Below are 69425 nucleotides of genomic sequence, written 5' to 3' on the forward strand. Positions count from 1 at the left end.
AGGAGGTAGATGTAGATAAAGTGTTAGGAACAGATAGCTGTATATAAAGTGTTAGGGAACAGGGAGATAGCTGTAGATAAAGTGTTAGGGAACAGGGGGAGGTAGCTGTATATAAAGTGTTAGGGGTTAGGAACAGGGAGGTAGCTGTATATAAAGTGTTAGGGAACAGGGAGATAGCTGTAGATAAAGTGTTAGGGAACAGGGAGGTAGCTGTAGATAAAGTGTTAGGGAACAGGGAGGTAGTTGTATAGAAAGTGTTAGGGAACAGGGAGTGTAGCTGTATATAAAGGGTTAGGGAACAGGGAGGTAGCTGTATATAAAGTGTTAGGGAACAGGGAGATAGCTGTAGATAAAGTGTTAGGGAACAGGGAGGTAGTTGTATAGAAAGTGTTCGGGAACAGGGAGGTAGCTGTAGATAAAGTGTTAGGGGTTAGGGAGGTAGCTGTCAATAAAGTGTTAGGAACAGGGAGGTAGCTGTCGATAAAGTGTTAGGGAACAGGGAGGTAGCTGTAGATAAAGTGTTAGGGAACAGGGAGGTAGCTGTATATAAAGGGTTAGGGAACAGGGAGGTAACTGGGTGCATATACAGGGGCAAAAAAGTATTTATTCAGCCAACAATTGTGCAAGTTCTCCCACTTAAAAAGATGAGAGAGGCCTGTAATTTTAATCATAGGTACACTTCAACTATGACAGACAAAATGAGAAAGAAAAATCCAGAAATGCACATTGTAGGATTTTTAATGAATTTATTTGCAAATTATGGTGGAAAATAAGTATTTGGTCAATAACAAAAGTTGATCTCAATACTTTGTTATATACCCTTTGTTGGCAATGACTGAGGTCAAACGTTTTCTATAAGTCTTCACAAGGTTTTCACACACTGTTGCTGGTATATTGGCCCATTCCTCCATGCAGATCTCCTCTAGAGCAGTGATGTTTTGGGGCTGTTGCTGGGCAACACAGATTTTCAACTCCCTCCAAAGATTTTCTATGGGGTTGAGATCTGGAGACTGGCTAGGCCACTCCAGGACCTTGAAATGCTTCTTACGGAGCCACTCCTTCGTTGCCCGGGCAGTGTGTTTGGGACCATTGTCATGCTGAAAGACCCAGCCACGTTTCATCTTCAATGCCCTTGCTGATGGAAGGAGGTTTTCACTCAAAATCTCACAATACATGGCCCCATTCATTCTTTCCTTTAAACGGATCAGTCGTCCTGGTCCCATTACAGAAAAACAGCCCCAAAGCATGATGTTTCCACCCCCATGCTTCACAGTAGGTATGGTGTTCTTTGGATGCAACTCAGCATTCTTTGTCCTCCAAACACAACGAGTTGAGTTTTTACCAAAAAGTTATATTTTGGTTTCATCTGACCATATGACATTCTTCCAATCTTCTTCTGGATCATCCAAATGCTCTCTAGCAAACTTCAGACGGGCCTGGACATGTACTGGCTTAAGCAGGGGTACATGTCTGGCACTGCAGGATTTGAGTCCCTGGTGGCGTAGTGTGTTACTGATGGTAGGCTTTGTTACTTTGGTCCCAGCTCTCTGCAGGTCATTCACTAGGTCCCCCCCGTGTGGTTCTGGGAGTTTTGCTCACCGTTCTTGTGATCATTTTGACCCCACGGGGTGAGATCTTGCGTGGAGCCCCAGATCGAGGGAGATTATCAGTGGTCTTGTATGTCTTCCATTTCCTAATAATTGCTCCCACAGTTGATTTCTTCAAACCAAGCTGCTTACCTATTGCAGATTCAGTCTTCCCAGCCTGGTGCAGGTCTACAATTTTGTTTCTGGTGTCCTTTGACAGCTCTATGGTCTTGGCCATAGTGGAGTTTGGAGTGTGACTGTTTGAGGTTGTGGACAGGTGTCTTTTATACTGATAACAAGTTCAAACAGGTGCCATTAATACAGGTAACGAGTGAAGGACAGAGGAGCCTCTTAAGGAAGAAGTTACAGGTCTGTGAGAGCCAGAAATCTTGCTTGTTTGTAGGTGACCAAATACTTATTTTCCGCCATAATTTGCAAATAAATTCATTAAAAATCCTACAATGTGATTTTCAGAATTTTTTCTAATTTTGTCTGTCATAGTCGAAGTGTACCCATGATGAAAATTACAGGCCTCTCATCTTTTTAAGTGGGAGAACTTGCACAATTGGTGGCTGACTAAATACTTTTTTACCCCACTGTATATATGTTTGTGTGTGTGCGTGTGTGTGTGTGTGTGTGTGTGTGTGTGTGTGTGTGTGTGTGTGTGTGTGTGTGTGTGTGTGTGTGTGTGTGTGTGTGTGTGTGTGTGTGTGTGTGTGTGTGTTTGAACTGAGCTACCGTTTCCACTCCAGTGAGATGTGACACTTTGTGATTGGCCATTTAAGATTGGGATTCGGCTTCTGATTCGTCGGTAGTGAGACCAGTAGGATTCTGACACACACACACACACGCACCTGTTGTGCTCGTCAGAGGAGACTGTGTTATCAGTTGTTTGTGGCAGTGAGACAGAACAGAGGAGAGACTGGAGAGAGGAGAGACAGAACACAGGAGAGACTGGAGAGAGGAGAGACAGAACAGAGGAGAGACTGGATAGAGGAGAGACAGAACAGAGGAGAGACTGGATACAGGAGAGACAGAACAGAGGAGAGACTGGAGAGAGGAGAGACAGAACAGAGGAGAGACTGGATACAGGAGAGACAGAACAGAGGAGAGACTGGAGAGAGGAGAGACAGAACAGAGGAGAGACTGGATACAGGAGAGACAGAACAGAGGAGAGACTGGAGAGAGGAGAGACAGAACAGAAGAGAGACTGGAGAGAGGAGAGACAGAACAGAGGAGAGACTGGAGAGAGGAGAGACTGAACAAAGGATTGACTGGAGAGAGGAGAGACTGGAGAGAGGAGAGACAGAACAGAGTGTGACCAGTGGACAGGAGAGACAGAACAGAGTGTGACCAGTGGACAGGAGAGACAGGACACTGTGTGACTTGTGGACAGGAGAGACAGGACACTGCGTGACTCGTGGACAGGAGAGACAGGACACTGCGTGACTAGTGGACAGGATAGTGTGTGACCAGCAGAACAGTTTGTGACGAGGGTTATTCTCCATCAGCATCATCACCATGCGGTTCTGTGTGGTTCTAGTAGCCGTGGTTCTGGTTCTCCATGTGTCCCGGACCGAGACGGCGGAGGAAACCAGTCCAGAACAGACCGACGCAGCGGAACAAGAGACGGAGCCGGAGAAGAAAGAGAAAACGACTGAGATAGAGGAGGAGAAGGACGTCATGGTTCTCCACATCAATAACTTCCAAAGGGCCCTGAGTGAAAACAAGTTCCTGCTGGTTGAGTTCTGTGAGTAGCAACATAGTGAAGGTTAAGGTTAGTTACCTAGTCATCTTGGTTAGGTTAGGGTTAGGGTTAGTCACCTAGTCATCTGGCTTAGGGTTAGTCACCTAGTCATCTGGGTTAGGGTTAGTCACCCAGTCATCTTGGGTTAGGGTTAGTCATCTAGTCATCTTGGGTTAGGGTTAGTCACCTAGTCATCTTGGGTTAGGGTTAGTCACCCAGTCATCTTGGGTTAGGGTTAGTCACCTAGTCATCTGGGTAAGGGTTAGGGTTAATCACCTAGTCATCTTGGGTTAGCGTTAGGGTTAGTCACCTAGTCATCTGGGTTCGGGTTAATCACCTAGTCATCTGGGTTAGGGTTAGTCACCTAGTCATCTGGGTTAGGGTTAGTCATCTAGTCCTCTTGGGTTAGGGTTAGTCACCTAGTCATCTTGGGTTAGGGTTAGTCACGTAGTCATCTTGGGTTAGGGTTAGTCATCTAGTCATCTTGGGTTAGGGTTAGTCACCTAGTCATCTGGGTTAGGGTTAGGGTTAGTCATCTAGTCATCTTGGGTTAGTGTTAGGGTTAGTCACCTAGTCATCTGGGTTAGGGTTAGGGTTAGTCATCTAGTCATCTGGGTTAGTGTTAGGGTTAGTCACCTAGTCATCTGGGTTAGGGTTAGTCATCTAGTACTCTTGGGTTAGGGTTAGTCACCTAGTCATATTGGGTTAGGGTTAGTCACCTAGTCATCTTGGGTTAGGGTTAGGGTTAGTCACCTAGTCATCTGGGTTAGGGTTAGTCACCTAGTCATCTTGGGTTAGGGTTAGTCACCTAGTCATCTTGGGTTAGGGTTAGTCATCTAGTCATCTTGGGTTAGGGCTAGTCACCTAGTCATCTGGGTTAGGGTTAGTCACCTAGTCATCTTGGGTTAGGGTTAGTCACCTAGTCATCTTGGGTTAGGGTTAGTCATCTAGTCATCTTGGGTTAGGGTTAGTCATCTAGTCATCTTGGGTTAGGGTTAGTCACCTAGTCATCTGGGTTAGGGTTAGGGTTAGTCACCTAGTCCTCTTGGGTTAGGGTTAGGGTTAGTCACCTAGTCATCTTGGGTTAGGGTTAGTCACCTAGTCATCCTGGCCAGTTGTACAATTAATTTGAAACCTTCTCTTCATCCTCATGACTCTATAACTCCCTTACCCTAACCCTCGTCATCACTAAGGACCCTTATCAGCTGAATGTTCACATGTTCTCTCCAACTGCAACACGTGTAAATTCTCCCAGGGCTACCTCTACTTGAGGTTAAGGTTAGGAGGAGTTACCATGGCTACCAGGGCTATCTCTACCTGAGGTTAAGATTACGAGGAGTTACCATGGTTACCAGTTTAGCCTCAACTGACTCTGGATCTGATCTGGTATATTTGCATTTTATCATTCATTTGCCATATGCAATTGTGTGTGTGTGTGTGTGTGTGTGTGTGTGTGTGTGTGTGTGCGTGTGTGTGTGTGTGTAGATGCTCCGTGGTGTGGTCACTGCCGTCAGTTGGAGCCGGTGTATGTGGAGGCAGCGGGGGTGTTGAAGGGAGAGAGAAAGGAGGGAGAGAGCGAGGGATACCGTCTGGCTAAAGTGGATGCTGCAGAGGAGAAGGAGCTGGCGGAAGAGTATGATGTCGGAAGTTTCCCAACCATCAAACTGTTCACCGACGGAGACAGAAACAACCCCATCGACTTCACTGGTAATAACCTCTAGCCCCTGACCACTGACCTCTGACCTCTAACCCTACTGACCCTAAACCTAACCATCAAACTGTGTGTGTTTTAGGGAAGAGGACAGTGCAGGGTATTGTCCAGTGGTTGAAGAGGCGGTCAGGTCCTAGTGCCGTGGTGTTAGAGACGACTGATGCCGCTTCAGAACACATCAGCCTTCACAACGTTACAGTGCTGGGGTTCTTCACTGTGAGTACCCTGACCCCTGGTCTCCAACCCTAACCCTGACCCCTGGTCTCCAACCCTAACCCTGACCCCTGGTCTCCAACCCTAACCTGACCCCTGGTCTCCAACCCTGACCCCTGGTCTCTGACCCTGACCCCTGGTCTCCAACCCTGACCCCTGGTCTCCAACCCTGACCCTGACCCCTGGTCTCCAACCCTAACCCTGACCCCTGGTCTCCAACCCTAACCCTGACCTCTGGTCTCCAACCCTAACCCTGACCCCTGGTCTCTGACCCTGAGCCCTGACCCCTGGTCTCCAACCCTAACCCTGACCCCTGGTCTCTGACCCTGACCCCTGGTCTCCAACCCTGACCCTAACCCCTGGTCTCTAACCCTGACCCTGACCCCTGGTCTCCAACCCTAACCCCTGGTCTCTGACCCTGACCCCTGGTCTTCAACCCTAACCCTGACCCCTGGTCTCCAACCCTGACCCTGATCCCTGGTCTCCAACCATGACTCCTGGTCTCCAACCCTAACCCTGACCCTGACCCCTGGTCTCCAACCCTGACCCCTGGTCTCCAACACTAACCCTGACCCTGACCCCTGGTCTCCAACCCTAACCCTAACCCTGACCCCTGGTCTCCAACCCTAACCCTGACCCCTGGTCTCCAACCCTGACCCTGAGCCCTGGTCTCCAACCCTAACCCTGACCTCTGGTCTCCAACCCTAACCCTGACCCCTGGTCTCTGACCCTGAGCCCTGACCCCTGGTCTCCAACCCTAACCCTGACCTCTGGTCTCCAACCCTAACCCTGACCTCTGGTCTCCAACCCTAACCCTGACCCCTGGTCTCTGACCCTGAGCCCTGACCCCTGGTCTCCAACCCTAACCCTGACCCCTGGTCTCTGACCCTGACCCCTGGTCTCCAACCCTGACCCTGAGCCCTGGTCTCCAACCCTAACCCTGACCTCTGGTCTCCAACCCTAACCCTGACCCCTGGTCTCTGACCCTGAGCCCTGACCCCTGGTCTCCAACCCTAACCCTGACCTCTGGTCTCCAACCCTAACCCTGACCCCTGGTCTCTGACCCTGAGCCCTGACCCCTGGTCTCCAACCCTAACCCTGACCCCTGGTCTCTGATCCTGACCCCTGGTCTCCAACCCTGACCCTGAGCCCTGGTCTCCAACCCTAACCCTGACCTCTGGTCTCCAACCCTAACCCTGACCCCTGGTCTCTGACCCTGAGCCCTGACCCCTGGTCTCCAACCCTAACCCTGACCTCTGGTCTCCAACCCTAACCCTGACCTCTGGTCTCCAACCCTAACCCTGACCCCTGGTCTCTGACCCTGAGCCCTGACCCCTGGTCTCCAACCCTAACCCTGACCCCTGGTCTCTGACCCTGACCCCTGGTCTCCAACCCTGACCCTGAGCCCTGGTCTCCAACCCTAACCCTGACCCCTGGTCTCTGACCCTGACGCCTGGTCTCCAACCCTGACCCTGAGCCCTGGTCTCCAACCCTAACCCTGACCTCTGGTCTCCAACCCTAACCCTGACCCCTGGTCTCTGACCCTGAGCCCTGACCCCTGGTCTCCAACCCTAACCCTGACCTCTGGTCTCCAACCCTAACCCTGACCTCTGGTCTCCAACCCTAACCCTGACCTCTGGTCTCCAACCCTAACCCTGACCCCTGGTCTCCAACCCTAACCCTGACCTCTGGTCTCCAACCCTAACCCTGACCCCTGGTCTCCAACCCTAACCCTGACCCCTGGTCTCCAACCCTGACCCTGACCCCTGGTCTCCAACCCCAACCCTAACCCTTTGACCCCTAATCCCTGACGTCTGTCTGTCTGTCTGTATAAAGACTATAGTGTCTGTACAGCAGTCTGAACATTAGACTAGAGACTATAGTGTCTGTACATAGTAATCTACATTAGATTTTACTTTTGATTATTCAGGTTCACCGTCACCATTTCCCAGTTGATTTGAATGTTGTAAATCCTCGTGTAATTCTCAGTGTAAATCTCAGTGTAAATCCCAGTGTAAGAACAGTGTAAATCCCAGTGTAAATCCCAGTGTAAATCACAGTGTAAATCCCAGTGTAAGAACAGTGTAAATCACAGTGTAAATCCCAGTGTAAGAACAGTGTAAATCACAGTGTAAATTACAGTGTAAATCCCAGTGTAAATCCCAGTGTAAATCCCAGTGTAAATCCCAGTGTAAATCCCAGTGTAAATTACAGTGTAAATCCCAGTGTAAGAACAGTGTAAATCCCAGTGTAAATCTCAGTGTAAATCCCAGTGTAAGAACAGTGTAAATCCCAGTGTAAATCCCAGTGTAAATCACAGTGTAAATCCCAGTGTAAGAACAGTGTAAATCCCAGTGTAAATCACAGTGTAAGAACAGTGTAAATCCCAGTGTAAATTACAGTGTAAATCCCAGTGTAAATCCCAGTGTAAATTACAGTGTAAGAACAGTGTAAATCCCAGTGTAAATCCCAGTGTAAATCAGTGTAAATCACAGTGTAAATTACAGTGTAAGAACAGTGTAAATCCCAGTGTAAATCCCAGTGTAAATCCCAGTGTAAGAACAGTGTAAATCCCAGTGTAAATCCCAGTGTAAATCCCAGTGTAAATCCCAGTGTAAATCACAGTGTAAATCACAGTGTAAATCACAGTGTAAGAACAGTTTAAAGCCTCAAAAGACGATCCAACTTCAGAGCTGCCAACTCGCATCTGACCTTCCTCTCTTCTATCTCACGCGTCTGACCCTCTTCTCTTATATCTGAACATTTTAAGGCCTACACCTATAGAACCAGCCATCATACCTTCATCAGAACACCCTAGTCAGGTCAATACCAACTAAACAGGCCTACACCAATAGAACAATTTAGCATTAACACTGGAGTGATAGATGTGCAAGAAGAAATACTGGGTTGCAAAAGTGCAATAAGATAAATAACAACATGGGGATGAGGTAGTTGGATGGGCTATTTACAGATGGGCTGTGTACAGGTGCAATGATTGGTAAGCTGCTCTGACAGCTGATGCTTAAAGTTAGAGAGGGAGATATAAGACTCCAGCTTCAGTGATTTTTGCAATTTGTTCCAGTCATTGGCAGCAGAGAACTGGAAGGAAAGGAGGCCAAATGAGGTGTTAGCTTTGGGGGTGACCAATGAAATATACCTGTTGGAGGGCATGCTACGGGTTGGTGTTGCTATGGTGACCAGTGAGCTGACATAAGGCGGGGCTTTACATAGTAAAGACTAAAAGATGACCTGGAGCCAGTGGGTTTGGCAACGAATACGTAGCGAGGGCCAGCCAACGAGAGCATACAGGTCAGAGTGGTGGGTAGTGTATGGGGCTTTGGTGACAAAACGGATGGCACTGTGATAGACTGCATCCAATTTGCTGAGTAGCGTGTTGCAGGCCATTTTGTAAATTACATCACCGAATTCAAGGATCGGTAGGATAGTCCGTTTTACGAGGGTATGTTTGGCATCGTGAGTGAAGGAAGCCTTGTTGCGAAATAGGAAGCCGATTCTAGATTTATTAGTGACCATTATTAAAGTGGCGATTTAAAGTCTATGTATATAGGCAGCATCCTCTAATGTGCTAGTGATGGCTATTTAACAGTCTGATGGCCTTGAGATAGAAGCTGTTTTTCAGTCTCTCGGTTCCCGCTTTGATGCACCTGTACTGACCTCGCCTTCTGGATGGTAGCGGGGTGAACAGGCAGTGGCTCGGGTGGTTGTTGTCCTTGATGATCTTTTTGAGCTTCCTGTGACATAGGGTGCTGCAGGTGTCCTGGAGGGCAGTTAATTTGCCCCGGTGATGCGTTGGGCAGACCGCACGACCCTCTGGAGAGCCCTGCAGTTGCGGGAGGTGCAGTTGCCGTACCAGGCGGTGATACAGCCCGTTAAAAATGCTCTCAATTGTGCATCAGTAGAGGTTTGTGAGTGTTTTAGGTGCCAACTTGACATAACTATGGGAAGCATTGCAGTCAACATGTGCCAGCATCCCTGTGGAGCACTGTCGACAACTTGTAGAGTCATACCCTGACGGATTGAGGCTGTTCTGAGGGCAAAAGGGGGTGCAACTCAACATTAGGAAGGTGTTCTTAATGTTTTGTCCCCTCAGTGTACATCATTTACACACACAGAACAATGCGTGTCTCAGACAGATCCAGTTCAGAGGCCTTCATCAGCAGCAGATTTTAATGTGTTTATGCAACAAATGTTATAGAGTCGTATCGCATCGAAACAAACCGTATCTATTCATCCTCTAATCTAACCAAATGTTAGTGCATGGAGTCGTACCGCATCGATTCATCCTCTAATCTAACCAAATGTTAGTGCATCGAGTCGTATCGCATCGATTCATCCTCTAATCTAACCAAATGTTAGTGCATCGAGTCGTACCGCATCGATTCATCCTCTAAACCAAATGTTAGTGCATCGAGTCGTATCGCATCGATTCATCCTCTAAACCAAATGTTAGTGCATCGAGTCGTACCGCATCGATTCATCCTCTAAACCAAATCTTAGTGCATCGAGTCGTACCACATCGATTCATCCTCTAATCTAACCAAATGTTAGTGCATCGAGTCGTACCGCATCGATTCATCCTCTATACCAAATGTTAGTGCATCGAGTTGTATCGCATCGATTCATCCTCTAATCTAACCAAATGTTAGTGCATCGAGTCGTATCGCATCGATTCATCCTCTAAACCAAATGTTAGTGCATCGAGTCGTACCGCATCGATTCATCCTCTGATCTAACCAAATGTTAGTGCATCGAGTCGTACCGCATCGATTCATCCTCTGATCTAACCAAATGTTCGTGCATCGAGTCGTACCGCATCGATTCATCCTCTAATCTCACCAAATGTTAGTGCATCGAGTCGTACCGCATCGATTCATCCTCTAATCTAACCAAATGTTAGTGCATCGAGTCGTATCGTATCGATTCATCCTCTAATCTAACCAAATGTTAGTGCATCGAGTCGTACCGCATCGATTCATCCTCTAATCTCACCAAATGTTAGTGCATCGAGTCGTACCGCATCGATTCATCCTCTAATCTCACCAAATGTTAGTGCATCGAGTCGTACCGCATCGATTCATCCTCTGATCTAACCAAATGTTAGTGCATGGAGTCGTACCGCATCGATTCATCCTCTAATCTAACCAAATGTTAGTGCATCGAGTCGTATCGCATCGATTCATCCTCTAATCTAACCAAATGTTAGTGCATCGAGTCGTATCGCATCGATTCATCCTCTAATCTAACCAAATGTTAGTGCATCGAGTCGTACCACATCGATTCATCCTCTAAACCAAATGTTAGTGCATCGAGTCGTATCGCATCGATTCATCCTCTAATCTAACCAAATGTTAGTGCATCGAGTCGTACCGCATCGATTCATCCTCTAAACCAAATGTTAGTGCATCGAGTCGTACCGCATCGATTCATCCTCTAATCTAACCAAATGTTAGTGCATCGAGTCGTACCGCATCGATTCATCCTCTAATCTAACCAAATGTTAGTGCATCGAGTCGTATCGCATCGATTCATCCTCTGATCTAACCAAATGTTAGTGCATCGAGTCGTACCGCATCGATTCATCCTCTGATCTAACCAAATGTTAGTGCATCGAGTCGTACTGCATCGATTCATCCTCTAATCTAACCAAATGTTAGTGCATCGAGTCGTATCGCATCGATTCATCCTCTAATCTAACCAAATGTTAGTGCATCGAGTCGTACCGCATCGATTCATCCTCTAATCTAACCAAATGTTAGTGCATCGAGTCGTACCGCATCGATTCATCCTCTAATCTAACCAAATGTTAGTGCATCGAGTCGTACCGTATCGATTCATCCTCTAAACCAAATGTTAGTGCATCGAGTCGTACCGTATCGATTCATCCTCTAAACCAAATGTTAGTGCATCGAGTCGTACCGTATCGATTCATCCTCTAAACCAAATGTTAGTGCATCGAGTCGTACCGCATCGATTCATCCTCTAAACCAAATGTTAGTGCATCGAGTCGTACCGCATCGATTCATCCTCTAAACCAAATGTTAGTGCATCGAGTCGTACCGTATCGATTCATCCTCTAAACCAAATGTTAGTGCATCGAGTCGTATCGCATCGATTCATCCTCTAAACCAAATGTTAGTGCATCGAGTCGTATCGCATCGATTCATCCTCTAATCTAACCAAATGTTAGTGCATCGAGTCGTACCGCATCGATTCATCCTCTAAACCAAATGTTAGTGCATCGAGTCGTACCGTATCGATTCATCCTCTAAACCAAATGTTAGTGCATCGAGTCGTACCGCATCGATTCATCCTCTAAACCAAATGTTAGTGCATCGAGTCGTACCGTATCGATTCATCCTCTAAACCAAATCACACCAATATGTTTGAAACTAAATTGAACGTATTGTTCCTGTTTCATATCAGAGCCCCATGTGTCTAGTACAGATGTCTGTCTGTCTGTCTCTGTCTGTCTGCTCTATATATAATCTATCTGTCTGTCTGCTCTATATATAATCTATCTTTCTATCTGATCTGTCCACCAGAGTCTGGAGAGTGAGGAGGTCAAGGTGTTCTATAGTGTTGCCATGGAGATGGTTGACATGGTGTTCGGAGTGACAACCAGTCCAGAGGTCTTCCAGAAATATGAAGTAAAGAACAACAGAGTGGTGCTGTTCAAGAAGGTGAGGAGCTCTGACCTCTAACCCCTGACCCCTTGCCCCTGACCTCTAGCCCCTGACCTCTAAACCCTGACCGCTAACCCCTGACCTCTAACCCCTGACCTATAAACCATGACTTCTAATGTGTGTGTGTGTGTGTGTTAGTTTGACGAGGGCAGGGTAGACCTGTCTGTGTCTGAGGAGGAGAAGGTGGGTAAAGAGGAGCTGACTGTCTTCATCAGGACCAACAGTCTGGAGCTGGTCATAGAGTTCAACGAGCAGGTACACACACACGAACACATACACATACACATACACACATACACACACACACACATACACATCCACATCCACATCCACACAGCCTATTGAGTGTGTTGTGTCTGTCTATCCTGCAGAATGCGGATAAGATCTTTGGTTCAAAGGTTCACACCCACACCCTCCTGTTCATCAACTCTACAGTCCAGGAGCAGAAGAGCCTTCTGACTGAATACAGCACCGTGGCCAGGGACTTCAGGGGCAAGGTATTATACTATACACAACTATAGAAATACTGCTATACATTTATATAATGGATGGGTCTAATCCTGATTGGTTAAAACCGCATTCCAGCCGGCGTCTATTCCACAAGTTACCACCGGCTAAATCTATGATGTTAAAATGTCTATTTACTCTGTTCCATCTGACTGCACAATCCACTGTCTCTCAAATCAAATCAAATCAAATTTTATTTGTCACATACACATGGTTAGCAGATGTTAATGCGAGTGTAGCGAAATGCTTGTGCTTCTAGTTCCGACAATGCAGTAATAACCAACAAGTAATCTAACTAACAATTCCAAAACTACTGTCTTATACACAGTGTAAGGGGATAAAGAATATGTACATAAGGATATATGAATGAGTGATGGTACAGAGCAGCAGAGGCAAGATACAGTAGATGGTATCGAGTACAGTATATACATATGAGATGAGTATGTAAACAAAGTGGCATAGTTAAAGTGGCTAGTGATACATGTATTACATAAGGATGCAGTCGATGATATAGAGTACAGTATATACGTATGCATATGAGATGAATAATGTAGGGTAAGTAACATTATATAGGGTAGCATTGTTTAAAGTGGCTAGTGATATATTTACATCATTTCCCATTATTAAAGTGGCTGGAGTTGAGTCAGTGTCAGTGTCAGTGTGTTGGCAGCAGCCACTCAATGTTAGTGGTGGCTGTTTAACAGTCTGATGGCCTTGAGATAGAAGCTGTTTTTCAGTCTCTCGGTCCCAGCTTTGATGCACCTGTACTGACCTCGCCTTCTGGATGATAGCGGGGTGAACAGGCAGTGGCTCGGGTGGTTGATGTCCTTGATGATCTTTATGGCCTTCCTGTAACATCGGGTGGTGTAGGTGTCCTGGAGGGCAGGTAGTTTGCCCCCGGTGATGCGTTGTGCAGACCTCACTACCCTCTGGAGAACCTTACGGTTGAGGGCGGAGCAGTTGCCGTACCAGGCGGTGATACAGCCCGCCAGGATGCTCTCGATTGTGCATCTGTAGAAGTTTGTGACTGCTTTTGGTGACAAGCCAAATTTCTTCAGCCTCCTGAGGTTGAAGAGGCGCTACTGCGCCTTCTTCACGATGCTGTCTGTGTGAGTGGACCAATTCAGTTTGTCTGTGATGTGTATGCCGAGGAACTTAAAACTTGCTACCCTCTCCACTACTGTTCCATCGATGTGGATAGGGGGGTGTTCCCTCTGCTGTTTCCTGAAGTCCACAATCATCTCCTTAGTTTTGTTGACGTTGAGTGTGAGGTTATTTTCCTGACACCACACTCCGAGGGCCCTCACCTCCTCCCTGTAGGCCGTCTCGTCGTTGTTGGTAATCAAGCCTACCACTGTTGTGTCGTCCGCAAACTTGATGATTGAGTTGGAGGCGTGCGTGGCCACGCAGTCGTGGGTGAACAGGGAGTACAGGAGAGGGCTCAGAACGCACCCTTGTGGGGCCCCAGTGTTGAGGATCAGCGGGGAGGAGATGTTGTTGCCTACCCTCACCACCTGGGGGCGGCCCGTCAGGAAGTCCAGTACCCAGTTGCACAGGGCGGGGTCGAGACCCAGGGTCTCGAGCTTGATGACGAGCTTGGAGGGTACTATGGTGTTGAATGCCGAGCTGTAGTCGATGAACAGCATTCGCACATAGGTATTCCTCTTGTCCAGATGGGTTAGGGCAGTGTGCAGTGTGGTTGAGATTGCATCGTCTGTGGACCTATTTGGGCGGTAAGCAAATTGGAGTGGGTCTAGGGTGTTAGGTAGGGTGGAGGTGATATGGTCCTTGACTAGTCTCTCAAAGCACTTCATGATGACGGATGTGAGTGCTACGGGGCGTTAGTCGTTTAGCTCAGTTACCTTAGCTTCCTTGGGAACAGGAACAATGGTGGCCCTCTTGAAGCATGTGGGAACAGCAGACTGGTATAGGGATTGATTGAATATGTCCGTAAACACACCGGCCAGCTGGTCTGCGCATGCTCTGAGGGCGCGGCTGGGGATGCCGTCTGGGCCTGCAGCCTTGCGAGGGTTAACACGTTTAAATGTCTTACTCACCTCGGCTGCAGTGAAGGAGAGACCGCATGTTTTCATTGCAGGCCGTGTCAGTGGCACTGTATTGTCCTCAAAGCGGGCAAAAAGTTATTTAGTCTGCCTGGGAGCAAGACATCCTGGTCCGTGACTGGGCTGGATTTCTTCCTGTAGTCCGTGATTGACTGTAGACCCTGCCACATGCCTCTTGTGTCTGAGCCGTTGAATTGAGATTCTACTTTGTCTCTGTACTGACGCTTAGCTTGTTTAATAGCCTTGCGGAGGGAATAGCTGCACTGTTTGTATTCAGTCATGTCACCAGACACCTTGCCCTGATTAAAAGCAGTGGTTCGCGCTTTCAGTTTCACACGAATGCTTGCCATCAATCCACGGTTTCTGGTTAGGGAATGTTTTAATCGTTGCTATGGGAACGACATCTTCAACGCACGTTCTAATGAACTCGCACACCGAATCAGCGTATTCGTCAATGTTGTTGTCTGACGCAATACGAAACATCTCCCAGTCCACGTGATGGAAGCAGTCTTGGAGTGTGGAGTCAGCTTGGTCGGACCAGCGTTGGACAGACCTCAGCATGGGAGCTTCTTGTTTTAGTTTCTGTCTTCAGCCCGGCCAGGCAATTTATAAACTTGATCTCCACTAGTCTTTTAGACTGTCATTTAGTTCTCAACAGCAGAGATTTGTATAAACCTGTCTGTCTCTCTGACATATGCAACATTGTTTCAATATTCAAATTTGATCTCCAGTAATTTTTTTATTTTATTCATTTCACCTTTATTTAACCAGGTATTTATATATTATACAGTAACCCTTTATTTAACCAGGTATATATATATATATAACCCTAACCCTTTATTTAACCAGGTATTTATATATATTATATATATATAACAATAACCCTTTATTTAACCAGGTTGGCCAGTTGAGATCAAGTTCTCATTTACAACTGCGACCTGGCCAAGTTAAAGCAAAGCAGGGCGACACAAACAACAACACAGAGTAACACATGGAATAAACAAAACACAGTCAATAACACAATAGAAAAAAAGAAAGCAAATGGCGTGAGGAGGTAAGGCAATAAAATAATAAATAGGCCATAGTAGTTAAGTAATTACAATTTAGCAGATTAACACTGGAGTGATAGATGAGCAGATGATGATGTGCAAGTAGAGATATTGGTGTGCAAAAGAGAAGAAAAGTAAATAAAAACAGTATGGGGATGAGGTAGGTAGATTGGCTATTTCCAGATGGACTATGTACAGCTGCAGTGATCAGTCAGCTGCTCAGATTTGATATGAACTCCTAACATCTCGCTTGAGGCAGTGAATTAAACTGCCTCCTGTCGGCCTAACATCTCCAACGGGGCAGTGGATTAAACTGCCTCCTGTCGGCCTAACATCTCCAACGGGGCAGTGAATTAAACTGCCTCCTGTCGGCCTAACATCTCCAACGGGGCAGTGAATTAAACTGCCTCCTGTCGGCCTAACATCTCCAACGGGGCAGTGAATTAAACTGCCTCCTGTCGGCCTAACATCTCCAACGGGGCAGTGGATTAAACTGCCTCCTGTCGGCCTAACATCTCCAACGGGGAAGTGAATTAAACTGCCTCCTGTCGGCCTAACATCTCCAACGGGGCAGTGAATTAAACTGCCTCCTGTCGGCCTAACATCTCCAACGGGAAGTGAATTAAACTGCCTCCTGTCGGCCTAACATATCCAACGGGAAGTGAATTAAACTGCCTCCTGTCGGCCTAACATCTCCAACGGGGCAGTGAATTAAACTGCCTCCTGTCGGCCTAACATCTCCAACGGGGCAGTGGATTAAACTGCCTCCTGTCGGCCTAACATCTCCAACGGGGCAGTGAATTAAACTGCCTCCTGTCGGCCTAACATCTCCAACGGGGTAGTGAATTAAACTGCCTCCTGTCGGCCTAACATCTCCAACGGGGAAGTGGATTAAACTGCCTCCTGTCGGCCTAACATCTCCAACGGGCAGTGGATTAAACTGCCTCCTGTCGGCCTAACATCTCCAACGGGGCAGTGGATTAAACTGCCTCCTGTCGGCCTAACATCTCCAACGGGCAGTGGATTAAACTGCCTCCTGTCGGCCTAACATCTCCAACGGGCAGTGGATTAAACTGCCTCCTGTCGGCCTAACATCTCCAACGGGCAGTGGATTAAACTGCCTCCTGTCGGCCTAACATCTCCAACGGGGCAGTGAATTAAACTGCCTCCTGTCGGCCTAACATCTCCAACAGGGCAGTGAATTAAACTGCCTCCTGTCGGCCTAACATCTCCAACGGGGCAGTGAATTAAACTGCCTCCTGTCGGCCTAACATCTCCAACGGGGCAGTGAATTAAACTGCCTCCTGTCGGCCTAACATCTCCAACGGGGCAGTGGATTAAACTGCCTCCTGTCGGCCTAACATCTCCAACGGGGCAGTGAATTATTCTGTTTTACATTTATTTAACTAGGCAAGTCAGTTAAGAACAAATTCTTATTTTCAATGACGGCCTAGGAACTTAACTGCCAATCTGGGCTAGACAATCTGAACCCTCTCTTTCTAAAATTATCTGCCAAAATTGTTGCAACCCCTATTACTAGCCTGTTCAACCTCTCTTTCGTATCGTCTGAGATTCCCAAAGATTGGAAAGCTGCCGCGGTCATCCCCCTCTTCAAAGGGGGAGACACTCTAGACCCAAATTGCTATAGACCTACAGTATATCTATCCTAACCTGTCTTTCTAAGGTCTTTGAAAGCCAAGTTAACAAACAGATTATTGACCATTTCGAATCCCACCATACCTTCTCTGCTATGCAATCTGGTTTCAGAGCTGGTCATGGGTGCACCTCAGCCACGCTCAAGGTTCTAAACGACATCATAACCGCCATTGATAAGAGACAATACTGTGCAGCCGTATTCATCGACCTGGCCAAGGCTTTCGACTCTGTCAATCACAACATTCTTATTGGCAGACTCGACAGCCTTGGTTTCTCAAATGATTGCCTCGCCTGGTTTACCAACTACTTCTCTGATAGAGTTCAGTGTGTCAAATCGGAGGGCCTGTTGTCCGGACCTCTGGCAGTCTCTATGGGGGTGCCACAGGGTTTAATTCTCGGGCCGACTCTCTTTTCTGTATACATCAATGATGTTGCTCTTGCTGCTGGTGATTCTCTGATCCACCTCTACGCAGACGACACCATTCTGTATACTTCTGGCCCCTCCTTGGACACTGTGTTAACTAAGCTCCAGACGAGCTTCAATGCCAAACAACACTCCTTCCGTGGCCTCCAACTGCTCTTAAATGCAAGTAAAACTATATGCATGCTATTCAATCGATCACTGCCCGCACCTGCTCGCCCGTCCAGCATCACTACTCTGGACCGCTCTGACTTACCTGGGTGTCTGGTTAGACTGTAAACTCTCCTTCCAGACTCACGTTAAGCATCTCCAATCCAAAATTAAATCTAGAATCGGCTTCCTATATCGCAACAAAGCATCCTTCACTCGTGCTGCCAAACATACCCTCGTAAAACTGACCATCCTACCGATCCTCGACTTCGGTGATGTCATCTATAAAATAGCCTCCAACACTCTACTCAACAAACTGGATGCAGTCTATCACAGTGCCATCCGTTTTGTCACCAAAGCCCCATACACTACTACCTGTATGCTCTCGTTGGTTGGCCCTCACTTCATACTCATCACCAAACCCACTGGCTACAGGTTATCTACAAGTCTCTGCTACGTAAAGCCCCGCCTTATCTCAGCTTACTGGTCACCATAGCAGCACCCACTCGTAGCACGCGCTCCAGCAGGTATATCTCACTGGTCACCCCCAAAGCCAATTCCTCCTTTGGTTGTCTATCCTTCCAGTTCTCTGCTGCCCATAACTGGAACGAATTGCAAAAATCTCTGAAGCTGGAGACTCACATCTCCGTCACTAGCTTTAAGCACCAGCTGTCAGAGCAGCTTACAGATCACTGCACCTGTACATTTACACCACTATATAAAGTATACTACTACTACTATATACAGTATACTACTACACTATACTACTACACACTACTATATACAGTATACTACTATATTCAGTACATTGTTCAGCAGCAGATTGTCATGGTTTTTCAAGGTTTTCCTTGGTATGGGCATTAACGTGTGTGTGTGTGTGTGTGTGTGTGTGTGTGCGTGTAGGTATTGTTCATAATTATAGATGTAACGGGACCAGTCAGTCATGTCCTGAAGTACTTCGGTCTTTCCGAGGGCGACGCCCCCGCTGTACGCATCATCAACACCGACACCACCAAGAAGTTCGCTCTGATTGGACAGATAACGGCCGCCACACTCCAAACGTTCTGTCAGGGAGTTCTGGACGGAACCGTGAAGGTAAACAACCACCCAAACAATCATATCACTCCTACTACTAGCGCTAGCTAATCACATAACACATACTACTAGACTTAGCCAATCACATCACTCCTGACCATACTGCCAACGTATCACATCACTCCTACTACTATACTTAGCCAATCACATCACTCCTACTACTAGACTTAGCCAATCACATCACTCCTACTACTAGACTTAGCCAATCACATCACTCCTACTACTAGACTTAGCCAATCACATCACTCCTACTACTAGACTTAGCCAATCACATCACTCCTACTACTAGAGCTAGCTAATCACATCACTCCTACTACTAGACTTAGACAATCACATCACTCCTACTACTAGACTTAGCCAATCACATCACTCCTACTACTAGAGCTAGCCAGTCACATCACTCCTACTACTAGAGCTAGTCAATCACATCACTCCTACTACTAGAGCTAGCCAATCACATCACTCCTACTACTAGAGCTAGTTATTCACATCATTCCTGACCCAACTGCCAATGTATCACATCACTCCTACTGCTAGAGCTAGCCAATCACAATACTCCCACCACTATAGCCAGCCAACCAGTTCACACGTACCCCTACAGCCACACAGGGTGTAAAGTTTAGAGGTCGGGATTAGGGTCTAATTGTTTGTTATGGTTCCAGGCCCACTTTCTCAGTGAGGATGTACCTGAGGACTGGGATAAGGGTCAGGGGTTAGGGGTCAGGAGTTTAAGGTTAGAGGTCAGGGGTTAGAGGTTAGTGGTCAGGGGTTAGAGATCAGAGATTAGTGGTCAAGGGTTAGAGATGAGAGGTTATGGGTTAGAGGTCAGGGGTTAGAGGTTATGGGTTAGAGGTCAGGGGTTAGAGGTTAGAGTATAACTGTGTGTTGTGGTTACAGTCTCACCTGCTGAGCGAGGAGGTACCAGAAGACTGGGATAAAGGACCCGTTAAAGTTCTGGTCGGGAAGAACTTTGAGGCTGTCGCCCTCGACAGCAACAAGAATGTCTTCGTAGAGTTCTGTAAGTCAACTATTCCTGTATCAATCATCAGCAGTTCAACTTCCAAGGCGTGGCATAATAAATCCTCTCTGTACTACAGATTACTGCTAAAATAAAGGAAGCACTTGAGTAAATGAGGGATACAAAGTATATTGAAAGCAGGTGTGCAGGTGTGATTCCTGAGTTAATTAAGCAATTAACATCCCATCATGCTTAGGGTCACGTATAAGAATGCTGGGCAGGCCATTATTTTGGCCACCGTGGCTCTGCTCCCATAGGATGACACTGCCCCCATCCACAGGGTATGAGTGGTCGCTGAATGATGTAAACCATATGCCATGGCCGTCTCAGTCACCAGAGCTCCAATTGAACACTTACGGTTCTGGAAGGGCGGAGTCAGTGTTTTCCAACGTCAACAAAAAAACTCTTTATTGTGGAAGAATGGTGTCGCATCCCTCCGACAGAGTTCCAGACACCTGTAGAATCCGAGGTGAAGCTGTTTGGCTGGTCGTCTTTATTGTGGAAGAATGGTGTCGCATCCCTCCGACAGAGTTCCAGACACCTGTAGAATCCGAGGTGAAGCTGTTTGGCTGGTCGTCTTTATTGTGGAAGAATGGTGTCGCATCCCTCCGACAAAGTTCCAGACACCTGTAGAATCTGAGGTGAAGCTGTTTGGCTGGTCGTCTTTATTGTGGAAGAATGGTGTCGCATCCCTCCGACAGAGTTCCAGACACCTGTAGAATCCGAGGTGAAGCTGTTTGGCTGGTCGTCTTTATTGTGGAAGAATGGTGTCGCATCCCTCCGACAAAGTTCCAGACACCTGTAGAATCTGAGGTGAAGCTGTTTGGCTGGTCGTCTTTATTGTGGAAGAATGGTGTCGCATCCCTCCGACAGAGTTCCAGACACCTGTAGAATCCGAGGTGAAGCTGTTTGGCTGGTCGTCGTGGTGAAGACTTATTAACACACCATTCTTGGTGTTTCATCTATTTAGCCAGTTCCCTGTCGCTAGTGGTGTTTCCTCTATTTAGCCAGTTACCTGTCGCTAGTGGTGTTTCCTCTATTTAACCTGTTACCTGTCGCTAGTGGTGTTTCCTCTATTTAGCCAGTTACCTGTCGCTAGTGGTGTTTCCTCTATTTAGCCAGTTACCTGTCGCTAGTGGTGTTTCCTCTATTTAGCCAGTGACCTGTTACCTGTCGCTAGTGGTGTTTCCTCTATTTAGCCAGTTACCTGTTACCTGTCGCTAGTGGTGTTTCCTCTATTTAGCCTGTTACCTGTTACCTGTCGCTAGTGGTGTTTACTCTATTTAGCCAGTTACCTGTCGCTAGTGGTGTTTCCTCTATTTAGCCAGTTCCCTGTCGCTAGTGGTGTTTCCTCTATTTAGCCAGTTACCTGTTACCTGTCGCTAGTGGTGTTTCCTCTATTTAGCCAGTTACCTGTCGCTAGTGGTGTTTCCTCTATTTAGCCAGTTACCTGTCGCTAGTGGTGTTTCCTCTATTTAGCCAGTTACCTGTTACCTGTCGCTAGTGGTGTTTCCTCTATTTAGCCAGTTACCTGTTACCTGTCGCTAGTGGTGTTTCCTCTATTTAGCCAGTTACCTGTCGCTAGTGGTGTTTCCTCTATTTAGCCAGTTACCTGTCGCTAGTGGTGTTTCCTCTATTTAGCCAGTGACCTGTTACCTGTCGCTAGTGGTGTTTCCTCTATTTAGCCAGTTACCTGTTACCTGTCGCTAGTGGTGTTTCCTCTATTTAGCCTGTTACCTGTCGCTAGTGGTGTTTCCTCTATTTAGCCAGTTACCTGTCGCTAGTGGTGTTTACTCTATTTAGCCAGTTACCTGTCGCTAGTGGTGTTTCCTCTATTTAGCCAGTTCCCTGTCGCTAGTGGTGTTTCCTCTATTTAGCCAGTTACCTGTTACCTGTCGCTAGTGGTGTTTCCTCTATTTAGCCAGTTACCTGTCGCTAGTGGTGTTTCCTCTATTTAGCCAGTTACCTGTCGCTAGTGGTGTTTCCTCTATTTAGCCAGTTACCTGTTACCTGTCGCTAGTGGTGTTTCCTCTATTTAGCCAGTTACCTGTCGCTAGTGGTGTTTCCTCTATTTAGCCAGTTACCTGTCGCTAGTGGTGTTTACTCTATTTAGCCAGTTACCTGTTACCTGTCGCTAGTGGTGTTTACTCTATTTAGCCAGTTACCTGTCGCTAGTGGTGTTTCCTCTATTTAGCCAGTTACCTGTCGCTAGTGGTGTTTACTCTATTTAGCCAGTTACCTGTTACCTGTCGCTAGTGGTGTTTACTCTATTTAGCCAGTTACCTGTTACCTGTCGCTATTGGTGTTTCCTCTATTTAGCCAGTTACCTGTTACCTGTCGCTAGTGGTGTTTCCTCTATTTAGCCAGTTACATGTTACCTGTCGCTAGTGGTGTTTCCTCTATTTAGCCAGTTACCTGTTACCTGTCGCTAGTGGTGTTTACTCTATTTAGCCAGTTACCTGTTCCCTGTCGCTAGTGGTGTTTACTCTATTTAGCCAGTTCCCTGTCGCTAGTGGTGTTTCCTCTATTTAGCCAGTTACCTGTTACCTGTCGCTAGTGGTGTTTCCTCTATTTAACCTGTTACCTGTTACCTGTCGCTAGTGGTGTTTCCTCTATTTAGACAGTTACCTGTCGCTAGTGGTGTTTCCTCTATTTAGCCAGTTACCTGTCGCTAGTGGTGTTTCCTCTATTTAGCCAGTTACCTGTTACCTGTCGCTAGTGGTGTTTCCTCTATTTAGCCAGTTACCTGTCGCTAGTGGTGTTTCCTCTATTTAGCCAGTTACCTGTCGCTAGTGGTGTTTCCTCTATTTAGCCAGTGACCTGTCGCTAGTGGTGTTTCCTCTATTTAGCCAGTGACCTGTCGCTAGTGGTGTTTCCTCTATTTAGCCAGTTCCCTGTCGCTAGTGGTGTTTCCTCTATTTAGCCAGTTACCTGTCGCTAGTGGTGTTTCCTCTATTTAGCCAGTTACCTGTCGCTAGTGGTGTTTCCTCTATTTAGCCAGTTACCTGTTACCTGTCGCTAGTGGTGTTTCCTCTATTTAGCCAGTTACCTGTCGCTAGTGGTGTTTCCTCTATTTAGCCAGTTACCTGTTACCTGTCGCTAGTGGTGTTTCCTCTATTTAACCTGTTACCTGTCGCTAGTGGTGTTTCCTCTATTTAGCCAGTTACCTGTTACCTGTCGCTAGTGGTGTTTACTCTATTTAGCCAGTTACCTGTTACCTGTCGCTAGTGGTGTTTCCTCTATTTAGCCAGTTACCTGTTACCTGTCGCTAGTGGTGTTTCCTCTATTTAGCCAGTTACCTGTCGCTAGTAGCTAGCTAAGTGTAAGTTGAGCTAGCTAGCGAACGTTAGCTAAAGATGGTGTGCCTGTGTGTAGATGCCCCATGGTGCGGTCACTGTAAGGAGCTGGCTCCAGTCTGGGAGAAGCTGGCAGAGAAGTAACCCAAACCCTAACTAGCTAGCGAACGTTAGCTAAAGATAGTGTGCCTGTGTGTAGATGCCCCATGGTGCGGTCACTGTAAGGAGCTGGCTCCAGTCTGGGAGAAGTTGGCAGAGAAGTAACCCAAACCCTAACTAGCTAGCGAACGTTAGCTAAAGATAGTGTGCCTGTGTGTAGATGCCCCATGGTGCGGTCACTGTAAGGAGCTGGCTCCAGTCTGGGAGAAGCTGGCAGAGAAGTACGCTGACCGGGATGACATCATCATTGCCAAGATGGACGCCACGACCAATGAGGTGGAGGGAGTGTCTGTGTCTGGCTTCCCTACACTACGATACTACCCTGCTGGAGAAGACAGCAAGGTAACCTTTAACCCTTAACCTCTGACCCTGGAGGGAGTCACACACAATCTATCGGAAGGATAGAAAGACTACACTGTCACACCTCTATCACAAACTAGTGTGTGTGTGTGTGTGTGTGTGTGTGTAGGAGGTAGAGTACAGTGGGACCAGAGACTTGGAGACGTTTGCTATGTTCCTGGACAATGGAGGACAGCTTCCGAAGGTGGAAGAGGAGGATGAGGATGATGAAGAGGAGGTGACTAATTATGCAAACCCCTCCCACTCTAAGCTCTTCTGACCAATCCCCTGTCACTGTTAATACAAACCCTTCCCACTCCAGCTCTCTTGACCAATCCCCTCTCTCCTTCTGACAGGTCACTGATGAGTCATCGCCACCGCCAGCCAATGAGACGTCTAAAGACGAGCTGTAAAGTCAGAGGACCGAACCAATCAAGAGTAGTTTATTGGTTTCTATGGTTTCGCTTGGTTTAATAATAAAAGTGATTTGATTCTGAAGTCTGGAGTGGCGAGTCTTTATAGAGGAGACAAGGAGAGGAAACAAGGATAGACAACTAGGAGAGGAGACGACGAGAGCAAACAACTTTAGACTGTTGAGATGCACACAGAGATAGAGACACAGACAGAGAGAGACAGAGATAGAGACACACAGAGACACACACAGATATAGGGACACACAGAGATAGAGACACAGACAGAGAGAGACAGAGATAGAGACACACAGAGACACACACAGATATAGGGACACACAGAGATAGAGACACAGACAGAGAGAGACAGAGATAGAGACACACACAGATATAGGGACACACAGAGATAGAGACACACACATAGATAGAGACACAGATAGACATACACAGATATAGAGACAAAGATAGAGAGAGAGACGGAGACACAGAGAGAGAGAGACACAAATAGAGACACAGACAGAAACAGAGACACAGAGAGAGAGACACACAGATAGAGACAGAGACACAGACAGACAGAGACACAGATAGAGACAGAGACACAGACAGAGACACAGACAGAAACAGAAACAGAGACACAGATAGAGACAGAAACAGAGACAGACAGAGACACAGATAGAGACAGAGACACAGACAGACAGAGACACAGACAGACAGAGACACAGACAGACAGAGACACAGACAGAGACAGAGACACAGACAGAAACACAGACACAGACAGAGACACAGACACAGACAGAGGCAAAGATAGAGAGAGAGAGAGAGAGAGAGAGAGAGAGATAAAGACAGAGAGAGAGAGAGAGGGAGATAAAGACAGACAGAGACAAAGATAGAGAGAGAGAGAGAGAGATAGAGAGAGAGACAAAGACAGAGAGAGATAAAGACAGATAGAGAGAGAGACAAAGACAGAGAGAGAGAGAGAGAGAGAGAGAGCGAGAGAGAGAGAGACAAAGACAGAGAGAGATAAAGACAGATAGAGAGAGAGACAAAGACAGAGAGAGAGAGAGATAAATACAGAGAGAGAGAGAGAGAGACAAAGACAGAGAGAGACAGAGAGAGAGACAGAGAGAGACAGAGAGAGAGACAGAGAGAGAGACAGAGAGAGACAGAGAGAGACAGAGAGAGAGACAGAGAGAGAGACAGAGAGAGAGAGAGAGAGAGAGAGAGAGAGAGAGAGAGACAGAGAGAGAGAGAGAGAGAGACAGAGAGAGAGACAGAGAGAGACAGAGAGAGACAGAGAGAGAGACAGAGAGAGAGACAGAGAGAGAGACAGAGAGAGACAGAGAGAGACAGAGAGAGAGACAGAGAGAGAGAGAGAGAGAGAGAGAGACAGAGAGAGAGACAGAGAGAGAGACAGAGAGAGACAGAGAGAGACAGAGAGAGAGACAAAGACAGAGAGAGACAGAGAGAGAGAGAGAGACAGAGAGAGAGACAGAGAGAGACAGAGAGAGACAGAGAGACAGAGAGAGACAGAGAGAGACAGAGAGAGACAGAGAGAGAGACAGAGAGAGACAGAGAGAGACAGAGAGAGAAGGTATGCTGTATGTTCCTCATTCCTCAGTATTGTAATGTGTGTGTGTGTGTGTGTGGGTGTGTGTGTGTGTGTGTGTGTGGGTGTGTGTGGTGTGTGTGTGTGTGTGTGTGTGTGTGTGTGTGTGTGTGTGTGTGTGTGTGTGTGTGTGTGTGTGTGTGTGTGTGTGTGTGTGTGTGTGTGTGTGTGTGTAAGAGGTTGGTTCAGGCTGTGATGTCATCACCTAACTACCAGGTTCAGTCAGCTGAGCCGCTTGAAACAGGTTAGATTCTGTTACTACTACTACTACCCTCTATAACAGGTTAGACTCTGTTACTACTACTACTACCCTCTATAACAGGTTAGACTCTGTTACTACTACTACTACTACCCTCTATAACAGGTTAGACTCTGTTACTACTACTACTACTACCCTCTATAACAGGTTAGACTCTGTTACTACTACTACTACCCTCTATAACAGGTAAGACTCTGTTACTACTACTACTACTACCCTCTATAACAGGTTAGACTCTGTTACTACTACTACTACCCTCTATAACAGGTTAGACTCTGTTACTACTACTACCCTCTATAACAGGTTAGACTCTGTTACTACTACTACTACCCTCTATAACAGGTAAGACTCTGTTACTACTACTACCCTCTATAACAGGTTAGACTCTGTTACTACTACTACTACCCCCTCTATAACAGGTTAGACTCTGTTACTACTACTACTACTACCCTCTATAACAGGTAAGACACTGTTACTACTACTACCCTCTATAACAGGTTAGACTCTGTTACTACTACTACCCTCTATAACAGGTTAGACTCTGTTACTACTACTACTACCCTCTATAACAGGTTAGACTCTGTTACTACTACTACTACTACCCACTATAACAGGTTAGACTCTGTTACTACTACTACTACCCTCTATAACAGGTTAGACTCTGTTACTACTACTACTACCCTCTATAACAGGTTAGACTCTGTTACTACTACTACCCTCTATAACAGGTTAGACTCTGTTACTACTACTACCCTCTATAACAGGTTAGACTCTGTTACTACTACTACTACTACCCTCTATAACAGGTTAGACTCTGTTACTACTACTACCCTCTATAACAGGTTAGACTCTGTTACTACTACTACTACTACCCTCTATAACAGGTTAGACTCTGTTACTACTACTACCCTCTATAACAGGTTAGACTCTGTTACTACTACTACTACCCTCTATAACAGGTAAGACTCTGTTACTACTACTACTACTACCCTCTATAACAGGTTAGACTCTGTTACTACTACTACTACCCTCTATAACAGGTAAGACTCTGTTACTACTACTACTACTACCCTCTATAACAGGTTAGACTCTGTTACTACTACTACTACCCTCTATAACAGGTTAGACTCTGTTACTACTACTACCCTCTATAACAGGTTAGACTCTGTTACTACTACTACTACTACTACCCTCTATAACAGGTTAGACTCTGTTACTACTACTACTACTACCCTCTATAACAGGTAAGACTCTGTTACTACTACTACCCTCTATAACAGGTTAGACTCTGTTACTACTACTACTACCCTCTATAACAGGTTAGACTCTGTTACTACTACTACCCTCTATAACAGGTTAGACTCTGTTACTACTACTACTACTACCCTCTATAACAGGTTAGACTCTGTTACTACTACTACCCTCTATAACAGGTTAGACACTGTTACTACTACTACTACCCTCTATAACAGGTAAGACTCTGTTACTACTACTACCCTCTATAACAGGTAAGACTCTGTTACTACTACTACTACTACCCTCTATAACAGGTAAGACTCTGTTACTACTACTACTACTACCCTCTATAACAGGTTAGACTCTGTTACTACTACTACCCTCTATAACAGGTAAGACTCTGTTACTACTACTACTACTACCCTCTATAACAGGTTAGACTCTGTTACTACTACTACTACTACCCTCTATAACAGGTTAGACTCTGTTACTACTACTACCCTCTATAACAGGTTAGACTCTGTTACTACTACTACTACCCTCTATAACAGGTAAGACTCTGTTACTACTACTACTACTACTACCCTCTATAACAGGTTAGACTCTGTTACTACTACTACCCTCTATAACAGGTTAGACTCTGTTACTACTACTACTACCCTCTATAACAGGTAAGACTCTGTTACTACTACTACTACTACCCTCTATAACAGGTTAGACTCTGTTACTACTACTACTACCCTCTATAACAGGTTAGACTCTGTTACTACTACTACCCTCTATAACAGGTTAGACTCTGTTACTACTACAACTACCCTCTATAACAGGTTAGACTCTGTTACTACTACTACTACTACCCTCTATAACAGGTTAGACTCTGTTACTACTACTACCCTCTATAACAGGTTAGACTCTGTTACTACTACTACCCTCTATAACAGGTAAGACTCTGTTACTACTACTACCCTCTATAACAGGTTAGACTCTGTTACTACTACTACTACTACCCTCTATAACAGGTTAGACTCTGTTACTACTACTACTACCCTCTATAACAGGTTAGACTCTGTTACTACTACTACCCTCTATAACAGGTTAGACTCTGTTACTACTACTACCCTCTATAACAGGTAAGACTCTGTTACTACTACTACCCTCTATAACAGGTTAGACTCTGTTACTACTACTACTACCCTCTATAACAGGTTAGACTCTGTTACTACTACTACTACCCTCTATAACAGGTTAGACTCTGTTACTACTACTACTACTACCCTCTATAACAGGTTAGACTCTGTTACTACTACTACTACTACCCTCTATAACAGGTTAGACTCTGTTACTACTACTACTACTACCCTCTATAACAGGTTAGACTCTGTTACTACTACTACTACCCTCTATAACAGGTTAGACTCTGTTACTACTACTACTACCCTCTATAACAGGTAAGACTCTGTTACTACTACTACTACCCTCTATAACAGGTTAGACTCTGTTACTACTACTACTACCCTCTATAACAGGTTAGACTCTGTTACTACTACTACTACCCTCTATAACAGGTTAGACTCTGTTACTACTACTACCCCCTCTATAACAGGTTAGACTCTGTTACTACTACTACTACCCTCTATAACAGGTTAGACTCTGTTACTACTACTACTACTACCCTCTATAACAGGTTAGACTCTGTTACTACTACTACTACTCCCCTCTATAACAGGTTAGACTCTGTTACTACTACTACTACCCTCTATAACAGGTAAGACTCTGTTACTACTACTACTACTACCCTCTATAACAGGTTAGACTCTGTTACTACTACTACCCTCTATAACAGGTTAGACTCTGTTACTACTACTACTACCCTCTATAACAGGTTAGACTCTGTTACTACTACTACCCTCTATAACAGGTTAGACTCTGTTACTACTACTACTACTACCCTCTATAACAGGTTAGACTCTGTTACTACTACTACTACCCTCTATAACAGGTAAGACTCTGTTACTACTACTACCCTCTATAACAGGTTAGACTCTGTTACTACTACTACTACTACCCTCTATAACAGGTTAGACTCTGTTACTACTACTACTACCCTCTATAACAGGTTAGACTCTGTTACTACTACTACTACCCTCTATAACAGGTTAGACTCTGTTACTACTACTACTACTACCCTCTATAACAGGTTAGACTCTGTTACTACTACTACCCTCTATAACAGGTAAGACTCTGTTACTACTACTACTACTACCCTCTATAACAGGTAAGACTCTGTTACTACTACTACCCTCTATAACAGGTTAGACTCTGTTACTACTACTACTACTACCCTCTATAACAGGTTAGACACTGTTACTACTACTACCCTCTATAACAGGTTAGACTCTGTTACTACTACTACCCTCTATAACAGGTAAGACTCTGTTACTACTACTACCCTCTATAACAGGTTAGACTCTGTTACTACTACTACTACTACCCTCTATAACAGGTAAGACTCTGTTACTACTACTACCCTCTATAACAGGTAAGACTCTGTTACTACTACTACTACCCTCTATAACAGGTTAGACTCTGTTACTACTACTACCCTCTATAACAGGTTAGACTCTGTTACTACTACTACCCTCTATAACAGGTTAGACTCTGTTACTACTACTACTACCCTCTATAACAGGTTAGACTCTGTTACTACTACTACTACTACCCTCTATAACAGGTTAGACTCTGTTACTACTACTACTACCCTCTATAACAGGTTAGACTCTGTTACTACTACTACTACTACCCTCTATAACAGGTTAGACTCTGTTACTACTACTACTACTACCCTCTATAACAGGTAAGACTCTGTTACTACTACTACCCTCTATAACAGGTTAGACTCTGTTACTACTACTACCCTCTATAACAGGTTAGACTCTGTTACTACTACTACTACCCTCTATAACAGGTAAGACTCTGTTACTACTACTACTACCCTCTATAACAGGTTAGACTCTGTTACTACTACTACTACTACCCTCTATAACAGGTAAGACTCTGTTACTACTACTACCCTCTATAACAGGTTAGACTCTGTTACTACTACTACTACTACCCTCTATAACAGGTTAGACTCTGTTACTACTACTACCCTCTATAACAGGTTAGACTCTGTTACTACTACTACTACCCTCTATAACAGGTTAGACTCTGTTACTACTACTACTACCCTCTATAACAGGTTAGACTCTGTTACTACTACTACTACTACCCTCTATAACAGGTTAGACTCTGTTACTACTACTACTACCCTCTATAACAGGTTAGACTCTGTTACTACTACTACCCTCTATAACAGGTTAGACTCTGTTACTACTACTACCCTCTATAACAGGTTAGACTCTGTTACTACTACTACCCTCTATAACAGGTTAGACTCTGTTACTACTACTACTACCCTCTATAACAGGTAAGACTCTGTTACTACTACTACTACCCTCTATAACAGGTTAGACTCTGTTACTACTACTACTACTACTACCCTCTATAACAGGTAAGACACTGTTACTACTACTACTACCCTCTATAACAGGTTAGACTCTGTTACTACTACTACCCTCTATAACAGGTTAGACTCTGTTACTACTACTACTACTACCCTCTATAACAGGTAAGACTCTGTTACTACTACTACCCTCTATAACAGGTTAGACTCTGTTACTACTACTACTACTACTACCCTCTATAACAGGTTAGACTCTGTTACTACTACTACTACTACCCTCTATAACAGGTAAGACTCTGTTACTACTACTACCCTCTATAACAGGTTAGACTCTGTTACTACTACTACTACCCTCTATAACAGGTAAGACTCTGTTACTACTACTACCCTCTATAACAGGTTAGACTCTGTTACTACTACTACTACCCTCTATAACAGGTAAGACTCTGTTACTACTACTACTACCCTCTATAACAGGTTAGACTCTGTTACTACTACTACTACCCTCTATAACAGGTTAGACTCTGTTACTACTACTACTACCCTCTATAACAGGTTAGACTCTGTTACTACTACTACTACTACCCTCTATAACAGGTAAGACTCTGTTACTACTACTACTACTACCCTCTATAACAGGTTAGACTCTGTTACTACTACTACCCTCTATAACAGGTTAGACTCTGTTACTACTACTACTACCCTCTATAACAGGTAAGACTCTGTTACTACTACTACTACCCTCTATAACAGGTAAGACTCTGTTACTACTACTACCCTCTATAACAGGTTAGACTCTGTTACTACTACTACTACTACCCTCTATAACAGGTTAGACTCTGTTACTACTACTACCCTCTATAACAGGTAAGACTCTGTTACTACTACTACTACCCTCTATAACAGGTTAGACTCTGTTACTACTACTACTACCCTCTATAACAGGTTAGACTCTGTTACTACTACTACCCTCTATAACAGGTTAGACTCTGTTACTACTACTACTACCCTCTATAACAGGTTAGACTCTGTTACTACTACTACTACTACCCTCTATAACAGGTTAGACTCTGTTACTACTACTACTACTACCCTCTATAACAGGTTAGACTCTGTTACTACTACTACTACTACCCTCTATAACAGGTTAGACTCTGTTACTACTACTACTACTACCCTCTATAACAGGTTAGACTCTGTTACTACTACTACTACCCTCTATAACAGGTTAGACTCTGTTACTACTACTACTACCCTCTATAACAGGTTAGACTCTGTTACTACTACTACTACTACCCTCTATAACAGGTTAGACTCTGTTACTACTACTACTACTACCCTCTATAACAGGTTAGACTCTGTTACTACTACTACTACCCTCTATAACAGGTTAGACTCTGTTACTACTACTACCCCCTCTATAACAGGTTAGACTCTGTTACTACTACTACTACCCTCTATAACAGGTTAGACTCTGTTACTACTACTACCCTCTATAACAGGTTAGACTCTGTTACTACTACTACTACTACCCTCTATAACAGGTTAGACTCTGTTACTACTACTACTACCCTCTATAACAGGTTAGACTCTGTTACTACTACTACTACCCTCTATAACAGGTAAGACTCTGTTACTACTACTACTACCCTCTATAACAGGTTAGACTCTGTTACTACTACTACTACCCTCTATAACAGGTTAGACTCTGTTACTACTACTACTACTACCCTCTATAACAGGTTAGACTCTGTTACTACTACTACTACTACCCTCTATAACAGGTTAGACTCTGTTACTACTACTACTACCCTCTATAACAGGTTAGACTCTGTTACTACTACTACTACCCTCTATAACAGGTTAGACTCTGTTACTACTACTACCCTCTATAACAGGTTAGACTCTGTTACTACTACTACTACCCTCTATAACAGGTTAGACTCTGTTACTACTACTACTACCCTCTATAACAGGTAAGACTCTGTTACTACTACTACCCTCTATAACAGGTTAGACTCTGTTACTACTACTACCCTCTATAACAGGTTAGACTCTGTTACTACTACTACTACTACCCTCTATAACAGGTAAGACTCTGTTACTACTACTACTACTACCCTCTATAACAGGTTAGACTCTGTTACTACTACTACTACCCTCTATAACAGGTTAGACTCTGTTACTACTACTACTACCCTCTATAACAGGTTAGACTCTGTTACTACTACTACTACCCTCTATAACAGGTAAGACTCTGTTACTACTACTACTACCCTCTATAACAGGTTAGACTCTGTTACTACTACTACCCTCTATAACAGGTTAGACTCTGTTACTACTACTACTACTACCCTCTATAACAGGTTAGACTCTGTTACTACTACTACCCTCTATAACAGGTAAGACTCTGTTACTACTACTACTACTACCCTCTATAACAGGTTAGACTCTGTTACTACTACTACTACTACCCTCTATAACAGGTTAGACACTGTTACTACTACTACCCTCTATAACAGGTAAGACTCTGTTACTACTACTACTACCCTCTATAACAGGTTAGACTCTGTTACTACTACTACTACTACCCTCTATAACAGGTTAGACTCTGTTACTACTACTACTACCCTCTATAACAGGTTAGACTCTGTTACTACTACTACTACCCTCTATAACAGGTTAGACTCTGTTACTACTACTACTACTACCCTCTATAACAGGTTAGACTCTGTTACTACTACTACTACCCTCTATAACAGGTTAGACTCTGTTACTACTACTACTACTACCCTCTATAACAGGTTAGACTCTGTTACTACTACTACTACTACCCTCTATAACAGGTAAGACTCTGTTACTACTACTACTACTACCCTCTATAACAGGTTAGACTCTGTTACTACTACTACTACTACCCTCTATAACAGGTTAGACTCTGTTACTACTACTACTACTACCCTCTATAACAGGTTAGACTCTGTTACTACTACTACTACCCTCTATAACAGGTAAGACACTGTTACTACTACTACTACCCTCTATAACAGGTTAGACTCTGTTACTACTACTACTACCCCCCTCTATAACAGGTTAGACTCTGTTACTACTACTACTGCCCTCTATAACAGGTCTGGCACTGTTACTACTACTACTACTACACTCTATAACAGGTAAGACTCTGTTACTACTACTACCCTCTATAACAGGTTAGACTCTGTTACTACTACTACTACCCTCTATAACAGGTTAGACTCTGTTACTACTACTACCCTCTATAACAGGTTAGACTCTGTTACTACTACTACCCCTCTATAACAGGTTAGACTCTGTTACTACTACTACTACTACTACCCTCTATAACAGGTTAGACTCTGTTACTACTACTACTACCCTCTATAACAGGTAAGACTCTGTTACTACTACTACTACCCTCTATAACAGGTTAGACTCTGTTACTACTACTACCCTCTATAACAGGTTAGACTCTGTTACTACTACTACTACTACCCTCTATAACAGGTTAGACTCTGTTACTACTACTACTACCCTCTATAACAGGTTAGACTCTGTTACTACTACTACTACTACTACCCTCTATAACAGGTTAGACTCTGTTACTACTACTACCCTCTATAACAGGTTAGACTCTGTTACTACTACTACTACTACTACCCTCTATAACAGGTTAGACTCTGTTACTACTACTACCCTCTATAACAGGTTAGACTCTGTTACTACTACTACTACCCTCTATAACAGGTTAGACTCTGTACTACTACTACCCTCTATAACAGGTAAGACTCTGTTACTACTACTACTACCCTCTATAACAGGTTAGACTCTGTTACTACTACTACTACCCTCTATAACAGGTTAGACTCTGTTACTACTACTACTACTACCGTCTATAACAGGTAAGACTCTGTTACTACTACTACTACTACCCTCTATATCAGGTTAGACTCTGTTACTACTACTACTACCCTCTATAACAGGTTAGACTCTGTTACTACTACTACTACTACCCTCTATAACAGGTTAGACTCTCTTACTACTACTACTACTACCCTCTATAACAGGTTAGACTCTGTTACTACTACTACCCTCTATAACAGGTTAGACTCTGTTACTACTACTACTACTACCCTCTATAACAGGTTAGACTCTGTTACTACTACTACTACTACCCTCTATAACAGGTTAGACTCTGTTACTACTACTACTACTACCCTCTATAACAGGTTAGACTCTGTTACTACTACTACTACCCTCTATAACAGGTAAGACTCTGTTACTACTACTACTACCCTCTATAACAGGTTAGACTCTGTTACTACTACTACCCTCTATAACAGGTTAGACTCTGTTACTACTACTACTGCCCTCTATAACAGGTCTGGCACTGTTACTACTACTACTACTACACTCTATAACAGGTAAGACTCTGTTACTACTACTACCCTCTATAACAGGTTAGACTCTGTTACTACTACTACTACCCTCTATAACAGGTTAGACTCTGTTACTACTACTACCCTCTATAACAGGTTAGACTCTGTTACTACTACTACCCCCTCTATAACAGGTTAGACTCTGTTACTACTACTACTACTACTACCCTCTATAACAGGTTAGACTCTGTTACTACTACTACTACCCTCTATAACAGGTAAGACTCTGTTACTACTACTACTACTACCCTCTATAACAGGTTAGACTCTGTTACTACTACTACCCTCTATAACAGGTTAGACTCTGTTACTACTACTACTACTACCCTCTATAACAGGTTAGACTCTGTTACTACTACTACTACCCTCTATAACAGGTTAGACTCTGTTACTACTACTACTACCCTCTATAACAGGTTAGACTCTGTTACTACTACTACCCTCTATAACAGGTAAGACTCTGTTACTACTACTACTACCCTCTATAACAGGTTAGACTCTGTTACTACTACTACTACTACCCTCTATAACAGGTTAGACTCTGTTACTACTACTACTACCCTCTATAACAGGTTAGACTCTGTTACTACTACTACTACTACCCTCTATAACAGGTAAGACTCTGTTACTACTACTACTACCCTCTATAACAGGTTAGACTCTGTTACTACTACTACTACCCTCTATAACAGGTTAGACTCTGTTACTACTACTACTACCCTCTATAACAGGTTAGACTCTGTTACTACTACTACCCTCTATAACAGGTTAGACTCTGTTACTACTACTACTACCCTCTATAACAGGTTAGACTCTGTTACTACTACTACCCTCTATAACAGGTAAGACTCTGTTACTACTACTACTACTACCCTCTATAACAGGTTAGACTCTGTTACTACTACTACTACCCTCTATAACAGGTTAGACTCTGTTACTACTACTACCCTCTATAACAGGTAAGACTCTGTTACTACTACTACTACTACCCTCTATAACAGGTTAGACTCTGTTTACTACTACTACTACCCTCTATAACAGGTTAGACTCTGTTACTACTACTACTACCCTCTATAACAGGTTAGACTCTGTTACTACTACTACTACTACCCTCTATAACAGGTTAGACTCTGTTACTACTACTACTACCCTCTATAACAGGTTAGACTCTGTTACTACTACTACTACCCTCTATAACAGGTAAGACTCTGTTACTACTACTACTACCCTCTATAACAGGTTAGACTCTGTTACTACTACTACTACTACCCTCTATAACAGGTTAGACTCTGTTACTACTACTACTACCCTCTATAACAGGTAAGACTCTGTTTACTACTACTACTACCCTCTATAACAGGTTAGACTCTGTTACTACTACTACTACCCTCTATAACAGGTTAGACTCTGTTACTACTACTACTACTACTACCCTCTATAACAGGTTAGACTCTGTTACTACTACTACTACTACCCTCTATAACAGGTTAGACTCTGTTACTACTACTACTACTACCCTCTATAACAGGTTAGACTCTGTTACTACTACTACTACTACCCTCTATAACAGGTTAGACTCTGTTACTACTACTACCCTCTATAACAGGTTAGACTCTGTTACTACTACTACCCTCTATAACAGGTTAGACTCTGTTACTACTACTACTACTACCCTCTATAACAGGTTAGACTCTGTTACTACTACTACTACTACCCTCTATAACAGGTTAGACTCTGTTACTACTACTACTACCCTCTATAACAGGTTAGACTCTGTTACTACTACTACTACTACCCTCTATAACAGGTTAGACTCTGTTACTACTACTACTACTACCCTCTATAACAGGTTAGACTCTGTTACTACTACTACCCTCTATAACAGGTTAGACTCTGTACTACTACTACCCTCTATAACAGGTAAGACTCTGTTACTACTACTACTACCCTCTATAACAGGTTAGACTCTGTTACTACTACTACTACCCTCTATAACAGGTTAGACTCTGTTACTACTACTACTACTACCCTCTATAACAGGTTAGACTCTGTTACTACTACTACCCTCTATAACAGGTTAGACTCTGTAACTACTACTACCCTCTATAACAGGTTAGACTCTGTTACTACTACTACTACCCTCTATAACAGGTTAGACTCTGTTACTACTACTACTACTACCCTCTATAACAGGTTAGACTCTGTACTACTACTACTACCCTCTATAACAGGTTAGACTCTGTTACTACTACTACTACCCTCTATAACAGGTTAGACTCTGTTACTACTACTACTACCCTCTATAACAGGTTAGACTCTGTTACTACTACTACCCTCTATAACAGGTTAGACTCTGTTACTACTACTACTACTACCCTCTATAACAGGTTAGACTCTGTTACTACTACTACTACCCTCTATAACAGGTTAGACTCTGTTACTACTACTACTACCCTCTATAACAGGTTAGACTCTGTTACTACTACTACTACTACCCTCTATAACAGGTTAGACTCTGTTACTACTACTACTACTACCCTCTATAACAGGTAAGACTCTGTTACTACTACTACTACCCTCTATAACAGGTTAGACTCTGTTACTACTACTACTACCCTCTATAACAGGTTAGACTCTGTTACTACTACTACCCTCTATAACAGGTAAGACTCTGTTACTACTACTACCCTCTATAACAGGTAAGACTCTGTTACTACTACTACCCTCTATAACAGGTAAGACTCTGTTACTACTACTACTACCCTCTATAACAGGTTAGACTCTGTTACTACTACTACTACTACCCTCTATAACAGGTTAGACTCTGTTACTACTACTACTACCCTCTATAACAGGTTAGACTCTGTTACTACTACTACTACCCTCTATAACAGGTAAGACTCTGTTACTACTACTACTACTACCCTCTATAACAGGTTAGACTCTGTTACTACTACTACTACCCTCTATAACAGGTTAGACTCTGTTACTACTACTACCCTCTATAACAGGTTAGACTCTGTTTACTACTACTACTACCCTCTATAACAGGTTAGACTCTGTTACTACTACTACCCTCTATAACAGGTTAGACTCTGTTACTACTACTACTACTACCCTCTATAACAGGTTAGACTCTGTTACTACTACTACTACCCTCTATAACAGGTTAGACTCTGTTACTACTACTACTACTACCCTCTATAACAGGTTAGACTCTGTTACTACTACTACTACTACCCTCTATAACAGGTTAGACTCTGTTACTACTACTACTACTACCCTCTATAACAGGTAAGACTCTGTTACTACTACTACTACCCTCTATAACAGGTTAGACTCTGTTACTACTACTACTACTACCCTCTATAACAGGTTAGACTCTGTTACTACTACTACTACCCTCTATAACAGGTTAGACTCTGTTACTACTACTACTACCCTCTATAACAGGTAAGACTCTGTTACTACTACTACCCTCTATAACAGGTTAGACTCTGTTACTACTACTACCCTCTATAACAGGTTAGACTCTGTTACTACTACTACCCTCTATAACAGGTAAGACTCTGTTACTACTACTACTACCCTCTATAACAGGTTAGACTCTGTTACTACTACTACTACCCTCTATAACAGGTTAGACTCTGTTACTACTACTACTACTACCCTCTATAACAGGTTAGACTCTGTTACTACTACTACTACCCTCTATAACAGGTTAGACTCTGTTACTACTACTACTACTACCCTCTATAACAGGTAAGACTCTGTTACTACTACTACTACCCTCTATAACAGGTTAGACTCTGTTACTACTACTACTACCCTCTATAACAGGTTAGACTCTGTTACTACTACTACCCTCTATAACAGGTTAGACTCTGTTTACTACTACTACCCTCTATAACAGGTTAGACTCTGTTACTACTACTACTACCCTCTATAACAGGTTAGACTCTGTTACTACTACTACTACCCTCTATAACAGGTTAGACTCTGTTACTACTACTACTACTACCCTCTATAACAGGTTAGACTCTGTTACTACTACTACTACCCTCTATAACAGGTTAGACTCTGTTTACTACTACTACTACCCTCTATAACAGGTTAGACTGTGTTACTACTACTACCCTCTATAACAGGTTAGACTCTGTTACTACTACTACTACTACTACCCTCTATAACAGGTTAGACTCTGTTACTACTACTACTACCCTCTATAACAGGTTAGACTCTGTTACTACTACTACTACCCTCTATAACAGGTTAGACTCTGTTACTACTACTACTACCCTCTATAACAGGTTAGACTCTGTTACTACTACTACCCTCTATAACAGGTTAGACTCTGTTACTACTACTACCCTCTATAACAGGTAAGACTCTGTTTACTACTACTACTACCCTCTATAACAGGTTAGACTCTGTTACTACTACTACTACCCTCTATAACAGGTAAGACTCTGTTACTACTACTACTACTACCCTCTATAACAGGTTAGACTCTGTTACTACTACTACTACCCTCTATAACAGGTAAGACACTGTTACTACTACTACTACTACCCTCTATAACAGGTTAGACTCTGTTACTACTACTACCCTCTATAACAGGTTAGACTCTGTTACTACTACTACTACTACCCTCTATAACAGGTAAGACTCTGTTACTACTACTACTACCCTCTATAACAGGTTAGACTCTGTTACTACTACTACCCTCTATAACAGGTAAGACTCTGTTACTACTACTACTACCCTCTATAACAGGTTAGACTCTGTTACTACTACTACTACTACCCTCTATAACAGGTAAGACTCTGTTACTACTACTACTACCCTCTATAACAGGTTAGACTCTGTTACTACTACTACTACCCTCTATAACAGGTTAGACTCTGTTACTACTACTACTACCCTCTATAACAGGTTAGACTCTGTTACTACTACTACTACTACTACCCTCTATAACAGGTTAGACTCTGTTACTACTACTACTACCCTCTATAACAGGTTAGACTCTGTTACTACTACTACTACCCTCTATAACAGGTTAGACTCTGTTACTACTACTACTACTACCCTCTATAACAGGTTAGACTCTGTTACTACTACTACTACCCTCTATAACAGGTTAGACTCTGTTACTACTACTACTACTACCCTCTATAACAGGTTAGACTCTGTTACTACTACTACTACCCTCTATAACAGGTTAGACTCTGTTACTACTACTACTACCCCCCTCTATAACAGGTTAGACTCTGTTACTACTACTACTACTACCCTCTATAACAGGTTAGACTCTGTTACTACTACTACTACTACTACCCTCTATAACAGGTTAGACTCTGTTACTACTACTACTACTACCCTCTATAACAGGTTAGACTCTGTTACTACTACTACTACCCTCTATAACAGGTAAGACTCTGTTACTACTACTACTACTACCCTCTATAACAGGTTAGACTCTGTTACTACTACTACTACCCTCTATAACAGGTTAGACTCTGTTACTACTACTACCCTCTATAACAGGTTAGACTATGTTACTACTACTACTACCCTCTATAACAGGTTAGACTCTGTTACTACTACTACTACCCTCTATAACAGGTTAGACTCTGTTACTACTACTACCCTCTATAACAGGTAAGACTCTGTTACTACTACCCCCCTCTATAACAGGTTAGACTCTGTTACTACTACTACCCTCTATAACAGGTAAGACTCTGTTACTACTACCCCCTCTATAACAGGTTAGACTCTGTTACTACTACTACTACCCTCTATAACAGGTTAAGACTCTGTTACTACTACTACTACCCTCTATAACAGGTTAGACTCTGTTACTACTACTACCCTCTATAACAGGTTAGACTCTGTTACTACTACTACTACCCTCTATAACAGGTACTGTTACTACTACTACCCTCTATAACAGGTTAGACTCTGTTACTACTACTACTACCCTCTATAACAGGTTAGACTCTGTTACTACTACTACTACCCTCTATAACAGGTTAGACTCTGTTACTACTACTACTACTACCCTCTATAACAGGTTAGACTCTGTTACTACTACTACTACCCTCTATAACAGGTTAGACTCTGTTTACTACTACTACTACCCTCTATAACAGGTTAGACTCTGTTACTACTACTACTACTACCCTCTATAACAGGTTAGACTCTGTTACTACTACTACTACCCTCTATAACAGGTTAGACTCTGTTACTACTACTACCCTCTATAACAGGTTAGACTCTGTTACTACTACTACTACCCTCTATAACAGGTTAGACTCTGTTACTACTACCCTCTATAACAGGTAAGACTCTACCCTCTATAACAGGTTAGACTCTGTTACTACTACTACTACTACCCTCTATAACAGGTTAGACTCTGTTACTACTACTACCCTCTATAACTAAGACTCTGTTACTACTACTACCCTCTATAACAGGTTAAGACTCTGTTACTACTACTACTACCCTCTATAACAGGTTAGACTCTGTTACTACTACTACTACCCTCTATAACAGGTTAGACTCTGTTACTACTACTACTACTACCCTCTATAACAGGTTAGACTCTGTTACTACTACTACTATAACAGGTAAGACTCTACTACTACTACCCTCTATAACAGGTTAGACTCTGTTACTACTACTACTACCCTCTATAACAGGTTAGACTCTGTTACTACTACTACCCTCTATAACAGGTTAGACTCTGTTACTACTACTACTACTACCCTCTATAACAGGTTAGACTCTGTTACTACTACTACCCTCTATAACAGGTAAGACTCTGTTACTACTACTACTACTACCCTCTATAACAGGTTAGACTCTGTTACTACTACTACTACCCTCTATAACAGGTTAGACTCTGTTACTACTACTACCCTCTATAACAGGTTAGACTCTGTTACTACTACTACTACTACCCTCTATAACAGGTTAGACTCTGTTACTACTACTACTACTACCCTCTATAACAGGTTAGACTCTGTTACTACTACTACTACTACCCTCTATAACAGGTTAGACTCTGTTACTACTACTACTACTACCCTCTATAACAGGTAAGACTCTGTTACTACTACTACTACCCTCTATAACAGGTTAGACTCTGTTACTACTACTACCCTCTATAACAGGTTAGACTCTGTTACTACTACTACTACCCTCTATAACATAGACTCTGTTACTACTACTACTACTACTACCCTCTATAACAGGTTAGACTCTGTTACTACTACTACTACCCTCTATAACAGGTTAGACTCTGTTACTACTACTACTACCCTCTATAACAGGTTAGACTCTGTTACTACTACTACCCTCTATAACAGGTTAGACTCTGTTACTACTACTACTACCCTCTATAACAGGTTAGACTCTGTTACTACTACTACTACCCTCTATAACAGGTTAGACTCTGTTACTACTACTACTACCCTCTATAACAGGTTAGACTCTGTTACTACTACTACTACTACCCTCTATAACAGGTTAGACTCTGTTACTACTACTACCCTCTATAACAGGTTAGACTCTGTTACTACTACTACTACTACCCTCTATAACAGGTTAGACTCTGTTACTACTACTACCCTCTATAACAGGTTAGACTCTGTTACTACTACTACCCTCTATAACAGGTTAGACTCTGTTACTACTACTACTACTACCCTCTATAACAGGTTAGACTCTGTTACTACTACTACTACTACCCTCTATAACAGGTAAGACTCTGTTACTACTACTACTACCCTCTATAACAGGTTAGACTCTGTTACTACTACTACCCTCTATAACAGGTTAGACTCTGTTACTACTACTACCCTCTATAACAGGTTAGACTCTGTTACTACTACTACTACTACCCTCTATAACAGGTTAGACTCTGTTACTACTACTACCCTCTATAACAGGTTAGACTCTGTTACTACTACTACTACCCTCTATAACAGGTTAGACTCTGTTACTACTACTACCCTCTATAACAGGTAAGACTCTGTTACTACTACTACTACTACCCTCTATAACAGGTTAGACTCTGTTACTACTACTACTACCCTCTATAACAGGTAAGACTCTGTTACTACTACTACTACTACCCTCTATAACAGGTTAGACTCTGTTACTACTACTACTACCCTCTATAACAGGTAAGACTCTGTTACTACTACTACTACTACCCTCTATAACAGGTTAGACTCTGTTACTACTACTACCCTCTATAACAGGTTAGACTCTGTTACTACTACTACTACTACCCTCTATAACAGGTTAGACTCTGTTACTACTACTACTACCCTCTATAACAGGTTAGACTCTGTTACTACTACTACCCTCTATAACAGGTTAGACTCTGTTACTACTACTACTACCCTCTATAACAGGTTAGACTCTGTTACTACTACTACTACTACCCTCTATAACAGGTAGACTCTGTTACTACTACTACTACCCTCTATAACAGGTTAGACTCTGTTACTACTACTACTACCCTCTATAACAGGTTAGACTCTGTTACTACTACTACTACTACCCTCTATAACAGGTTAGACTCTGTTACTACTACTACCCTCTATAACAGGTTAGACTCTGTTACTACTACTACTACCCTCTATAACAGGTTAGACTCTGTTACTACTACTACTACCCTCTATAACAGGTTAGACTCTGTTACTACTACTACCCTCTATAACAGGTTAGACACTGTTACTACTACTACTACCCTCTATAACAGGTAAGACTCTGTTACTACTACTACTACTACTACCCTCTATAACAGGTTAGACTCTGTTACTACTACTACTACTACCCTCTATAACAGGTTAGACTCTGTTACTACTACTACTACCCTCTATAACAGGTAAGACTCTGTTACTACTACTACTACCCTCTATAACAGGTTAGACTCTGTTACTACTACTACCCTCTATAACAGGTTAGACTCTGTTACTACTACTACTACCCTCTATAACAGGTTAGACTCTGTTACTACTACTACTACTACCCTCTATAACAGGTTAGACTCTGTTACTACTACTACTACCCTCTATAACAGGTTAGACTCTGTTACTACTACTACTACCCTCTATAACAGGTCAGACTCTGTTACTACTACTACTACCCTCTATAACAGGTTAGACTCTGTTACTACTACTACTACTACCCCCCTCTATAACAGGTTAGACTCTGTTACTACTACTACTACCCTCTATAACAGGTTAGACTCTGTTACTACTACTACTACCCTCTATAACAGGTTAGACTCTGTTACTACTACTACCCTCTATAACAGGTTAGACTCTGTTACTACTACTACCCTCTATAACAGGTTAGACTCTGTTACTACTACTACTACTACCCTCTATAACAGGTTAGACTCTGTTACTACTACTACCCTCTATAACAGGTAAGACTCTGTTACTACTACTACTACTACCCTCTATAACAGGTTAGACTCTGTTACTACTACTACTACTACCCTCTATAACAGGTTAGACTCTGTTACTACTACTACTACCCTCTATAACAGGTTAGACTCTGTTACTACTACTACCCTCTATAACAGGTTAGACTCTGTTACTACTACTACTACTACCCTCTATAACAGGTAAGACTCTGTTACTACTACTACTACTACCCTCTATAACAGGTTAGACTCTGTTACTACTACTACCCTCTATAACAGGTTAGACTCTGTTACTACTACTACTACTACCCTCTATAACAGGTTAGACTCTGTTACTACTACTACTACCCTCTATAACAGGTAAGACTCTGTTACTACTACTACCCTCTATAACAGGTAAGACTCTGTTACTACTACTACTACCCTCTATAACAGGTAAGACTCTGTTACTACTACTACTACTACCCTCTATAACAGGTTAGACTCTGTTACTACTACTACCCTCTATAACAGGTAAGACTCTGTTACTACTACTACTACCCTCTATAACAGGTTAGACTCTGTTACTACTACTACCCTCTATAACAGGTTAGACTCTGTTACTACTACTACTACCCTCTATAACAGGTTAGACTCTGTTACTACTACTACTACCCTCTATAACAGGTTAGACTCTGTTACTACTACTACCCTCTATAACAGGTAAGACTCTGTTACTACTACTACTACTACCCTCTATAACAGGTTAGACTCTGTTACTACTACTACCCTCTATAACAGGTAAGACTCTGTTACTACTACTACCCTCTATAACAGGTTAGACTCTGTTACTACTACTACTACTACTACCCTCTATAACAGGTTAGACTCTGTTACTACTACTACCCTCTATAACAGGTAAGACACTGTTACTACTACTACTACTACCCTCTATAACAGGTTAGACTCTGTTACTACTACTACTACCCTCTATAACAGGTTAGACTCTGTTACTACTACTACCCTCTATAACAGGTTAGACTCTGTTACTACTACTACTACTACCCTCTATAACAGGTAAGACTCTGTTACTACTACTACTACCCTCTATAACAGGTTAGACTCTGTTACTACTACTACCCTCTATAACAGGTTAGACTCTGTTACTACTACTACCCTCTATAACAGGTTAGACTCTGTTACTACTACTACTACTACCCTCTATAACAGGTTAGACTCTGTTACTACTACTACTACCCTCTATAACAGGTTAGACTCTGTTACTACTACTACTACTACCCACTATAACAGGTTAGACTCTGTTACTACTACTACCCTCTATAACAGGTTAGACTCTGTTACTACTACTACCCTCTATAACAGGTTAGACTCTGTTACTACTACTACTACTACCCTCTATAACAGGTTAGACTCTGTTACTACTACTACCCTCTATAACAGGTTAGACTCTGTTACTACTACTACTACTACTACCCTCTATAACAGGTTAGACTCTGTTACTACTACTACCCTCTATAACAGGTTAGACTCTGTTACTACTACTACTACTACTACCCTCTATAACAGGTTAGACTCTGTTACTACTACTACTACCCTCTATAACAGGTTAGACTCTGTTACTACTACTACTACCCTCTATAACAGGTTAGACTCTGTTACTACTACTACTACTACCCCCTCTATAACAGGTTAGACTCTGTTACTACTACTACTACCCTCTATAACAGGTTAGACTCTGTTACTACTACTACTACCCTCTATAACAGGTTAGACTCTGTTACTACTACTACCCTCTATAACAGGTAAGACTCTGTTACTACTACTACCCTCTATAACAGGTTAGACTCTGTTACTACTACTACTACTACCCTCTATAACAGGTTAGACTCTGTTACTACTACTACTACCCTCTATAACAGGTTAGACTCTGTTACTACTACTACTACTACCCTCTATAACAGGTTAGACTCTGTTACTACTACTACTACTACCCTCTATAACAGGTTAGACTCTGTTACTACTACTACTACCCTCTATAACAGGTTAGACTCTGTTACTACTACTACCCTCTATAACAGGTTAGACTCTGTTACTACTACTACTACCCTCTATAACAGGTTAGACTCTGTTACTACTACTACTACTACCCTCTATAACAGGTTAGACTCTGTTACTACTACTACCCTCTATAACAGGTTAGACTCTGTTACTACTACTACTACTACCCTCTATAACAGGTTAGACTCTGTTACTACTACTACTACCCTCTATAACAGGTAAGACTCTGTTACTACTACTACCCTCTATAACAGGTAAGACTCTGTTACTACTACTACTACCCTCTATAACAGGTAAGACTCTGTTACTACTACTACTACCCTCTATAACAGGTTAGACTCTGTTACTACTACTACCCTCTATAACAGGTAAGACTCTGTTACTACTACTACTACCCTCTATAACAGGTTAGACTCTGTTACTACTACTACCCTCTATAACAGGTAAGACTCTGTTACTACTACTACTACCCTCTATAACAGGTAAGACTCTGTTACTACTACTACTACCCTCTATAACAGGTTAGACTCTGTTACTACTACTACCCTCTATAACAGGGAAGACTCTTTTACTACTACTACTACCCCCCTCTATAACAGGTTAGACTCTGTTACTACTACTACCCTCTATAACAGGTAAGACTCTGTTACTACTACTACCCTCTATAACAGGTTAGACTCTGTTACTACTACTACTACCCTCTATAACAGGTTAGACTCTGTTACTACTACTACCCTCTATAACAGGTTAGACTCTGTTACTACTACTACTACTACCCTCTATAACAGGTTAGACTCTGTTACTACTACTACTACCCTCTATAACAGGTTAGACTCTGTTACTACTACTACCCTCTATAACAGGTTAGACTCTGTTACTACTACTACTACTACCCTCTATAACAGGTAAGACTCTGTTACTACTACTACCCTCTATAACAGGTTAGACTCTGTTACTACTACTACCCTCTATAACAGGTTAGACTCTGTTACTACTACTACCCTCTATAACAGGTTAGACTCTGTTACTACTACTACTACTACCCTCTATAACAGGTTAGACTCTGTTACTACTACTACTACCCTCTATAACAGGTTAGACTCTGTTACTACTACTACTACTACCCTCTATAACAGGTTAGACTCTGTTACTACTACTACCCTCTATAACAGGTAAGACACTGTTACTACTACTACCCTCTATAACAGGTTAGACTCTGTTACTACTACTACTACTACCCTCTATAACAGGTTAGACTCTGTTACTACTACTACCCTCTATAACAGGTTAGACTCTGTTACTACTACTACTACTACCCTCTATAACAGGTTAGACTCTGTTACTACTACTACTACTACCCTCTATAACAGGTTAGACTCTGTTACTACTACTACTACCCTCTATAACAGGTTAGACTCTGTTACTACTACTACTACCCCTCTATAACAGGTTAGACTCTGTTACTACTACTACTACTACCCTCTATAACAGGTTAGACTCTGTTACTACTACTACTACCTCTATAACAGGTTAGACTCTGTTACTACTACTACTACCCTCTATAACAGGTTAGACTCTGTTACTACTACTACTACTACCCTCTATAACAGGTTAGACTCTGTTACTACTACTACTACCCTCTATAACAGGTTAGACTCTGTTACTACTACTACTACTACCCTCTATAACAGGTAAGACTCTGTTACTACTACTACCCTCTATAACAGGTAAGACTCTGTTACTACTACTACTACCCTCTATAACAGGTAAGACTCTGTTACTACTACTACCCTCTATAACAGGTAAGACTCTGTTACTACTACTACTACCCTCTATAACAGGTAAGACTCTGTTACTACTACTACTACTACCCTCTATAACAGGTAAGACTCTGTTACTACTACTACCCTCTATAACAGGTTAGACTCTGTTACTACTACTACTACCCTCTATAACAGGTTAGACTCTGTTACTACTACTACCCTCTATAACAGGTTAGACTCTGTTACTACTACTACTACCCTCTATAACAGGTTAGACTCTGTTACTACTACTACTACCCTCTATAACAGGTTAGACTCTGTTACTACTACTACCCTCTATAACAGGTTAGACTCTGTTACTACTACTACTACTACCCTCTATAACAGGTTAGACTCTGTTACTACTACTACCCTCTATAACAGGTAAGACTCTGTTACTACTACTACCCTCTATAACAGGTTAGACTCTGTTACTACTACTACTACTACTACCCTCTATAACAGGTTAGACTCTGTTACTACTACTACCCTCTATAACAGGTAAGACACTGTTACTACTACTACTACTACCCTCTATAACAGGTTAGACTCTGTTACTACTACTACTACCCTCTATAACAGGTTAGACTCTGTTACTACTACTACCCTCTATAACAGGTTAGACTCTGTTACTACTACTACTACTACCCTCTATAACAGGTAAGACTCTGTTACTACTACTACTACCCTCTATAACAGGTTAGACTCTGTTACTACTACTACCCTCTATAACAGGTTAGACTCTGTTACTACTACTACCCTCTATAACAGGTTAGACTCTGTTACTACTACTACTACTACCCTCTATAACAGGTTAGACTCTGTTACTACTACTACTACCCTCTATAACAGGTTAGACTCTGTTACTACTACTACTACTACCCACTATAACAGGTTAGACTCTGTTACTACTACTACCCTCTATAACAGGTTAGACTCTGTTACTACTACTACCCTCTATAACAGGTTAGACTCTGTTACTACTACTACTACTACCCTCTATAACAGGTTAGACTCTGTTACTACTACTACCCTCTATAACAGGTTAGACTCTGTTACTACTACTACTACTACCCTCTATAACAGGTTAGACTCTGTTACTACTACTACTACCCTCTATAACAGGTTAGACTCTGTTACTACTACTACTACTACCCTCTATAACAGGTTAGACTCTGTTACTACTACTACTACCCTCTATAACAGGTAAGACTCTGTTACTACTACTACTACCCTCTATAACAGGTTAGACTCTGTTACTACTACTACCCTCTATAACAGGTTAGACTCTGTTACTACTACTACCCTCTATAACAGGTTAGACTCTGTTACTACTACTACTACCCTCTATAACAGGTTAGACTCTGTTACTACTACTACCCTCTATAACAGGTTAGACTCTGTTACTACTACTACTACTACTACCCTCTATAACAGGTTAGACTCTGTTACTACTACTACTACCTCTATAACAGGTTAGACTCTGTTACTACTACTACTACTCTCTATAACAGGTTAGACTCTGTTACTACTACTACTACCCTCTATAACAGGTTAGACTCTGTTACTACTACTACTACTACCCTCTATAACAGGTTAGACTCTGTTACTACTACTACTACCCTCTATAACAGGTTAGACTCTGTTACTACTACTACTACTACCCTCTATAACAGGTAAGACTCTGTTACTACTACTACCCTCTATAACAGGTAAGACTCTGTTACTACTACTACCCTCTATAACAGGTAAGACTCTGTTACTACTACTACCCTCTATAACAGGTTAGACTCTGTTACTACTACTACTACCCTCTATAACAGGTTAGACTCTGTTACTACTACTACTACCCTCTATAACAGGTTAGACTCTGTTACTACTACTACCCTCTATAACAGGTTAGACTCTGTTACTACTACTACTACCCTCTATAACAGGTTAGACTCTGTTACTACTACTACTACTACCCTCTATAACAGGTAAGACTCTGTTACTACTACTACTACCCTCTATAACAGGTTAGACTCTGTTACTACTACTACTACTACCCTCTATAACAGGTTAGACTCTGTTACTACTACTACTACCCTCTATAACAGGTAAGACTCTGTTACTACTACTACTACCCTCTATAACAGGTTAGACTCTGTTACTACTACTACTACTACCCTCTATAACAGGTTAGACTCTGTTACTACTACTACTACCCTCTATAACAGGTAAGACTCTGTTACTACTACTACTACCCTCTATAACAGGTTAGACTCTGTTACTACTACTACTACTACCCTCTATAACAGGTTAGACTCTGTTACTACTACTACTACCCTCTATAACAGGTTAGACTCTGTTACTACTACTACTACTACCCTCTATAACAGGTAAGACTCTGTTACTACTACTACTACTACCCTCTATAACAGGTTAGACTCTGTTACTACTACTACCCTCTATAACAGGTTAGACTCTGTTACTACTACTACCCTCTATAACAGGTAAGACTCTGTTACTACTACTACTACTACCCTCTATAACAGGTAAGACTCTGTTACTACTACTACTACCCTCTATAACAGGTTAGACTCTGTTACTACTACTACTACTACCCTCTATAACAGGTTAGACTCTGTTACTACTACTACTACCCTCTATAACAGGTTAGACTCTGTTACTACTACTACTACCCTCTATAACAGGTTAGACTCTGTTACTACTACTACTACTACCCTCTATAACAGGTAAGACTCTGTTACTACTACTACCCTCTATAACAGGTTAGACTCTGTTACTACTACTACCCTCTATAACAGGTAAGACTCTGTTACTACTACTACTACCCTCTATAACAGGTTAGACTCTGTTACTACTACTACTACTACCCTCTATAACAGGTTAGACTCTGTTACTACTACTACCCTCTATAACAGGTTAGACTCTGTTACTACTACTACTACTACCCTCTATAACAGGTTAGACTCTGTTACTACTACTACTATAACAGGTAAGACTCTGTTACTACTACCCTCTATAACAGGTTAGACTCTGTTACTACTACTACTACTACCCTCTATAACAGGTTAGACTCTGTTACTACTACTACCCTCTATAACAGGTAAGACTCTGTTACTACTACTACTACTACCCTCTATAACAGGTTAGACTCTGTTACTACTACTACTACCCTCTATAACAGGTTAGACTCTGTTACTACTACTACTACTACCCTCTATAACAGGTTAGACTCTGTTACTACTACTACTACCCTCTATAACAGGTAAGACTCTGTTACTACTACTACTACCCTCTATAACAGGTAAGACTCTGTTACTACTACTACTACTACCCTCTATAACAGGTTAGACTCTGTTACTACTACTACTACCCTCTATAACAGGTTAGACTCTGTTACTACTACTACCCTCTATAACAGGTTAGACTCTGTTACTACTACTACTACCCTCTATAACAGGTTAGACTCTGTTACTACTACTACTACCCTCTATAACAGGTTAGACTCTGTTACTACTACTACTACCCTCTATAACAGGTTAGACTCTGTTTACTACTACTACTACCCTCTATAACAGGTTAGACTCTGTTACTACTACTACTACTACCCTCTATAACAGGTTAGACTCTGTTACTACTACTACTACTACCCTCTATAACAGGTTAGACTCTGTTACTACTACTACTACTACCCTCTATAACAGGTTAGACTCTGTTACTACTACTACCCTCTATAACAGGTTAGACTCTGTTACTACTACTACTACTACCCTCTATAACAGGTTAGACTCTGTTACTACTACTACTACCCTCTATAACAGGTTAGACTCTGTTACTACTACTACCCTCTATAACAGGTTAGACTCTGTTACTACTACTACTACTACCCCCCTCTATAACAGGTAAGACTCTGTTACTACTACTACTACTACCCTCTATAACAGGTTAGCCTCTGTTACTACTACTACTACTACTACCCTCTATAACAGGTAAGACTCTGTTACTACTACTACTACCCTCTATAACAGGTAAGACACTGTTACTACTACTACTACCCCCCTCTATAACAGGTTAGACTCTGTTACTACTACTACTACCCTCTATAACAGGTTAGACTCTGTTACTACTACTACTCTCTATAACAGGTTAGACTCTGTTACTACTACTACCCTCTATAACAGGTAAGACTCTGTTACTACTACTACTACTACCCTCTATAACAGGTAAGACTCTGTTACTACTACTACTACCCTCTATAACAGGTTTGGCACTGTTTCTACTCTCTAACAAGTTGACTAACGTAACAGACAGACAGACAGACAGACAGACAGACAGACAGACAGACAGACAGACAGTTGCATCTGTACTAGGACCCCTTGTCTAATGCTTCTCCATCTAACTCTAGTTCTCGTGAGACTGATTCTGATTGGAGCGTGGTTCAGCTGCTTCCTGTCAGTGGCGCCTACTTCCTGTTGTCTTCCTGATGGACCCCCCGTCGTACAACGCTCAGTCCGAGGCCCCCCACTATCCCCCCGCTCCCACGACCGCCATAGTAACCATCCCCTCCCTTCCTCCCCACCACCCAACACCAACCACACCCCCACCCACCTACGGAGAAGCAGGTAGGTGTGTGTGTGTGTGTGTGTGTCTGTGTGTGTGTGTGTGTGTGTGTGTGTGTGTGTGTGTGTGTGTGTGTGTGTGTGTGTGTGTGTGTGTGTGTTTGTGTGTGTGTGTGTGTGTGTGTGTGTGTGTGTGTGTGTGTGTGTGTGTGTGTGTGTGTGTGTGTGTGTGTGTTGTGTGTGTGTGTGTGTGTGTGTGTGTGCATTTGCATGCGTGTGTTTGTGTTCTCCTCTCTGATTGGTTGTCTCTGTAGTCACCATGCAGACGGACGCGTTTCCTGTCCTGACTCCGCCCACCAGGCAGTCACTACCCAGTCAGGAGCAGACTGGCTTCTTCCTCTACCAATCAACACAAAGTAACTACCTATCAGAACCAGAGCCATTTAGAAAGTTATGAAATATAATTAGCTCTGATCACAACTCTCTATGGACACGGTTCTGATCAGAACTCTCTATAGACATGGTTCTGATCAGAACTCTCTATAGACATGGTTCTGATCAGAACTCTCTATAGACATGGTTCTTATCAGAACTCTCTATAGACATGGTTCTGATCAGAACTCTCTATAGACATGGTTCTGATCAGAACTCTCTATACACACGGTTCTGATCACAACTCTCTATAGACATGGTTCTGATCAGAACTCTCTATAGACATGGTTCTGATCAGAACTCTCTATAGACACGGTTCTGATCAGAACTCTCTATAGACATGGTTCTGATCACAACTCTCTATAGACACGGTTCTGATCACAACTCTCTATAGACATGGTTCTGATCAGAACTCTCTATAGACATGGTTCTGATCAGAACTCTCTATAGACACAGTTCTGATCAGAACTCTCTATAGACACGGTTCTATAGACACAGTTCTGATCAGAACTCTCTATAGACACAGTTCTATAGACATGGTTCTGATCAGAACTCTCTATAGACATGGTTCTGATCAGAACTCTCTATAGACATGGTTCTGATCAGAACTCTCTATAGACATGGTTCTGATCAGAACTCTCTATAGACATGGTTCTGATCAGAACTCTCTATAGACATGGTTCTTTCGACATGGTTCTATAGACATGGTTCTGATCAAAACTCTCTATAGACATGGTTCTGATCAGAACTCTCTATAGACATGGTTCTGATCACAACTCTCTATAGACATGGTTCTGATCACAACTCTCTATAGACATGGTTCTATAGACATGGTTCTGATCACAACTCTCTATAGACATGGTTCTGATCACATCTCTCTATAAACATGGTTCTATAGACATGGTTCTGATCATATCTCTATAGACATGGTTCTATAGACATGGTTCTGATCACAACTCTCTATAGACATGGTTCTGATCACAACTCTCTATAGACATGGTTCTGATCACAACTCTCTATAGACATGGTTCTGATCAGAACTCTCTATAGACATGGTTCTGATCAGAACTCTCTATAGACACATGGTTCTGATCACAACTCTCTATAGACATGGTTCTGATCACAACTCTCTATAGACATGGTTCTATAGACATGGTTCTGATCACAACTCTCTATAGACATGGTTCTATAGACATGGTTCTGATCACAACTCTCTATAGACATGGTTCTGATCACAACTCTCTATAGACATGGTTCTGATCACAACTCTCTATAGACATGGTTCTATAGACATGGTTCTGATCAGAACTCTATAAACATGGTTATATAGACATGGTTCTGATCACAACTCTCTATAAACATGGTTCTATAGACATGGTTCTGATCACAACTCTCTATAGACATGGTTCTGATCAGAACTCTCTATAGACATGGTTCTGATCACAACTCTCTATAGACATGGTTCTGATCACAACTCTCTATAGACATGGTTCTGATCACAACTCTCTATAGACATGGTTCTGATCACAACTCTCTATAGACATGGTTCTATAGACATGGTTCTGATCAGAACTCTCTATAAACATGGTTATATAGACATGGTTCTGATCACAACTCTCTATAAACATGGTTCTATAGACATGGTTCTGATCACAACTCTCTATAGACATGGTTCTGATCAGAACTCTCTATAGACATGGTTCTGATCACAACTCTCTATAGACATGGTTCTGATCACAACTCTCTATAGACATGGTTCTATAGACATGGTTCTGGTCACAACTCTCTATAAACATGGTTCTATAGACATGGTTCTGGTCACAACTCTCTATAAACATGGTTCTATAGACATGGTTCTGATCACAACTCTCTATAAACATGGTTCTATAGACATGGTTCTGATCACAACTCTCTATAGACATGGTTCTGATCACAACTCTCTATAGACATGGTTCTGATCACAACTCTCTATAGACATGGTTCTATAGACATGGTTCTATAGACATGGTTCTGATCACAACTCTCTCTCTGTCAGCTGTCAACATGGAGACAGTGCAGCAGCATTCCCCGACGGTGATGATCATCCAATCAGAGGCTGTGGGTCCGATGGGCGACGCCCCCTGTTTGACACAGTGTTCTAACTGTCATCAGCGCGTCACGACGGTTGTCACCAACAGGCCTGGCGTGGCTGCGTGGGCCATGTGTGGCCTGCTGACACTCATGGGGTAACACAGACACACACCTGGCATGGCTGCATGGGCCACCTGGTTAATGCTCACTACAACATTGATATTGGCCCTCTGATGCCTCCTTCTGAGCAATAACCGTAATAGCGAATGTGTGTGTGTGTGTGTGTGTGTGTGTGTGTGTGTGTGTGTGTGTGTGTGTGTGTGTGTGTGTGTGTGTGTGTGTGTGTGTGTGTGTGTGTGTGTGTGTGTGTGTGTGTGCGTGTGTGTGTGTGTGCATTTGCATGCGTGTGTTTGTGTTCTCCTCTCTGATTGGTTGTCTCTGTAGTCACCATGCAGACGGACCCGTTTCCTGTCCTGACTCCGCCCACCAGGCAGTCACTACCCAGTCAGGAGCAGACTGGCTTCTTCCTCTACCAATCAACACAAAGTAACTACCTATCAGAACCAGAGCCATTTAGAAAGTTGTGAAATATAATTAGCTCTGATCACAACTGTCTATGGACACGGTTCTGATCAGAACTCTCTATAGACATGGTTCTGATCACAATTCTCTATGGACACGGTTCTGATCAGAACTCTCTATAGACATGGTTCTTATCAGAACTCTCTATAGACATGGTTCTATAGACATGGTTCTGATCACAACTCTCTATAGACATGGTTCTGATCAGAACTCTCTATAGACATGGTTCTGATCAGAACTCTCTATAGACACAGTTCTGATCAGAACTCTCTATAGACACGGTTCTATAGACACAGTTCTGATCAGAACTCTCTATAGACACAGTTCTATAGACATGGTTCTGATCAGAACTCTCTATAGACATGGTTCTGATCACAACTCTCTATAGACATGGTTCTGATCACAACTCTATATAGACATGGTTCTGATCAGAACTCTCTATAAATGTGGTTCTGATCAGAACTCTCTATAGACATGGTTCTTTCGACATGGTTCTATAGACATGGTTCTGATCAAAACTCTCTATAGACATGGTTCTGATCAGAACTCTCTATAGACATGGTTCTGATCACAACTCTCTATAGACATGGTTCTGATCACAACTCTCTATAGACATGGTTCTATAGACATGGTTCTGATCACAACTCTCTATAGACATGGTTCTGATCACATCTCTCTATAAACATGGTTCTATAGACATGGTTCTGATCATATCTCTCTATAGACATGGTTCTATAGACATGGTTCTGATCACAACTCTCTATAGACATGGTTCTGATCACAACTCTCTATAGACATGGTTCTGATCACAACTCTCTATAGACATGGTTCTGATCAGAACTCTCTATAGACATGGTTCTGATCAGAACTCTCTATAGACACGGTTCTGATCACAACTCTCTATAGACATGGTTCTGATCACAACTCTCTATAGACATGGTTCTATAGACATGGTTCTGATCACAACTCTCTATAGACATGGTTCTATAGACATGGTTCTGATCACAACTCTCTATAGACATGGTTCTGATCACAACTCTCTATAGACATGGTTCTGATCACAACTCTCTATAGACATGGTTCTATAGACATGGTTCTGATCACAACTCTCTATAAACATGGTTCTATAGACATGGTTCTGATCACAACTCTCTATAGACATGGTTCTATAGACATGGTTCTGATCACAACTCTCTATAGACATGGTTCTGATCACAACTCTCTATAGACATGGTTCTGATCACAACTCTCTATAGACATGGTTCTGATCACAACTCTCTATAGACATGGTTCTATAGACATGGTTCTGATCAGAACTCTCTATAGACATGGTTCTGATCAGAACTCTCTATAAACATGGTTATATAGACATGGTTCTGATCACAACTCTCTATAAACATGGTTCTATAGACATGGTTCTGATCACAACTCTCTATAGACATGGTTCTGATCACAACTCTCTATAGACATGGTTCTGATCACAACTCTCTATAGACATGGTTCTGATCACAACTCTCTATAGACATGGTTCTATAGACATGGTTCTGGTCACAACTCTCTATAAACATGGTTCTATAGACATGGTTCTGGTCACAACTCTCTATAAACATGGTTCTATAGACATGGTTCTGATCACAACTCTCTATAAACATGGTTCTATAGACATGGTTCTGATCACAACTCTCTATAGACATGGTTCTGATCACAACTCTCTATAGACATGGTTCTATAGACATGGTTCTATAGACATGGTTCTGATCACAACTCTCTATAGACATGGTTCTATAGACATGGTTCTATAGACATGGTTCTGATCACAACTCTCTCTGTCAGCTGTCAACATGGAGACAGTGCAGCAGCATTCCCGACGGTGATGATCATCCAATCAGAGGCTGTGGGTCCGATGGGCGACGCCCCCTGTTTGACACAGTGTTCTAACTGTCATCAGCGCGTCACGACGGTTGTCACCAACAGGCCTGGCGTGGCTGCGTGGGCCATGTGTGGCCTGCTGACACTCATGGGGTAACACAGACACACACCTTGCATGGCTGCATGGGCCACACACACCTGGTTAATGCTCACTACAACATTGATATTGGCCCTCTGATGCCTCCTTCTGAGCAATAACCGTAATAGCGAATGTGTGTGTGTGTGTGTGTGTGTGTGTGTGTGTGTGTGTGTGTGTGTGTGTGTGTGTGTGTGTGTGTGTGTGTGTGTGTGTGTGTGCGTGTGTGTGTGTGCGTGTGTGTGTGCGTGTGTGTGTGTGCGTGTGTGTGTGTGTGTGTGTGCGTGTACAGGTTCATCTGCGGATGCTGTCTGATCCCGTTCCTGGTCGCAGGGTTCCAGGACGCTCATCACTCCTGCCCGCTCTGCCACGCCCACCTCCACATACACACCAGGTGACATCATCACTACAAGACGTGACATCATCACTACATGACATGATTTGTATTTGTATTTATTATGGATCCCCATTAGTTCCTGCCAAGGCAGCAGCTACTCTTCCTGGGGTTTATTATGGATCCCCATTAGTTCCTGCCAAGGCAGCAGCTACTCTTCCTGGGGTTTATTATGGATCCCCATTAGTTCCTGCCAAGGCAGCAGCTACTCTTCCTGGGGTTTATTATGGATCCCCATTAGTTCCTGCCAAGGCAGCGGCTACTCTTCCTGTGGCTTATTATGGATCCCATTAGTTCCTGTCAAGGCAGCAATTACTCTTCCTGTGGTTTATTATTTATTCCCATTTGTTCCTGCCAAAGCAAATACTCTTCCTGGGGTTTATTATGGATCCCCATTAGTTCCTGCCAAGTCAGCAGATACTCTTCCTGGGGTTTATTATGGATCCCCATTAGTTCCTGCCAAGGCAGCAGCTACTCTTCCTGTGGTTTATTATGGATTCCCATTTGTTCCTGCCAAAGCAAATACTCTTCCTGGGGTTTATTATGGATCCCCATTAGTTCCTGCCAAGTCAGCAGATACTCTTCCTGGGGTTTATTATGGATCCCCATTAGTTCCTGCCAAGGCAGCAGCTACTCTTCCTGGGGTTTATTACGGATCCCCATTAGTTCCTGCCAAGGCAGCAGTTACTCTTCCTGGGGTTTATTATGGATCCCCATTAGTTCCTGCCAAAGCAGCAGCTACTCTTCCTGGGGTCCAGCGACATTAAATCAGTCATAAAATGTTTAAAACATGACAATATTATTCAGATTTCAGATTTCAATACACACTAGGTATGTGCCCTCAGGCCCCTTCTCCACTACCACGTACTGTATCTACAACACAAAATCCATGTGTACGTGTGTGTATAGTGCATTTGTCATCTTGTGTCTGTATGTCTGTGTCTGTGCCTATGTTTGTGTTGTAGATACACTGTTTGTCACAGTCCATAAGGTGTATTTTTATCTGTTTTTTTATCTGATTCTATTGTTACCTGATGTGGAATAGAGTTCCATGTAGTCATGGAACTGTGCCCCTCCCATAGTCTGTTTTGGAATTGGGGACTGTGAAGAGACCTCTGGTGGCATGTCTTGTGGGGTATGCATGGGTGTCTGAGCTGTGTGCTAGTAGTTTAGACAGTGGCACATTCAATATGTTAATACCTCTCACAAATACAAGTAGTGATGAAGTCAACCTCCACTTTGAACCAGCCCCAATAATATTAATGTTAGCTCTCTGTGTACGTCCACGGGCCAGCCGTGCTGCCCTGTTCTGAGCCAATTCAAAAGTCCTCTTTGTGGCACCTGACCACACGACTGAACAGTAGTCCAGGTGTGACAAAGCTAGGGCCTGCCTTGTTGATAGTGCTGTTAACATCTTGAAACTAGGGGACACTATTCTTATTTTTGGAAAAATAACGGTCCCAAAGTAAACCGCCTATTTCTCAAGACCAGATGCTAGAATATGCATATACAGTGCCTTGCGAAAGTATTCGGCCCCCTTGAACTTTGCGGTTTTTGCCACATTACAGGCTTCAAACATAAAGATATAAAACTGTATTTTTGTGAAGAATCAACAACAAGTGGGACACAATCATGAAGTGGAACGACATTTATTGGATATTTCAAACTTTTTAACAAATCAAAAACTGAAAATTGGGCGTGAAAAAAGTAAGGGTCCTAGACAGCTGCCCTGGGGAATGCCTGATTCTGCCTGGATTATGTTGGGTTGGCTTCCATTAAAGAACACCCTCTGTGTTCTTTTAGACAGGAAACTCTTTATTCACAATACAGCAGGGGGTGTAAAGCCACAACACTTACGTTTTTCCATCAGCAGACTATGATTGATAATGTCATGCTGCACTGAAGTCTAATGAAACATCTACCACAATATTTTGATTATCAATTTCTCTCAGCCAATCATCATTTGTGTAAGTGGTGTGCTTGTTAAAAGTCCTTCCCTATAAGCGTGCTGAAAGACTTCATTTGTTTACTGTGAAATAGCATTGTATCTGGTCAAACACTATTTTTTCCAGAAGTTTACTAAGGGTTGTTAACAGAATGATTGGTCGGCTATTTGAGCCAGTAAAGAGGGCTTTACTATTCTTAGGTAGCAGAATGACTTTAGCTTCCCTCCAGGCCTGAGGGAACATACTTTCTAGTAGGCTTGGATTGAAGATTTTTTTATTTCACCTTTATTTAACCAGGTAGGCTAGTTGAGAACAAGTTCTCATTTGCAACTGCGACCTGGCCAAGATAAAGCATAGCAGTGTGAACAGACAACAGAGTTACACATGGAGTAAACAATTAACAAGTCAATAACACAGTAGAAAAAAAAGGGAGGTCTATATGCATTGTGTGCAAAAAGGCATGAGGAGGTAGGCAAATAATTACAATTTTGCAGATTAACACTGGAGTGATAAATGATCAGATGGTCATGTACAGGTAGAGATATTGGTGTGCAAAAGAGCAGAAAAGTAAATAAATAAAAACAGTATGGGGATGAGGTAGGTGAAAATGGGTGGGCTATTTACCAATAGACTATGTACAGCTGCAGCGATCGGTTAGCTGCTCAGATAGCAGATGTTTGAAGTTGGTGAGGGAGATAAAAGTCTCCAACTTCAGCGATTTTGCAATTCGTTCCAGTCACAGGCAGCAGCGTACTGGAACGAAAGGCGGCCAAATGAGGTGTTGGCTTTAGGGATGATCAGTGAGATACACCTGCTGGAGCGTGTGCTACGGATGGGTGTTGCCATCGTGACCAGTGAACTGAGATAAGGCGGAGCTTTACCTAGCATGGACTTGTAGATGACCTGGAGCCAGTGGGTCTGGCGACGAATATGTAGCGAGGGCCAGCCGACGAGAGCATACAAGTCGCAGTGGTGGGTGGTATAAGGTGCTTTAGTGACAAAACGGATGCCACTGTGATAAACTGCATCCAGTTTGCTGAGTAGAGTGTTGGAAGCAATTTTGTAGATGACGTCGCCAAAGTCGAGGATCGGTAGGATAGTCAGTTTTACTAGGGTAAGTTTGGCGGCGTGAGTGAAGGAGGCTTTGTTGCGGAATAGAAAGCCGACTCTTGATTTGATTTTCGATTGGAGATGTTTGATATGAGTCTGGAAGGAGAGTTTACAGTCTAGCCAGACACCTAGGTACTTATAGATGTCCACATATTCAAGGTCGGAACCATCCAGGGTGGTGATGCTAGTCGGGCATGCGGGTGCAGGCAGCGATCGGTTGAAAAGCATGCATTTGGTTTTACTAGCGTTTAAGAGCAGTTGGAGGCCACGGAAGGAGTGTTGTATGGCATTGAAGCTCGTTTGGAGGTTAGATAGCACAGTGTCCAAGGACGGGCCGGAAGTATATAGAATGGTGTCGTCTGCGTAGAGGTGGATCAGGGAATCGCCCGCAGCAAGAGCAACATCATTGATATATACAGAGAAAAGAGTCGGCCCGAGAATTGAACCCTGTGGCACCCCCATAGAGACTGCCAGAGGACCGGACAGCATGCCCTCCGATTTGACACACTGAACTCTGTCTGCAAAGTAATTGGTGAACCAGGCAAGGCAGTCATCCGAAAAACCGAGGCTACTGAGTCTGCTGATAAGAATATGGTGATTGACAGAGTCGAAAGCCTTGGCAAGGTCGATGAAGACGGCTGCACAGTACTGTCTTTTATCGATGGCGGTTATGATATTGTTTAGTACCTTGAGTGTGGCTGAGGTGCACCCGTGACCGGCTCGGAAACCAGATTGCACAGCGGAGAAGGTACGGTGGGATTCGAGATGGTCAGTGACCTGTTTGTTGACTTGGCTTTCGAAGACCTTAGATAGGCAGGGCAGGATGGATATAGGTCTGTAACAGTTTGGGTCCAGGGTGTCTCCCCCTTTGAAGAGGGGGATGACTGCGGCAGCTTTCCAATCCTTGGGGATCTCAGACGATATGAAAGAGAGGTTGAACAGGCTGGTAATAAGGGTTGCGACAATGGCGACGGATAATTTCAGGAATAGAGGGTCCAGATTGTCAAGCCCAGCTGATTTGTACGGGTCCAGGTTTTGCAGCTCTTTCAGAACATCTGCTATCTGGATTTGGGTAAAGGAGAACCTGGAGAGGCTTGGGCGAGTAGCTGCGGGGGGCGGAGCTGTTGGCCGAGGTTGGAGTAGCCAGGCGGAAGGCATGGCCAGCCGTTGAGAAATGCTTGTTGAAGTTTTCGATAATCATGGATTTATCGGTGGTGACCGTGTTACCTAGCCTCAGTGCAGTGGGCAGCTGGGAGGAGGTGCTCTTGTTCTCCATGGACTTCACAGTGTCCCAGAACTTTTTGGAGTTGGAGCTACAGGATGCAAACTTCTGCCTGAAGAAGCTGGCCTTTCCTGACTGACTGCGTGTATTGGTTCCTGACTTCCCTGAATAGTTGCATATCGCGGGGACTATTCGATGCTATTGCAGTCCGCCACAGGATGTTTTTGTGCTGGTCGAGGGCAGTCAGGTCTGGAGTGAACCAAGGGCTGTATCTGTTCTTAGTTCTGCATTTTTGAACGGAGCATGCTTATCTAAAATGGTGAGGAAGTTACTTTTAAAGAATGACCAGGCATCCTCAACTGACGGGATGAGGTCAATGTCCTTCCAGGATACCCGGGCCAGGTCGATTAGAAAGGCCTGCTCACAGAAGTGTTTTAGGGAGCGTTTGACAGTGATGAGGGGTGGTCGTTTGACTGCGGCTCCGTAGCGGATACTACAGGCAATGAGGCAGTGATCGCTGAGATCCTGGTTGAAGACAGCGGAGGTGTATTTGGAGGGCCAGTTGGTCAGGATGACGTCTATGAGGGTGCCCTTGTTTACAGAGTTAGGGTTGTACCTGGTGGGTTCCTTGATGATTTGTGTGAGATTGAGGGCATCTAGCTTAGATTGTAGGACTGCCGGGGTGATGTGGCAAATAGGAGCGGCAATATCGTCTGTTATTATCCTCATTCATTTTCCATCCAAATTGTCAGACCCCAGTGGCTTTTCATTGCTGATAGATAACAATCATTTTTTCACCTCTACCTGTTTTTCATAATTTGGTCAGATATACTTGGATGTGTAGCGTTAGAGTTTGTTGCTGGTATTCCATGCCTAAATTTGCTAATCTTGCCATTGAAAGGAATCATTATTGTAGTTGGCAATATCAGTAGGGTTTGTGATGAATGAGCATCTGATTCAATGAATGAGCTGAGTTTACCTTTTTTCCCCTAAATTTAATTGAAGCTCCAATTAAATCTAAAACATTTATTTACCATCATTCTTTATATAATTTATCTTTGTTTCATAGTGTAGTTTATTATTTATATAGTTTATTATTTTTATTCAGTTTAGTCACATGATTTCTCAATTTGCAGTACATTTGCCAATCAGTTGTGCAGCCAGACTTACTTACCGTTCCTTTTGCCTCATCCCTCTCAACCACACCATTTTTCAATTCCTTATCAATCCACGGGGATTTAACCGTTTTTACAGTAACTTTCTTAATGGGTGCTTATTAGAAATGGGATAAATGCGTCAAGTGCTGTGTCTGTTTGCTCCTCATTACACATCACGGACCAACAAATAGTCTTTAAATCAACAACATAGGAATCACTACAAAACGTATTGTATGACCTCTTATACACTATATTAGGCCCAGCCTGACCTCTTATACACTATATTAGGCCCAGCCTGACCTCTTATACACTATATTAGGCCCAGCCTGACCTCTTATACACTATATTAGGCCCAGCCTGACCTCTTATACACTATATTAGGCCCAGCCTGACCTCTTATACACTATATTAGGCCCAGCCTGACCTCTTATACACTATATTAGGCCCAGCCTGACCTCTTATACACTATATTAGGCCCAGCCTGACCTCTTATACATTATATTAGGCCCAGCCTGACCTCTTATACACTATATTAGGCCCAGCCTGCCAGCCTGACCTCTTATACACTATATTAGGCCCAGCCTGCCCAGCCTGACCTCTTATACACTATATTAGGCCCAGCCTGACCTCTTATACACTATATTAGGCCCAGCCTTTGGAACTTTGGTTTTCCTTGACGTGGCCACTATATTGTCATGCACATTTCTGCAGCAATAGTTTTAAGATGTGATCAATACATGTTGATGATTTAATTCCTGTGCTGTTTGTAACTACCCTGGTAGGTTGACTGATAACCTGAACCAGGTTGCAGGCACAGCTTTTTCTTGACTGGGCAGCTTGATGAAAGCCCGTCAATATTTAAATCACCCAGAAAATATACCTCTCTTTTGATATCACATACATTATCAAGCATTTCACACATGTTATCCAGATACTGACTGTTAACACTTGGTGGTCTATAGCAGCTTCCCACCAGAATGGGCTTTAGGTGAGGCAGATGAACCTGTAGCCATATTACTTCAACAGTATTTAACATGAGATCCTCTCTAATCTTTACAGTAGAGTGGTTCTAAATATAAACAGAAACACCTCCACCTTTGGCATTTCTGTCTTTTCAATAGATGTGATAACCATGTATTGCTACCACTGTATCATCAAAGGTATTATCTAAGTGAGTTTCAGAGATGGTCAGAATATGAATGTCATCTGTTCCTAGCAAGTTATTGACTTCATGAACCTTGTTTCTTAAGCAACATATGTTAACATAGTCTATTTCAGCACTTTTCTGGGATGCTTGCTTGTTTTCATTGTTTTCTCAACGCTACAGGATGTGACATCATCACTACATGCCATGACATCCTCACTACAGGACGTGACATCATCACCACAAGAAGAGAAGGACTGGTGACATCAGAAGCCCTAGTTAGAGTGTCCTCTCAGGGCTTTAAACCACTGGACTGGTGTAGACTGGGTTAGGGGATAGAGAGGTTACAGAGGTTAGGGTTCAGAGGAGGGAATGAGAACATGGCTGTTGGGTTGAAGCCCGATTACAACATTAATTTACACTGTATTAAATGTCACTGTATTCAATATATTAACTATATCATTTATCATATTGCACACGGTATTAACTACATAATTTATTTATTAAATAGTGTATGAATCATATTGTATGTTATATTTCATATGGTATTAAATATATTATGTTTGATATATTGTGTATTGTAAACTGGGTGGTTCGAGCCCTGAATGCTGATTGGCTGACAGCCATGGGATATCAGACCGGATACCACGGGTATGACAAAACATATATTTTTAGTGCTCTAATTACGTTGGTAACCAGTTTGTAATAGCAAAAGGCACCTGGGGGTTTGTGGTATATGGTCAATATATCACGGCTAAGGGTTGTATCGAGGCACTCTGCGTTGCGTCGTGTAATATGCCCTTAGCCGTGGTATATTGGGCATATAACACACCCCTCGTATACCACACCCGCTTCTATACCACACCCCCTCCTATACCACACCCCTCCTATACCACACCCCTCCTATACCACACCCCCTCCTATACCACACCCCTCCTATACCACACCCCTCCTATACTACACCCCTCCTATACCACACCCCTCCTATACCACACCCCTCCTATACCACACCCCTCCTATACCACACCCCTCCTATACCACACCCCTCCTATACTACAACCCCTCCTATACCACACCCCCTCCTATACTACACCCCTCCTATACCACACCCCTCCTATACTACACCCCTCCTATACCACACCCTCCTATCCTACACCCCTCCTATACTACACCCCTCCTATACCACACCCCCTCCTATACCACACCCTCCTATACCACACCCCTCCTATCCTACACCCCATCCTATACCACACCCCTCCTATACCACACCCCTCCTATACCACACCCCTCCTATACTACAACCCCTCCTATACTACACCCCCCTATACTACACCCCCTCCTATACCACACCCCTCCTATACCACACCTGCTTCTATACCACACCCCTCCTATACCACACCCCTCCTATCCCACACCCCCTCCTATACCACACCCCTCCTATACCACACCCCTCCTATACCACACCCCCTCCTATACTACATCCCCTCCTATACTACACCCTCCTATACCACCCCCTCCTATACCACACCCCTCCTATACCACACCCCTCCTATACCACACCCCTCCTATACCACACCCCTCCTATACCACACCCCTCCTATACCACAACCCCTCGTATACCACACCCCCTTGTATACCACACCCCCTCGCATACAACACCCCCACGTATACCCCACCCCCTCACCCCCTCCTATACCCCACCACCTCCTATACCACACCCTCATATACCACACCCCTCCTATACCACACCCCTCATATACCACACCCCTCCTATACCACACCCCTCATATACCACACTTCTTCGTACACCACACCCCTCGTGTACCCCTCGTATACCCAATCGTATACCACACCCCCTCGTATTCCCCTCGTATACCACACCCCCTCATGTACCCCCTTGTACACCCCCTCCTATACCACACCCCTCAGGTACCCCCTCGTGTACCCCCTCCTATACCACACCCCCTCATGTGCCCCCTCGTATACCCAATCGTATACCACACCCCTCGTATTCCCCTCGTATACCACACCCCCTCATGTACCTTGTATACCCCCTCCTATACCACACCCCTCCTATACCACACCCCCTCATGTACCCCCTCGTATACCCAATCGTATACCACACTCCTCGTATACACCCTCGTATACCCCTCATATACCACACACCCTCATGTACACCCTTGTATACCCCCTCCTGCACCACAACCCCTCCTATACCACACCCCCTCATGTGCCCCCTCGTGTACATGGGGCGGGGCGGCAGGGTAGCCTAGTGGTTAGAGCGTTGGACTAGTAACTGAAAGGTTGCAAGTTCGAATCACCGAGATGACGAGGTACAAATCTGTCATTCTGCCCCTGAACAGGCAGTTAACCCACTGTTCCTAGGCCGTCATTGAAAATAAGAATTTGTTCTTAACTGACTTGCCTAGTAAAATAAAGGTAAAATTAAAAAATTAAAAAAGTGTACCCCCTCCAATACCACAACCCCTACTATACCACAACCCCTCCTATACCACACCCCCTCGTGTACCCCCTCCTATACCACACATATTATATATAATTATAACTCTATTATATTATATATTATTATAACTCTGTTATATTATATTATATCTTATTATAACTCTATTATATTATATATTATTATAACTCTATTATATTATTATACCTCTATTATATTATATTATATATTATTATAACTCCATTATATTATATGTTATTATATCTATTATTATATCTCTATTATATTATATTATATATTATTATAACTCTGTTATATTATATATTATTATAACTCTATTATTATAACTCTATTATATTATATATTATTATAACTCTGTTATATTATGTTATATATTATTATAACTCTATTATATTATATTATATATTATTATAACTCTATTATATTATATATTATTATAACTCTATTATATTATATATTATTATAACTCTATTATATTATTATACCTCTATTATATTATATTATATATTATTATAACTCTATTATATTATATATTATTATATCTATTATTATATTAAATATTATTATACCTCTATTATATTATATTATATATTATTATAACTCTATTATATTATATATTATTATAACTCTATTATTATAACTCTATTATATTATATATTATTATAACTCTGTTATATTATGTTATATATTATTATAACTCTATTATATTATATTATATATTATTATAACTCTATTATATTATATATTATTATAACTCTATTATATTATATTATATATTATTATAACTCTATTATATTATTATAACTCTATTATATTATATATTATTATATTATATATTATTATAACTCTATTATATTATATATTATTATATTATATATTAATATAACTCTATTATATTATATATTATTATATATTATATTATATTATTATAACTCTATTATATTATAACTCTATTATATATATTATTATAACTCTATTATATTATATATTATTATAACTCTATTATATTATATATTATTATAACTCTATTATATTATATATTATTATAACTCTATTATATTATATATTATTATAACTCTATTATATTATATATTATTATAACTCTATTATATTATATCTGTCAACTTGAACGTCTCAATAAAGTTTCTGTTTTTGACTACAACTGATCCCTGCTGGAATGTGTGTGCGTGTGTGTGTGTGTGCGCTAGAGAACTATGAGGAAGAGATTTAAACAGCCAGATAACATTAAAAAAAAACAGGTCACACCTGAAAACCCAAAAACCTTTAACTGTCCTAATCCTTAACTCTTAACCCTGAAACCCTAACCCTTTTTTTTACCATAACTAACTTAACCATAACCCTAACCTTACCCCTAGCTCCTAACTTACCTAATCTTACTAGCTTAACCCTTAAACCCTAAATGTAACACTAACCTAACTATACCTAACACACACAGACACAGACACACACAGACACACAGACACAGACACACAGACAGACACACACACACAGACACACATACAGACACACACACACAGACACACATGCAGACACACACACACACACACACACACAGACACACAGACAGACACACACAGACACACACACAGACACACAGACACACACATTGACACACAGACAAACACACACACACAGACACACACACAGACACACACACAGACACACACCCCGCTCAGTCAGTAGAACAAACAGATATGAACAGAGAGAGAGCTCTCATTAACTAATGAACAGACGTAATCACAGACACACACCCCAGCTCAGTCAGTAGAACAAACAGATATGAACAGAGAGAGAGCTCTCATTAAC

The 69425-nt window shown here is 42.6% G+C and overlaps 1 protein-coding gene across 1 annotated transcript; it reads left to right on the forward strand.

The window, feature by feature from the left end:
* Window positions 1–2926: 2926 nt before the first annotated feature.
* Window positions 2927–24212, forward strand: LOC121843655 (protein disulfide-isomerase A2-like). The gene is made up of 11 exons (XM_042313416.1): window positions 2927–3336; window positions 4819–5040; window positions 5127–5260; window positions 11821–11958; window positions 12100–12216; window positions 12333–12458; window positions 18711–18902; window positions 19800–19920; window positions 23296–23717; window positions 23845–23952; window positions 24071–24212. The coding sequence occupies exons 1-9, from the start codon at window positions 3108–3110 to the stop codon at window positions 23358–23360; spliced, it is 1344 nt and encodes a 447-aa protein (XP_042169350.1). The 5' UTR covers window positions 2927–3107; the 3' UTR covers window positions 23361–23717; window positions 23845–23952; window positions 24071–24212.
* Window positions 24213–69425: the final 45213 nt, after the last annotated feature.

The sequence above is a fragment of the Oncorhynchus tshawytscha genome, unplaced genomic scaffold (assembly GCF_018296145.1).
Source record: "Oncorhynchus tshawytscha isolate Ot180627B unplaced genomic scaffold, Otsh_v2.0 Un_contig_15362_pilon_pilon, whole genome shotgun sequence".
NCBI lineage: Eukaryota > Metazoa > Chordata > Actinopteri > Salmoniformes > Salmonidae > Oncorhynchus > Oncorhynchus tshawytscha.

Coding starts and splice junctions, on each gene's coding strand:
- LOC121843655 (XM_042313416.1), top strand. CDS start 3,108: ATGCGGTTCTGTGTGGTTCTAGTAGCCGTGGTTCTGGTTCTCCATGTG. Junction 3,337..4,818: donor GTTCCTGCTGGTTGAGTTCT/GTGAGTAGCAAC, acceptor GTGTGTGTGTAG/ATGCTCCGTGGTGTGGTCAC. Junction 12,217..12,332: donor TCATAGAGTTCAACGAGCAG/GTACACACACAC, acceptor TCTATCCTGCAG/AATGCGGATAAGATCTTTGG.